We start from the raw sequence: 72,089 nt of genomic DNA, 5'->3' as shown, positions 1-72,089 counted from the left end.
GGTGACAGGAGGTAGGGTCAGCTAAGGCGATTGTGCTGTGTAGTCTTGCCAGTGGCTGCTATTACACTGTATCAGGGCCCTCATTTGACGAGGGTCTGAAAAAAGTGTGTTGACCACAGATTATATAAAACGTATAATACTGTAATATAAGACTAGCCATTTACAGTAATATTATCAGCACAACAATGTAGAGCCATGGTGCCATTCACCAAGCAGGAAGAGACATGACTGTAAAATTGAATTGACTGATATAACCACTGTGCCGTCTGCGCAAAAAATAAAACTTAAAAAGAATTGGTGTAACAATGTGTAAGATAAAGTGTCTAAAAACCATAATAAATCAGTTTTCGTTTCAGATAACAGCAAGAAAAAAACACATTACTCCACATATCGTGATTGTTGTAAATTTTGTTCCTCTTTGGTACAAAGCTGATGTTCATCAGGATGACATTTCAACCAGCTAAAGAAGAGCAGATGATGTGCTCTCTCTCTCTCTCTCTCTCTCTCTCTCTCTCTCTCTCTCTCTCTCTCTCTCTCTTTCTCTTTCTCTCTCCCTCTCTCGTTCTCTCTATTCCTCCCTCTCCCTCTCTCTGCCCATACTGCAGTAATTTAATACAGTGTTGTAAAACAATTTCTGGCACTCTCACTGTACTGTACAGTGTGACTGTGAGAAAGCTTTGAAACTGGATGAGGGAGTGAGGCAATAGGGACCCATTCTGTGAGGTACACCACAGGAGATAAACTCTGCAATATGCAGTGGGATTATGAAACCTTTGTCAAGACAGACTTGCTGACTTAGAGGACTGAACGACGACAATAAACTCACAGATGACCTATTCTCTTTGATTCTGTGTCTTTACCTAGATCTATGGGGGGGAAATTCTGAATTGTTCAACTACATGGACGCTACTATGCCGGTTTACATCCTGTGGTAAACTCAAGGGAAGATTGATGTGAATGTGATGTCCTTGTTTCCACACAGACAGAATCCCATCCAAGACACATCTTGTAAGGAGTCATGTACAGTATATCAATATTCAAGACAAAACTGGGAGACAATTTAAGGATACGGGGAGAAGTATACTTTAGAAACATATTTTTATTGAGAATAGTAATAGGTAAAGGTGTTAGTAGCAGGGTGTATTGTGTATTACTGGCAGTAGAATCAACCCAAACCTAAACAAATGTCAATACTATAAAAATGGTGCTGTAGTGTTCTGTCAAATGTGTATGGATTATCAGTCCCACATTAAACAAACCACACATTTCTGAAGGCTTTATCTCTTAGATGAGCTCGAGTGTTCTCTGGGAAAACGTGGCCTGAAGAAATATGTTTTCTTGTTACATCTTGCGTCAGGCCACAGGAAGCTTTGTACATCTCAATCAGTTACACCCATTCCCCATAATGAACACAAATATTGAGCTGTTGTAAAAAATATATATAAAAATAACATTACTGGACTTTCTCACAGAAGAGATCTCCTGTTGTGCTGTACAATGACTAACATAAACCTTTGCATTGTGTGAATACTACACGACCCAGACACGTAACACAAATTCAATCAGGAAAAACAAAGGCAGGAGAACCAAGTTAGTGTACTCAGTGGTTGAAAATAACACAGCTTCAGGTGTTTCTCTTGCACATTTCACTCTGTGGTTTCATATAAAAAATTACCTGTCCACTTTACGAGGAACAGTGCAGCTTTTTCACACTGTTCACTCCTTGGTGTTGAGAAAAGGTGGACATTGAACATAGATAGATTTTTCATCTAGTCGGCTCTGGGATTCGAATCAGCAACCTTTCGGTTACTGGTTACCTTTTGGTACTGTATATCAATATTCAATACTCTCTCTCCCTCTAGCTCTGTGGAAGTGCATTGATCCAAAGAAATGGAGGGATAATGCAATTCACAGGACCATATTGAAGACCCTGCTGAATATTTCTCTCTCCTTTGATTATGGTTTTATGTCTGCAGCTATAGCATTTGTCTCTCTCCCTAGCTCTTGAAATCGTTGTCTCTCCATAGCTCTTCAAATCCAACATTGAGTGTTGCAGTTGGGAAGAGCTGGCTTAAAACACTGTCGGCTTAGTTGTATGACAAATTGAGAAGCAGACATTCCTATGAGTATTGCCCTAAGCTTTTGTCCTCTCATGAAACACGACACACAGTCTATTTTTTAGCTCATTGTGTCTTACCTTGGAAGCAGCCATACTAATACCACATCCATAATTCATGCAATGGTAGAATAAAAGACAATGCCATGTCATAAATTACTTAATGTACCTTTGGTTAAAATAAGCATGCACTACTGTACAGAGCAGAGGTATTCCCTCCCATACCCAATGATACCATACATGTTGTTAAAAATGTGCCCTTACCATTGTTTCCCCAGTCAGCCTTCAACATTTTTTATTTCATGTTTGCTGCATGAATTGTTTGTCTGTGTCTACTGCTCTGTTGCCTTGTGCCTGTGTTGCAGCCTGGAAGAGACTGCTGACATGTGAGATACTGTCACTTCCTGTTTGATGCTCCAGTCTTACACCTCTGCAAGGGATTTTTCTATCGTAACACTTTCATCTCTACCGCACCATGAAGATAAGCAACGCCCAGTTTCCTTTCAGACCAGCATATCAACAGAAGGCAATCCTCTGAGGGAGCTTGCTGTGGCAGGCACTTTGCTCAGATCAGGAGGGGGAGGGGACTGGGGGGGACAATGTTGACATGTTGGTGGAATATTTATCCACCTTGAATACAGAGTGAAAAGCCAAGGTGTCCCGTTTCTGCCAACAGAGGATCCAAGATGGTGTCGTGTCTTTGGCATCATTAAATTGAAGACTGTTATTTTATCAAATCAATTCTCTGTAATTATTATTATTACGTTATTAAACTAATCATGTAAATGTAATTAACTAAGAAGTTGGTGCACCAAGGAAAATGTTCAGATTACAAAGTTATAATTTTCCTAAAATAACTCTTCAGATATTTTAATATCTGATCAATTAGTCTTCTAATTAATTAATTATTCTTAATCTCACGTCAGTTGTTGGTTATCGGCACTATGCCTTTACTATGAATCATCCATACATCAATTGTCTTAATCATTTATTTACTAACTAACTAAATAATCACAGAAATGCATAAACAAACAAACAGTAGATATGGTAACAAGGAAATGATAGGGGAGGTTCCCTAGTGGGCTAAGCTGATATGACGGCTTGGTGGACAAAGGGAAGTGGATGTGGACTGAGAAGGGCGGGAAAGACAAAAAGAGTCACTACACAGTTGATCATCATATTAATTGAAATGCTAATCCTTTGCACATGAACGCTCACTAATTTGGGAATAATTGCAGTCAATATATATTTCCGCCCAGTGTGTCGTCGTGATCTCTGTTGGAATCGTCAGTCCTTCTGTTGGAAAGTTCATCCGAGTGTTTCTCTGCTTTCCTGAATTCTTTCGTGGTTAGAATGGATACTTCAGGGTACCATTCAGAAATGTTCTGATAGAATAGATGTTTCAGTATTTGTCGGTCTTCGCATCTCAAGTTGACATAATTTCTAGCTGCAGACTAGTAATTACTATCTAAGATTTGCTCTTATTCTCTAGGGATCGATAGTCTCAGAGTTTAACCATTTCCAGCTATGTGTCACGTTCTGACCTTTATTTCCTTTGTTTTGTCTTTATTTAGTATGGTCAGGGCGTGAGTTGGGGTGGGCAGTCTATGTGTGTTTTTCTATGTTGGGGTTTTGAGTTCACCCTAGAATGGTTCTCAATCAGAGGCAGGTGTCGTTAGTTGTCTCTGATTGAGAATCATACTTAGGTAGCCTGGGTTTCACTTTTGGTTTGTGGGTGTTTGTTTTCCATGTGTGTGTTTGTTGCATGTGTGTGTTTGTTGCCACACGGTACTGTTTTGGTTTCGTTCGTTTCACGTTTATTGTTTTGTAGTGTTCAGTTTATGTCTTTAAATAAATGTTATGGACACTTACCACGCTGCGCATTGGTGGAGGAGGAGGAGGAATGCCATTACACTGTGTAGCCAATGCTCCACGTGGTATGGTTAGGAGTTCAACATTACAACCTTAGCTTATACTGAGGGTTTTGGGGTCTAAACTCAACCTGTGCCCCCTCAGCTGACCGAGGTACGCGTGGTCTGAAGAGGATTTCTTCAGGTGGGGGATTTATTCGTAACAGTAGAAAAGGGCTGTCTCTTGAGCCAGATCATATCTGTGCTCATAGGGGCAGGCCAATGACTTAGTTCAACTTTAAAGGGAATACAATTCTCTCACATTAACGGTTTAACATAGGATTACATCAATTCACAAATTGTTTAATCTTTACTCATTCATTTTATACATTTTATACAATAACAAAGGCACCTGTATAAACAGAGTTATGGTAATGTGGCTGTATTGTCTTTCATGAGGTCACAAACATGAAACAAAACGGTCCGGGTCGTAGCTGTATTCTCCACCGACCGTTTACACATTCTCCAAAACATGGATATTGTTCAGTTCTCAAGTTCTGTGATGTAGAAGAAGGTCCTTTGTTCTACTGTGAAACTCTCTCTCTCTATACTGCATGGAATTTACAACCTGAGATAACAGAACTTGGGTGTAGGAGAGAGAGGGAGAGGGATGCCACGATCTATACCCAGAAAGGGCCACGTCATGACAATGGTGATCATTGCAGTGGGTGATGTGTCACAGTGGGACACGTGCAGTGGAAGAGACATGTAAATGCCACAGCCCAAATTATGGTGTCTGCCTCAACACAGACCATCCTGCCAGTTCTATCTCTGCCTGATTTAAATCAGAAAGTCCATGCTTCTTTGTTTCAACATACAGTAATGCTTACTGATGAAATAACATCAGTAAATAAAGAATTTAAGAGTCGGATGTTGCCTTCCTTGAAGATGTTTATGAAGTGTTGCTCTCTGAAATGTTTCAAGTGGTTTAGAGCTACAGGTCTTCCTCAGCCTGTATGCATGTTTATCTTCTGGAATTGTTTTCAGCTATCCCTTATGCTCTGAGACAGTGTTATTGATGGGAATCCCAGCCCTTAGACCACAAAATGCATGTTTATGTTACAATGTGTGCTGAGAGTTGGGAAGCAAGTTCAGGGAGTGAGTGTTTTAATAAATAAATGAAACCAAAATGTGACACAAACAATGCACAGATATGACCTAGGAACATCAACAATAGCCCCTAGGGAAAGTGAGTGACATATATAGGGAAGGTAATCAGGGAGGTGATGGAGTCCAGGTGAGTCTGATGACGCGCAGGTGCGCGTAACGATGTTGACAGATGTGCGCCATAAAGAGCAACCTGGTGACCTAGAGGCTGGAGAAGGAGCACACATTTATTTTTTTTATTTTTTTTATTTCACCTTTATTTAACCAGGTAGGCTAGTTGAGAACAAGTTCTCATTTGCAACTGCGACCTGGCCAAGATAAAGCAAAGCAGTGTGACACAGACAACAACACAGAGTTACACATGGAGTAAACAATAAACAAGCCAATAACAGAAACAAGTCAATGACACAGTAGAGAAAAAAAGTCTATATACAGTATGTACAAAAGGCATGAGGAGGTAGGCAATAAATAGGCCATAGTAGCGAATAATTACAATTTAGCAGAAGTGATAAATGAGCAGATGATGATGTGCAAGTAGAGATATTGGTGTGCAAAAGAGCAGAAAAGTAAATAAAATAAAAACAGTATGGGGATGAGGTAGGTAGATTGGGTGAGCTATTTACAGATGGACTATGTACAGCTGCAGTGATCGGTTAGCTGCTCAGATAGTTGATGTTTAAAGTTGGTGAGCGAAATAAAAGTCTCCAACTTCAGCAATTTTTGCCATTCGTTCCAGTCACTGGCAGCAGAGAACTGGAAGGAAAGGCGGCCAAATGGGGTGTTGGCTTTGGGGATGATCTGTGAGATGTACCTGCTGGAACGTGTGCTACGGGTGGGTGTTGTTATCGTGACCAGGGAACTGAGATAAGGCGGAGCTTTACCGAGCATAGACTTATAGATGACCTAGAGCCAGTGGGTCTGGCTACAAATATGTAGCGAGGGCCAGCCGACTCGCAGTGGTGGGTGGAATAAGGTGATTTGGTAACAAAACGGATGGAACTGTGATAGACTGCATCCAGTTTGCTGAGTAGAGTGTTGGAAGCTATTTTGTAGATGACATCGCCAAAGTCGAGGATCGGTAGGATAGTCCGTTTTACTAGGGTAAGTTTGGCGGCGTGAGTGAAGGAAGGTTTGTTGCGAAATAGAAAGCAGATTATAGATTACATTTTGGATTGGAGATGTTTAATATGAGTCTGGAAGGAGAGTTTACAGTCTAGCCAGACACCTAGGTATTTATAGTTGTCCACATATTCTAGGTCGGAACCGTCCAGGGTGGTAATGCTGGTCGGGCAGGCGGGTGCTGGCAGCGAACGGTTGAAAAGCATGCATTTGGTTTTACTAGCGTTTAAGAGCAGTTGGAGGAGGAGTGTTGTATGGCATTGAAGCTCGTTTGGAGGTTTGTTAGCACAGTGTCCAAGGAAGGGCCAGAAGTATACAGAATGGTGTTGTCTGCATAGAGGTGGATCAGGGAATTGCCCGCAGCAAGAGCGACATCATTGATATATACAGAGAAAAGAGTCGGCCCGAGAATTGAACCCTGTGGAACCCATATAGAGACTGCCAGAGGTCCGGACAACATGCCCTCCGATTTGACACACTGAACTCTGTCTTCAAAGTAGTTGGTGAACCAGGCGAGGCAGTCATCAGAAAAACCTAGGCTATTGAGTCTGCCGATAAGAATATGGTGATTGACAGAGTCGAAAGCCTTGACAAGGTCGAAGAAGACGGCTGCACAGTACTGTCTTTTATCGATGGCGGTTATGATATCGTTTAGTACCTTGAGCGTGGCTGAGGTGCACCCGTGACCGGCTTGGAAGCCGGATTGCACAGCGGAGAAGGTACGGTGGGATTCGAAATGGTCAGTGATCTGTTTATTAACTTGACTTTCGAAGACTTTAGATAGGCAGGGCAGGATGGATATACAGTAGGTCTGTAACAGTTTGGGTCTAGGGTGTCACCCCCTTTGAAGAGGGGTGGATAGTTTTAGAAAGAGAGGGTCCAGATTGTCTAGCCTAGCTGATTTGTACTGGTCCAGGTTTTGCAGCTCTTTCAGAACATCTGCTGTCTGGATATGGGTGAAGGAGAAGCTGGGGAGGCTTGGGCGAGTAGCTGTGGGGGGGCGGAGCTGTTGGCCGGGGTTGGAGTAGCCAGGAGGAAGGCATGGCCAGCCGTTGATAAATGCTTATTGAGATGTTCGATTATCATTGATTTATCAGTGGTGACCGTGTTACCTAGCCCCAGTGCTGTGGGCAGCTGGGAGGAGGTGCTCTTGTTCCCCATGGACTTTACAGTGTCCCAAAACCTTTTGGAGTTAGAGCTACAGGATGCAAAATTCTGCTTGAAAAAGCTAGCCTTTGCTTTCCTGACTGACTGCGTGTATTGGTTCCTGACTTTCCTGAACAGTTGCATATCGTGGGGAATATTTCGATGCTATGGCAGTCCACCACAGGATGTTTTTGTGCTGGTCAAGGGCAGTCAGGTCTGGAGCGAACCAAGGGCTATATCTGTTTTTAGTGACAGTTTAAAGGTCCAATGCAGCCTTTTTTTATCTCAATATAAAATAATTTCTGGGTAACAATGAATTACCTTACTGTGATTGTTTTAATTTAAAATGGTCAACAAGAAAAATATATAGCTTCTTAGCAAAAAGCAATTTCTCAAGCAAAAATGTTGCTAGGGGTGTCTCAGAGTGGGGAGTGGAAAATGGAAAACGATCTGTTATTGGCAGAAAAGTTTGGAACTCTCTTTCTTTTTGGTCTATTAATTTACCACCTGGTGATGCCAAAACTCCAACACACCAAAACAGACAGACATTTCAGGCACTCCTTTCAAACAGCACTTAAATTAAAAGGCCATTATCATAATTTTCACAATTTCTCAGTATTATTCCAACCTCAAAGTGTGGAAATAATTTCTATATAACACTGGAAAATCACTTTGACTGAACTGGGCCTTTCATAAGTCATTTGTGAGTAATAAGTCTTTCTCTCTCTTCCACCCTTTCTCTCTTCCACCCTTTCTCTCTTCCACCCTCTCTCTCTAGCCCTTCTCCTCTGGTTGCCATGTTTCTTAATCACAGGCACATAACAGTCATCTCTTTATTCTAGGAATAAAAACATCCACTGTGATGCCAAATGGAGCTTAAATGCTTTCAGCAATGTTAAACTAGGCCAATGCAAATATACCATCTGGGTAGACTTAGTTTGATAAACTGAGCCACCGCTGATTGCACTCAAGCACTGATGTCTAGAACAATCTTCATGTAACTGAGTTATCATCAGTCTCACAGGGTATTTGCTGTAACGTGTTGATGCTAAAGTGTGTTGCCCGGAACCTTTTAGTTGGTGTTTTTCTCAGTCGCCAAAGTTTTTGCTCTACAGTGTGAATATAATTTCTACTCTCTCTGCTTAATTTTTCTCTTAAACACATAGCAGCTTTTATTTATCAAATGGTGTTTCTCCTGCTACCATACTAAAGAATGCAAACAGCAATTTGTCTCTATTGGCCAACCATGAAATTACCTTAATTTTGCTTACTCAGCACGCTCAACACCATATAAATGGCTGTCAAATAAAGAACTCAGGGCTGAATTTGTAATTTTCTAAATTCTGTATTTGTGTTACGTGTGTTTCTATGAGTTTGGCAGTGTTTTTTTCTGTAGGGTTTATTACTCTGCCGCTGTGTATTAGATAATCTTGTTTATCCCACTTGTGTATTGTTTGAGTGTTTACTTGTGTTTGTGTGTAAGTTTTTCTCCAGTCTAGAGGCTGGGTCACCTCATTACTCACTTGTCTGGCAGAATGTTGAGCCAACCACTCTCTTCCTCTGAATTCTCATTATCTATCCCCAGCCAACCACACACTCTTTCAGTCATCATTATCCAATCCCAATCCAGAGCCATGGCAGGGAAATTACCCTCTGACCTACTTGGGACTGATGTTATGCATGGAAAAAAAGGTGAGGTAAGAAATCCCTGACCTTTACCATCCCAGTCAATACTCACACACACACACACACACACACACACACACACACACACACACACACACACACACACACACACACACACAGACATACATACATACATACATACCAGGGTTTCCGTTGAAAATGGAAAATGTGGCGCTGGACATTTGACCTGCAGCATTTTAATTTACTGGACATTTCAGAAATTTACCGGACCCATATGCATTGGGTGCATGACCTGATTAGGGCGTCTGAGAATGACAGAAATTACTTTTAGATTATGGCAATTCGTCTTAACAGAACATGCAAGTCCTGGAAGCAATGACTTGCGACCTTCTTAACAAATTCTGATGCGCACTTTGAAGATGTTAGAATAACTGTCCACATATACTTTTCTTCAGCCAACTAGATGAGTAATGAACAGCAAAATCACTAGCTTATGTCAATCTACTATCTCCCAGAGTAGAAAAGTTTACCTATCCCATTGGTCAGCTTGTCAAGAAAGAAATAGCTTATTCCAAACAGACTCTGGGACAGTTGTGGCATCATAGATCCCAAATTCATACAAACACTACGCTACATTAAAAAAAAAATTAAGCAATGAGACTGATGCAATAGATCAAAAACATGTTGGCTCAATATATTTATCAATTATCATTTCCTCACATTATAATTGCAGCAATGAGCACAAGTCAGTAGGCTACATGTAATTAGCAGGAAAACACTTGTCAAAAGCGCACCACACATTCAAGCGGTTTCATGTGACAGAGATGAAAATATCTGTTAGAAATTTTAAGAGAGGAAACATATAAAGATGCAACAACTAGCATGGGTTGCTAATATGCCTATGATTGTGCCTTTGGCTACTTTACAATGATATTAAGTTGATTTGAAAACCAATAGAACATGAGCGAAATAGGCTCCTGGTTTCAATGGCGTTGCCTATGCAAACGGGAATGGTTCTTCAATTAGAAATAAAAATAGTTTATTTTGTACTTGATTGTAGCCGTCAAAACTGTTTTTAACACGCGATTGCATTTAAAATTGTTGCACAATGATTGGGATTATAAAAGCACGTTTCACTCAAGCAGCAACGAAAGAGCTGTTCGAAGAGCTGATTTTCCGCTCAAAGGCTTTGTATCTGTATGCTGTGGCGTGTGATAAATAAGATACAGTACATAACGAATATACACATGTGCCAATTTAATTCCAATAAATTATGGGAAAGCATGACCGGTCAAGTATATTTAAATCGACTGGCATTTCCATCAATAAATAGGCTAAAAATCATTTAATGGAATGTATTTTCTTCTCCCGGACAAGTGGCAATTTTATTTATCGGCTTTTCAATTTTTTATCAGCCAAAAGACAGCTATTACCGGCTTACGGAAACCTTGATACTGAATGTCCTTGATTGTTTTTTGTTGTTGTTTATCTTCCCCTTGTCTTATTACAAGACACCTCCTTAAATGACTTACTTGGCACACAATGACAGTTCCTGTTTATGCATTATAGTAATGAAGCGTTTCCCAAAGGGGCGCACATTTTGTTTTTTGCCCTAACACTACACAGCTGATTCAAATGATCAAAGCTCAATGATGAGTTGATTATTTGTATCAGCTGTGTAGTGCTAGGGCAAAAAACTAAACGTGCACCCCTTGGAGTCCCGAGGACCGAGTTTGGGAAACCCTTTAATAATGTCAGTTTTAGACACAGCCTGAGATGGTCATGATAGAGGCTGTGATGCATAATCTGGGGTAACATATTTATATATGGTTCATTCTAATAGTGGCACAGATTAGGCTACTGTCAGAATAATACATTATTTGCCTTCACATCAACAAACTATACACGGAATGCTTATTATTTGATTGTCATATATGGCATGATTTACTGTACCTACCCGAAGACTGCATCTTACGTCTTTGTCAAGGCAATTATGATGATACTGAAGCCGGTGGTACTAAAGTGTTAAAATAGGCACTACATTGATCCCAGGAGAAGTAGCATTTCTATACACACTCACATGTGTATTGTTTTCCTGGAGTCAGCCTTCCATGAGCACAATCTTAGTATTTTGCTTATTACTGTATGAATCAAGATGTATTCAGTAGGAGAATTTTCCACCATACAGTTCCCCTCGTTACGAGGGACAATGCCCTCATGTGTAAGGACCGATGCTGGAGTCGAGAAGCAGGTACGGGGAGTCAAACATTTAATGAGGAACAGACAAAGAACAATACAGAAACAGCGTCAGCACACGGGAACAAAACAACATACAAACGCTAATGCGGAAGCGGGGAACAGAGCTGAGGGACAGACAGAAATAGGGAAGGAAATAACAGGTGACTGAGTCCAGGTGAGTACAAATTATCGCTGATGCGCGTGACGAGGGAAGCAGGTGTGCGTAATGATGGTGGCAGGAGTGCGTAATGCTAGGGAGCCTGACATCCTCGAGCACTAGGGGGGAAGAGCAGGAGCAGGCGGGACATGATGTTTGGTCAAGAAAATTTAAATTGATTGTTAAGAACAAAACAATAGTAATCTGAAATTAATCTGCTCACTGTTGCAGATTAAAACAATAATGCTCGATGTAGGTAGCCTGGGCAGTGCTGTGAAAAAGCCATGGCACACAGTTTCAGATTATATCAAGACAAGGTTATATGATAATGCTCTTAAATAAAGTGGTGATCCTAACTGGCCTAAAAAAGGGAATTTTTACTACGATAAAATGTCAGGAATTGTGAAAAACAGATTTTAAATGTATTTGGCTAAGGTGTATGTAAACTTCCGACTTCAACTGTATTTATGCACAATATTTGCCAAAGAGCATTTATAAAGAGAAATCAAAGAGATGTGGAAGACCACAGTATCTCCAATTTAATGGTTCCATTTTGAGAGAATAATAATCCCTCTACTCCCTCCAATAGACAGGGATTAAGCATACCCTTAAAAAGGTGTTCTAGAGAGTCTTTGCTGGGGCCCCTTTATATAGCTTTTCCAGCTCCACTAGAGCCAAAGGGATGAGATTCCTCCTTGTGCAGTTGGATAAAAATTAAAAAAAACCATGGGGAGGGATGGAATGCAGAGCCCCACTGTGGCTAATTGATTTGAATTCTGTTGAACATGTGTCTCCTCTACCTTGCACTGCATTGGGGGTTTAACATGCACCACATTCTATGAGAGTGGATGGCTCTCAGCCCTGTTAAGTGACAGTGGATTGAAATACTTAAAATAGAGCATCTTCAAACTAAAAAGTAGCGGTGTGTGGCATAGTCACCTTTTTGCAGTGCTTGACTTGGACTGAAATAGGTACCGGTACTCATTTTGGGTACTGTTTATATTGGAGCAGGAGCTCCATAATAGTTGTATGCTAATTACTCTATAAGAGGAACAGGAGCTCAAGCAGTAGAACATTTTAGTGCCGGTACTCAGCTCCAGTGAGCTCCTGCTCAAGTCAAGAACAGCCTTTTTGTATGATAAACTGTTCTGCCTCAAGGACTGGCACTATTCACTATGTCCAATTATGTTCCAAGCATATTCTTATTTTTCTAGATATCTGTATTGATTGCCAAGGCTTGCTTTCATGTGTGAAACACTCTTGCCCCAGAAATACCATCCATCCTAGAGACACTCTCTGTACGCTACTATGTAATATTTCCACATATAGTTAGCTCAATGTCACAGAAGGCTGAGGCCCAATGGAACATTACCCTACCCCCAACAGTGCCTTTCTGATCTAGTTCCACCATTTTCCATAACATCCTCTTATTTGGCATAAATCTCAAACCTTAATGCTCCTATCTTAGGATATTGTGGGTAGAATGAAAGTAGCAGTGTAATATACAAACCAATGATGATGTCAGCTTGTTATTGACTCTCCAAGTCTGAATGACTGAGCAAAGGATAGGGGGTGGAGTGGAATCTATCTTTTGCAGTCAGTGACCAGCCAGGCAAAAGTTGGTTTACAAGCGAATGTGGGGGATGGGTGGGATCCTGCAGTCTCCTTTCCGCAGACATAATCTCCCAGTAACTGCACAGCTTTTCAATAGTTTACAATAATCTCTTTCCTGTATTCTGATGAGAACTAAATTAGAATAGCTAGGAGCAGAGGCAGCCATTATGGACAAAGTGGAACGTCATGACAAAGATAATTGAGAGTAATGCTGAAATGGATACCACATTACAACCTCTAGTAGAACAGAGGGTAAAATTCACAAAAATGTTGCTGAATGCAAAGGTGCAGATGTATTAAAATGGGGAAAATACTAAATTACACATTATGTAACATGTTCTAAAATAAATGCCTCTCCATTGCTTCCAAAACCACAGTCCTGACTCCTGAGACAGACTGCATGGGGGAGTAAGAGCGAGGGAGGAGTTGGACGATCACACACACTTCTCTCTCCCACCACCCCTCAGCACACAGGAAAAAAAATATTCTGTGTACAATATTTGATTTACATTGTTGTGGTGCCTTTTTAAATCCCGTATCTGATTTGGGATTGTATTCATAGTCTAAATGAGATGTACATAAACACAACGTTTAAATATTGAAATATTTCTAACTCCCTTACACTGATGGTGAGTTGTATGTTAAAACTAAACTACTGAAACAACATACCTACAAAGCATTTAACAACCTGCAAACAAAAAAACTGGTTTATCTTTAACCCATTTGTTCATGTATAATGAACATAAATGCTTATAGATAAATATGGATCTCACAGGACGGTTTACATGCAAATTGTATAAATGATTACCAACTTGTAATATTTTGGTTTCAAATAAAGGGCAGCTTCTCCCTTCTACACTAACATGTTGTTTATTGTGTCTTCTCTCTGGAGGACAGTTAATTGTCCGAGTTAGATTTCTCATTTGTAAATGTTAATGAGCAGAGGTTTGAATCGATTCAGAACCAGAACGGCCCAGGCTCCACACATATTGACTGGAAGCAAAGTATACCATCTCAAGCAGTACTTGGTTGTGCTCCTGAATAATTTATTTACTTACCTACATCAGGAGTTTCAATCTTTAATGATTTAGCTTACACTCAAATTATACCATATTGCAGTATTTGCATTTCTGAGCCTTTATGAAGAAATATGACAAAAAAATATTATTTGCTAGAACCCGGTAATGCTCACATCCCTATTTCTGATGCAGAAAATGAAATGTCCTTGCCCTATAAAGATAATTTCCTTCCGCTATGTACAGACAGATCTAGACACAACTGACATTTCAAATTCAAATTCTGTACCATCACACAGAATTGATAGGCAGAGATAACCTAATTTGAAAAGGAAGCAATATCTCCCTGGCAGTGGGGGAGGAGGCTTGAGGTTGCGATGTCATCAATGGCTGGCATTGTCAGGGTTTAATGGGTATCTCTACTAGCTATGCTGTTCAGATGGCCAGTGTCACGCAACGGTGTGGAGACCTCCTAGGGGCTACATCTATTGAGCTGGGCACTGAGACCTCATTAGTAGATATAGGAAAGTGGAAGTCTTTCTCTCTCTCTCTCTCTCTCCCTCTCACTGACACATTACGTTGGTCTCTCTTTCTCTCTCTCTCTTTCTCTCTCTCTCTCTCACACACACACACACACACACACGCACACACACACACACACACACACACACACACACACACACACACACACACACACACACACACACACACACACACACGCAAATCCATTCATGCTACACACAGATCACAACAACGGCTGCTACCAGACTCTTAGAATGATTGCTAAATACTGCACAATTGAAACACTTGCCCATCAATCCCCCCTTCCCCAAACAGGTATAAGTATTGGACTATAAATTGTGTCTTTGTTTATTATACTTTATGCAACATAACAGGTACTATCATACAGTATTTCACACATCACGATATGGCCATGGATTCCTGAAGACTGTTGCTATAGTCTTCTCCTGAGATCGCAGCGAGGGGTAAGTTACCTGAAAATAACAGCCTTCCTCCTGCCCCTCTTCCCCCCTCCACCCTTCACTTGTCTTTCCCTGGTGTGTTCAGTAATGGCCATTACACTGGCAGCCCAGTGGAGCTTCAGACTCTACTCTGCCTCTCATCACTCCCCCGCTTTGATTCCAGAGACTCTCTTATCCTGTCTCTACTCTCTACCCTCAGTTATCCTCTCCTTACTGGCCCATTCACCCAATAATATAATGTGTCTTTGTAATTCCAACCTACAAAGCAAAAAATACATTTGAATATCCCCCTTACCTAAACCTGTTGGGTTTCATGTGTGACATGAAAGCTTTATTTATTTTATTTATTTATTTTTATTTCACTTTTATTTAGACAGGTAGGCTAGTTGAGAACAAGTTCTCATTTTCAACTGCGACCTGGCCAAGATAAAGCAAAGCTGTGTGACACAAACAACACAGAGTTACACATGGAAATTGATGTAACATATATCACTAGCCACTTTAAACAATGCTACTTAATATAATGTTTACATACCTTACATTACTCATCTCATATGTATATGTATATACTGTACACGATATCATCTACTGCATCTTTATGTAATACATGTATCACTAGCCACTTTAAACTATGCCACTTTGTTGACATACCCTACATTACTCATCTCATATGTATATACTGTACTCGATACCATCTACTGCATCTTGCCTATGTCGTTCTGTACCATCACTCATTCATATATATTTATGTACATATTCTTTATCCCTTTTACACTTGTGTGTATAAGGTAGTAGTTTTGGAATTGTTAGGTTAGATTACTCGTTGGTTATTACTGCATTGTCGGAACTAGAAGCACAAGCATTTTGCTACACTTACAATAACATCTCCTAACCATGTGTATGTGACAAATAAATTTGATTTGATTTTGATTTTGGGATAAACAAACGTACAGTCAATAACACAATAGAAAAATCTATATACAGTGTGTGCAAATGTAGTAATATTAGGGAGGTAAGGCAATAAATAAGCCCTAGTGGCGAAATAATTACAATTTAGCTTAATTGGACTAATAATTTAAAGATGTTGATTTTCCTCATGCTTAGTATTAGGCCTACTCCCTTACCTTGCAGTATTATAATACAAAACAAACGCATTGGTGGCAGCGATGTGAAGTAGTGGAATATTATTAATTTTTTCAACCAATGAGAATTATGAGAGCCAATTGTGAAACAGGAAGACACTGTTATTTGTACAGGTTTAACAGAGTATCATTTTTTACATTTATTTTTTATTAAGTATCCTTTATTTTTTATTTTTTACAAGAATCCTTTCACTATCCCGACTAGGGATTGGATCCTGGGCAATTCTGGGCTTCTGGGCAAATTGGTATAGCAACGGTCACCCGTTTGTTGTTTGATTCGACAGCCATTTGCATCAGAGGCAAATTGAACAGTGTCATGGTGTTGCCTGTTATTTGTTAGAGAAACAATTGATGTTTTTATTGGTCTGACATTTTTCCTTACCTGTCATGTTTTAGTTGGTGACAGCATTCGCTGCTTCCGGCTTTACAGTACAAACAACAGAAAACTCTGCAACACCATGTAGACCTGTATCCTCCGGGTGTGCAAAATGAGCATGCCCACTGGATGATTATAATAATGCATATAAAACATTGTACATGTACTGTAAGTGTAGACTACATAATACATGAAGGGGTGTTTTTGGTCTAACAGTAAGTATCCTTATAATATGCTATTATATTCAGTGTGTTAGAAAACTAATGAATCATTAAGTGACCTTACTTTATTATACAAGCACCATTCTGGGAAGTGGCGGAGCATCAGATTAAGTAAAAAAAAAATAGAATGTTCGCAATTATGGACCCACCAATGTCACAATCTAACAGAAATCCTGCTCTCACAGCATTACTATGACCAATGGTTAGGACTATTGATTGTTATTTATACGTTATTACAACCAGATTAATTAGACAAGGACAGGCTTCATTATTCTCAACATTGGATATTTCATTACTATTGTGTTTTTCTCTGTGGGGCTAGGGCTGGAACATCTTGTTTCTAACAGGTCAAACTCATTAAAAAAACATTGTAGATAGATGGGAATATGGTAGACAGTCATCTAGCTGCCTAGAATAGATGGTTAACGTGATGGCTAGCTAACTAAACAATTTACCGGTATGCTACATCATCCTGGCAGTCACATGCCACCTCATTTTACTGCAGTTTAGGCCTACCCATGCAGGCAATGCCTTTTGCTTGGCTGCTTTTTTGGGAAATCTGTCAACTTTAATTTCCAAAAATAGGTGTGTTCCCACTCGTAGGAACCATGCCACAAGTGAACAACACAATCCAAATGTTTATTTTGACATGTGAAAACAACTAGACTTAGTAGCTTGCTTAACTAGCTAGCTGTTTAGCCTGACAAAACAGTTGGGTTCTGTTCAGTACAACAAAGCGGTGTGCAACGTTGAATTCAACGGAAACAGTACAGTACTGAATGACCAGTTGATAAACATTGTGATTATGGTGGCCCAGGTGGGAGATTGCCATATGGTGTGCTGCACAAGTTTTGCGATTTCAAATGTCACACCCATATTGGTCAGGCCACACCTCTCCACACCCACCAAACAGGCGAAAAAGTATCCCAAAGGCTGTTGAAGAACAGCGCACACCGTTTTGAGGAAACGTATCATTCATTACAAACTGTCACGCAACGTACCAAACGTTGAATCAAACTGAACTCACCCCAGAAGTTTGAACATTCCATATGTGTAACATCACCCACTTCAGGCTAGTATTATTATGTGATAAGTTATGATTGAGATATTTGCATCTTTTTTATTTTGATTTCTGCATCTTGAGACTTCTCCCGAATAAAAATGTGTGTACTGCTCTACATGTGTATTTTATACAAATGCTATTTCAACAACACTAGCTAGGTTATATAGGTACACGAAACACTATTTTTTACTGCGACACCCATTTCAATATTTTTGTGTCCTTCATACAGTTTCTACATAACTGCAGAGAATTGCCTAGGCCTGCCTCATTTTTGCCTGGAGAGTCACCTCCTCAGTGTTTCTGTATCTGAAGCCGTTGGCTGGTTCTGAACCGTTTGGCTCTTTCTCCACAAGCAAGCAACCTTACAATGTATCCCAATTGCTTTTCAATCAATTTTTTTTAAGGATTTATCAAATGCTACATTTATGTAATCAAAACACATCGCTCATTTGGGATTTTAACTACCAAGCCGCAATCTCGGAGTAGATTTATAACGCTTTATTGTGACTATATTGTAGAAAATAGCGGTGGAGGAAGAGATTCCATATAAGGAGCACAGCAGAGAAGGCACCCGTTGTGTGATCTGGACAGTTTAAGTAAGTGTTTTCTTGGCTTTTCTTGTGATTATATGTAATATAAAATATACTACGATACGCATTCATTGTACACTATTGTTTGTTGGTCGTTATCGTCAATTATTTCACTGTCACCAATGTTTATTTTGGTAATTTCAACAGGGTGGGGGATGGGCAACGTCAGCGTGTGTGCGCGCGAAAGAATGTGTGTATGTGTGTGTGTGCGCGCGTGTGGTGACTAGCAGCTTGTTTCCTGTTCCTACCTACAACTTCACAGGGTTTGTAAAGTTGCTTGTTTACAAGCCAGTTTTTAACTGTATGATAATCACTGCCAAATATATTAGATAAACCATTAGAACACTTTGACCATCTGAGCGGTTGTAAACGCAGATTTGTGGCCACAAATCTAGGTGTGATGTGCAAGGTTTGTTGTGATACATAGCTAGACACACATAAACATGCTAACGTTAACAACCATTAACTGTTACTAACTACATAAAAGGGGTGTGGAATTATGTATTAAGCCATATGTTAACGTCTATGTAATAAAGGAACAAAATCAGAGATTATTGACAATTCAGTAATGTAACCCATGAGTGTGGGGGAGGGGAACCCAGAGTCAAAGCCAGACGACTAGCTCAACTTCCTTACAGTATAGCCTAGTTGAAATCCAGGAAATAATTAGTAAGGTTATGTAGTTATCTAGCCAACTACATAGGCTACACATATGCTTTTCCTGCTGTATTGCTTAACCTAAGAATTAGTCTTTAATTGACATTTTGTAGGTTAAGCCTAGCTCCTGTTTAAAAATATATTGACCTGAATAGTGCAGTCTGACCACTGCTGTATTATATTATGGGAATATTCAATAAGTGAAAGTATCTATGATAATTACAATAGAGCAAATGTTATAACCCAATACTAGCCCAGTTAATTATCTGATTTACACACCTGTTTATATTCATATTTCATATAGACATGAAGTTTATTGTATTTGCTATGGAAACGTTTTGCTTAATCAATGTCTCACCCCCCTCTTATGTAGCTAGTGGTGGAGTAGCACAGTTATGTAACTGGTGCTTGACAGTAGACTGAAGGAACATGTGGGGGATGGGAAGGATGAGTGGATTTCAGTTCTACAGCAGCAGTTCTTTGTTTCATAGCTAGATTGCCAGGACAATGACAGAACAAGACATCAATATTAAATAATCTTTTATTAGTTCCCATACTAACCCATATTTAATTTAAATGGCACATATTGTCAGAGATGGTCATTTACAAATTGAAATACAGTCAGAATTATGATCTTCAGGCTAGGTCTTATTGTGTGTTCATGTGCTATTGGAAACTTGGGACTACTGATGAAACTCCCTGTTACGCCAACTCCTGGAATCATCAGAACTATGCATTTACAATGTCCAAAACAATTCATGTGAGCTTCCAAGTTGGAAAAACTTGTGGGAAACCTGGAATGTTGTGCCCTACATTTTACAGTTAGGCTAGACAGTTTTCTACGTTTCTTCTTGCAAGGAGTACTTGAACATAAGATTACACCAATAGGCTATCTGACAGTTGGTTGGCCTTATTTAGCCAAAATAAAGTATTGAGCCATTGAGGGAAATCAAGTGACATATTTGAGGGAGTGAGGCTTAGTCTAGGCCTAATAGTAATAATGCTGACCTCTCCACACTAATCTGAAGGGGATTCAGCTTGGAAGGAATGATTAATCCTTGTTGGGGGTTAGGATAAATCAAAAAGGTCTAATGTGTACACACAGAGAGATGTGAAGTTAACTCTTCCTTGGCTAATATAAATCAGTGCCAGCCTCTATGTTATGGACCTTTCCATTTCTCTTTGTTTTTCCTCTGGAGAGCCCAATGATACAAACAGCAGCCCCTCTCCTCTCCCTGTTGACACTAGTCACATCACTAGTCACATGGTGTGTATTGTGACCCCAGAGTCAAGTTCAACATTCTGAATGCCCCGGAGCCTAGAGCACCCACTTTTAGAGTAGTGCCTCTAAAGGCATGCTTCAGTTCGGCTGGCGGCTTGCCAAAGTCGGCAAAACGAACCGAACGAGTGTGCTCACATACTCCCTAAAAGACATTTGCTTGAAAAATGAGGAAAAAGCTGCAAAAAGTGCCGTTTATCAATTTTTTTGAGACGCCAGTATACACTTCCTCTTCCTTTTGTCCCAAGGCATATCTTTCCTGTGCTGTAAGTAAGACGTTTTGTGACACAGTTTACAACCTACACATGCAGAATACATTTTCTTTACATTATTTACAGGTTTTAATTAAACAATTTTGTGAAAAATATATATTTATACTTCCAGATGTTAAGTATGATTTTTACACTAAGAAACGCCCAAACTTGATTTGTTATGAATTGGCTTGGTGCCATGTAAGTGGTATATTTGTGAAAGTTCATTTATTAATTGGTTGTATCAGAAAATATTGGACACAACTGATATTTCACTCCGTTTGCCCAAACTAGCCTAAACTATTTGTATAACATACATTTGAGATTCATGACTAGGCCTACATTACAGTGCACTACGTTTGAAGAGTCACACAAAGCAGGGATTTAGCCAATACATGAATCACTGAGACAGGTTTGAACAGTGCAAATGGGTAAGCCTATTACTAGGGTGTTGGCTAAGGGAAGAGTAACATTCCAAATACATCTGTCACGTGAATACTCCACTCACATTTCCCTTAATGGGTTCTAAAGATTTTCACTGGAATAGTTAAACACACTGGGAAGAATGATTGTGTTGGTCAAGCAGAGCGATCAATGGAGGAGGAGGCAGCTTTTTTTGGGAGCACATAAAATGTAGGCCAATATTCAAAACATTTGTTTGCAGCCAAATAGGATAAAGGCAGATTTACTCTTTTTAAGTAGCAGGAAGCTAAGAGTGACCTGCTTGGGGATAAAGGCTGTGTTTACATTGGCTGGTCTTTTAGATGGTGTACATAACTTCATGAGACGTCTGATCTAATATGAGAAAACATGTGAAACTGATTTGTGTGTTACTGAGTTTAGGACTGTTATAAATTAGGAGTAGGTCTATATTAACTGGGTTTTCTTTTTCACAATATTAATATAAGGTTGGCTAATGAAGTGCTAGTGGAATGGAATAAGGAAGTTCCTTATAACCTTTATTTGTTTGATTTAGGCCTAAACCTGAGCACAATGACTCGCCTTCCATGCACGGCTATCTATTACATCTAACTAAAGTTATCAGGGATTTGGCATGGACCATTCTCTGGTTTTGGATGGCCTAATTAAACTGTTCACTGCAGGTTTCGCTGGGGCTGTGAAAACAGCTCTGTCTCACCCTTGGTCACAAGGAAGACTGTGAAAAGAAGTTGGGACTTGGGAGGGAAGTGGAGGGTGGTTATTGACCAATCCTTTGATGGCGACTAGATTGTTGGCCCATGTGTATCAAAGATGTGCTGCACAAGTTTAACAGTGACCTAATGAATCGTTCATGTCCATTGTTAGTACTACTAAATTTTGTTTTAGCATTAAATAGCCTAATGATTGTCGAATGTACAATGTACAATGCGATAGAAACAGTGTGAATGATGAGCAAAGGTCTAGATTCTAGAATGAGGGAATTAGGCTAATTCCCGCATACTGTACATTGCCTTCATTGCAGAATGTAGGCTACAATAAAACATTTGAAAATACAGCAAGCTAGCAAACATGTTAAACTGCCATTTAATGACATGCTGGGTCTGTGGGATCTCGTTCTTCCAGCGCTGAGCCAAGTAGGCTGGCTAAGCATTTCCAGGATCTGTACTCCCAGTGTAATCCTAGCCTATCTTTCCCCATCTTAGAAACTCTACTATGGAATGTGATATGTGCTGCAATAACAGAGGGGGAAGGAAAGGATGAGGAGTTCCTTTGCTCTTAGGTCTTTCTCATATAGGCCATCGCTTACAACAGTGGTTGTCATGGTGGGGGTCGTGGTTTTGGGGCATCGCGAGTGTGAAACTGAATAGGAAAAGTATATAATTTTAATCCATATTTTAATAGTCTACATGTAGCCTTCCATTTGCATGTTATATACCTTTGCCTATTTAATCTGGTTTCTAATATAATTGTTAATCAACAGGAATTCAGCAAAAACTTTTTGGGGGCTAATTTAGGAAATCTGTCCCCAAGTACAGCGGCTAAATCTGGTTGCCTACCCCTGGGCTAGAGTATTGCACAAAATTGTAAAAAAAAATAATCTAAAAACTGTTGACTAATGACCAGTCATCAGCATAGGCGCACGAAGGTGGGCACATATATCAGATTAGTGACCTGAAAGGACTCGCTTAAGATTCTGCGGTTTTGCCTCACAAAAACAGAGTAGGTCTACGTTTATATTATCCATTTAAAATACTTGTAAAATATATACTACGGAGGCATATTTGCCAGAACAGTAAAAAGCTATGCCCCAATTTCATTGATGATGTTCATACTTCAGATAGGCCTAGTTTGGGTGGCTACTGGCTGTACGTCTAAAGATAGCTGCAACATTGCTGCCTTCAATATTATGGGATGAAGATGTAACATTCTGGCGAATTAATTATTGTATTTGTGAGGAAGAAAAGGGCCACCCACTTGGCAAAAAGCATTATGTGGGCAGGCAGCCCTTCAAAGTGATAGTGTGCAGTGCAGACAGACCATGCTTTCCCTCCGATCCTGCAACCACCACTGCATACAGGTAGGCCATATGATTCTGCTTGCTCTGGACTCCAGAGAAGTGACATGATATCCCTAGTTTATGTTGGCTACTAACATAAATGACTTTCAGCTAAAAATGCAGGTGTAAAAGTTTAGTTCTGTATCTTGCGTTTTGAAAATGCATTGCATTTTTGTCTGTAATGACAGGCTACATTTGCTCAACGATTGTGCGTGCATGTACGTGCGCGGGGGTCGCAAGCTTCGAACCACTGTTTTTTGGGGGTCGCGGGTCAAAAAGTTTGACAACCGCTGACTTACGACTTCTCTTAAATCTTTAATGAAAAGTGATCCCTGGTGTATAGGCTACTGTGTTGACTCTCATGGGCAAGAGGCTCTCCTCTCTTAGCACCTTTCAATCTGAAACTGTGTTACTTTGGCTATTTTCTGATTTGGGTATCAAGGACCATCCTGCTACGGCTTAATAGTTAAAGACAAATCTGACGTCTGTAATTTAGCAAAACAAATGTTTTGCTATGATGTTGTCTGCAGAAGTAGTATGGAGAAGCAGACTTGAAGATTATAATTGATTGTCCCACTGTTTGTGGTTTAGGCTAGCCTTACACTAAAGGCTGCGTATGATGCCAATGCAGTGGTGTAAAGTACTTAAGTAATACTTTACAGTATTTTTACTTAAGTAGTTTTTTGTGGTATCTGTACTTTACTATTTGTATTTGTGACAACTTTTACTTCTATCTCACTACATTCCTAAAGAAAATAATGTACTTTTTACTCCGTACATTTTCCCTGACATCCAAAAGTAGTCGTTACATGTTGAGTGCTTAGCAGGACAGGAAAATGGTCCAATTCACGTACTTATCAAGAGAACACATGGGCTGCGTTTCATACTCAAAGTAGACAGCCCTCGGCCCTAAACCCTCAGCCCTATGCCCTTGGGGAATCTCCACGGCCATATTTGTCGTCGGTCCAAGTGATTAGCATAGCAAGGGAAGTCCTCGTTTTTTAATGGAGTTTGCGAGTGTACAATTATGTTCACTTTGGGGCCTGAAACACCCCATAATTCAATTCGCGAAGATTACATCCGCTAAGAAATGTCCGCCAAAACTTAAAACCTAAATGTCAATATGGAGTCAACATACGTGTAAGTAAAAACGAATGTAAATAAGTTAGAAATTGTGCTACTAATGCACAAACACGTCTTATAAAAGTAATTATGTTTTTGTTTGGTTAGCTTTTGGAAATTGTAGAAAACATTTTCCTTCTTCAGAAGTAGCTAGGCAGGCTAACTTTAGTTAGCTAATTAATAGTAGGCGTATATTAATAATTATATAGTTAATATGAGTAGACATGCAATCCCATGCCCTGCAAGTGTATACTCGTCAGACGTCATAAGAGGTGTCCACTTAATTTGAGGGCTGAGGGGACAGGGTGTGTATTTAGTGTTTGGAATTCAGCCATGGTCATCCCTACTGCCTCTGATCTGGCAGACTCACTAAACACAAATGTAAATGATGTCTGAGTGTTGGAGTGTACCCCTGGCTATCTGTACATTTTAATAACAAGAACATGGTGCCGTCCACTTTGCTTAATATAAGGAATTTGAAATGATTCATACTTTTCCTTTTGGTACTTAAGTATATTTAGATACCAAATACTTTGACTTTTACTCAAGTAGTTTACTGGGTGACTTTCACTTTTACTTGAGTAACTTTCTATTAAGGTATCTGTACTTTTACTCAAGTATGAATTGGGTACTTTTTCCACCACTGTGCCAATGATCCATCGCATTTGTTTTCTAATGTGTATTCATTGATTTTAATCAGCATCTCTTTTCTTCTTTGTCCTCAGACTGAAGAGGGATTACTGTCAGATATCTGAATGACACCCGGGCACATGGTAAGCACACTAACACTCTATAAACTAGCTGATGTCTGAGGTAAATCTCTAATGTTGAGTCTTTGCGTTAACAAACATTTTCATAAATGCCTGCTTGTACTACCAAAGCTGTTGCAGGTTGTTTAATTATGAGTGAGGAATGAAGGGGGCTATTGGTGATGAACCTCGTGCCTCATAGCGAAAGGCAGACTTGTTGCACCCACACAATGATCACTGTAACTTTAGGTCATTAGTGAGCTAAATGTGCTGCTTGAAAAACCTGCCTCTAAATGCTGTAGATTAAAGGGAAACTCCACTCAACCACTATCTTTTGATATTTATTCCATTAGTCCACTGTTGATACAATATTTTGCATGTCAGCAGTCAAGTTTTCAAGATATTGAACTTTTAAGAAGGAAAGTGTCACCGGTTACATCATCATGATGATGCAACTAATTCAAAAAAATACCCAATACATATTTTTTGTTGATTTTCCCTTTAAAGCAGTGCTGCTTGTAAAATATATATAATCTACTAGATTGGAACCACACTATCAGGAGTTTAGTTTAGTAAGTGATAGGCTGCTATCCTATTATTGGCTTTTTGTCATAGCCATCAAGTAGTGATGGGGGAAAAATCAAAAGTTACATATCGCAATATTATTTTGGGACAATAATATATCGATATTTGACTCCAAGTATATATAATTATTATTTTTTGCTACTGTGGAGAGCATTAGATAGCGCTAGTTTGCTGTACGTCTAAAGATCAATTTAGCCTCAAGTAAATAATGAAACATGTTCAATTTGGTTTAAATAATGCAAAAACAAAGTGTTGGAGAAGAAAGTAAAAGTGCAATATGTGCTATGTAAGAAAGCTAACGTTTCAGTTCCTTGCTCAGAACATGAGAACATATGAATGCTGGTGGTTCCTTTTAACATGAGTCTTCAATATTCCCAGGTAAGAAGTTTTAGGTTGTAGTTATTATTGGAATTATAGGACTATTTCCCTCTATACCATTTGTATTCCATTAACCTTTGACTATTGGATGTTCTTATAGGCACTTTAGTATTGCCAGTGAAACAGTATACCTTCAGTCCCTCTAGTTAGCGCGCACTAACTAGCTAGCCATTTCACTTCGGGTACACCAGCCTCATCTCTGGAGTTGATAGGCTTGAAATCATAAACAGCGCAATGCTTGACGCACAACGAAGAGCTGCTGGCAAAACGCACGAAAGTGCTGTTTGAATGAATGTTTACGTGCCTGCTTCTGCCTACCACCACTCAGTCAGATACTTGTATGCTTGTATGCTCAGTCAGATTATATGCAACGCAGGACATGCTAGATAATATCTAGTAATATCATCAACCATGTGTAGTTAACTAGTGATTATGATTGATTGTTTTTTATAAGATAAGTTTAATGCTAGCTAGCAACTTACCTTGGCTTACTGCATTCGCGTAAAGTCTCCTTGTGGAGTGCAACGAGAGAGAGGCAGGTCGTTATTGCGTTGGACTAGTTAACTGTAAGGTTGCAAGATTATTTCCCTCGAGCTGACAAGGTGAAAATCTGTCATTCTGCCCCAGAACAAGGCAGGTAACCCACCGTTCCTAGGCCGCCATTGAAAATAAGAATGTGTTCTTAACTGACTTGCCTAGTTAAATAAAGGTTAAAAAAAATAAAAAAATATGTTTTTGGCAAATCGGCGCCCAAAAATACCGATTTCTGATTGTTATGAAACCTTGAAATCGGCCTTAATTAATCTGCCATTTCGATTAATCGGTCGACCTCTAGTTGAAATCCTCAGGATGCCTGAGGATGTCCAAACAGTGGACTTTTTCAATAAAAAAATAAAAAAATCATTTTCTGGATGGGATAAAAATATATAAACTAAAACCAGATATATGGAATGAATAAAAGATAATGGACCTATATATTTTTTTATAATCTTTGAAAACTATCATTCACCAAAATAAAGGGAGGAAGGGATAATAATAATAATAATAATACAAAATGAATCTAGCAGTAGTAATTCTCATTATGTTTGAGAAAATGACCTTGCATCATTCATGGCAAAATGCATAGAATTAGGTTTAAAACTGCAACATGGAGACATTTCTAGAATTGCAGCAAATGAGCTTAAAATGTAACAATTTCTCTATACCGCCAAGATGTGGGGCTCAATTTTTTTCTCAGAAATTCAGCTGCGCCAACCGGCCAGCCGTGCCCATTTCCAAAGCCCCTGCCACACCCACCAACTAAGCCCCATTTTGATCCAGAAAAAACTCTGGTCTTACAATATCAGAAGTGCTTTCTCGAACATTGTCTTTGAACTACAGAAGGTTTTATTATGTAGCATTGAACAGAAAGCTTTAGGCTACATACCTCTCTTGCTTTCACACTACAGGGGAAAAGGATTGTCTACTACTCTTCAGTGGTTTCTAAATGTCAACCTGAAGTCAGATGTACGTTGATATAAGTACAGTCAAGGGGAAGTGTGTGTGTGAGTTCATACCCAAAATAATGCATTTTTTTATGACAATGTTGCTGCTAGGCTTATGTGTAGATTACTATCGACCAAGTTAGACGACACAATGACATTTGCTTACTGCTGCCGTTGTCTCTTACTTTAGGGTCATCAATGAGAGGTGGATTGAATATGAGCTAAATTACAAAGGGATGGGCTGAATGTTATGTTGGGATGATCTTTTTAAAGCTTTGATTAAAGGGGAACTCATTACCATCTATGTTGCGTTGTTACCATCGTTTACTTACAATCTTGGGCCTGTAATGAATGCATCAAGCATGCTGCTTGCTAAACAGGTCTAACGATACTCTACTGTAAGTATAGTGAAGATCGGCAAGTGTATGCCAGACAGACAATGGATCATGTCTCATAACCCTTTCACATACAAAAGAGGCATTTTGTAGTGCTGCAGTATCAGTTTCCTAAAAACGGCTTAGTTTTAACCCTCCTGCTTGTCTTGCAGGTGCTGAGACTGGTGGACTGTACACTTTCAAATCATATTTGTTGTGATAACAGACTTACTACTGTGGTAAGTAGGGTCCTACATATTAGTTTCTCTATTGTGTTTTTGGCTAAATGCTGTGTAATTAATTTATTATTTTTATTGGATGTCTCTAATTCTCAGCTCTATGAGCATAATGTGACAATCGTTATTGTAGTATAGCCTAGTTACTGGGGGAGGAAAAGCTCTCAAGGCAGCAGGCAGTCCTGCTCCGCTATTGCTCTGATGTACTGTAGTGAGTGGATAGTAGGCACAGTGAAGATAGAGAGTGCTGTAAGGTCACCAGGGTAGAGTGGAACCATTTTACTTGCATATGCGCCTAAGTATTCTGCTGTGCGACCTGACATTTTTATTTAGGAGCACCAGTGCGTCTATAAAAATTAAGCATTTTAGCTTTATCTCAAATAATACCTACATTTCTTTGTGTGTACCCTCAGAAAGTATTCACACCCCTTGACTTTTCCCACATTTTGTTGTGTTACAGCCTGAATTTAAAATGTATTAAATTTAGATTTTTTTTTTGTCACTGGCCTACACACAATACCCCATAATTTGAAAGTGGAATTATGTTTTTCTACATTTTTATAGATTAATTAAAAATTAAAAGCTGAATTCAACCCCTTTTGTTATGGCAAGCCTAAATAGGTTCAGGCATAAAAATAAGAAGTTAAATAAGGTGCATGGACTCACTCTGTGTGCAATAATGATGTTTAACATGATTTTTGAATGACAACCTCATTTCTGTACACAACACATACAATTATCTGTAAGGTCCCTCAGTTGAGCAGTGAATTTCAAACACATATTCAACCACAAGGACCAGGGAAGTTTTCCAATGCCTCGCAAAGAAGGGCACCTGTTGGTTAAAGGGTAGAAATATAAAAAGCAGACAGTGAATATCCCTTTGAGCATGGTGAAGTTATTCATTACACTTTGGGTGGTGTATCAATACACCCAGTCACTATAAAGATACAGGCATCCTTCCTAACTCAGTTGCCAAAGAGGAAGGAAACCGCTCAGGGATTTCACCACGAGGCCAATGGTGACTTCAAAACAGTTAGATTGTCTGTGATAGGAGAACACTGAGGATGGATCAACAACATTGTAGTTACTCCACAATACTAACCTAGTTGACAGAGGGAAAAGAATGAAGCCTGTACAGAATAAAAATAATATTGCAACAACAAAAAATGTGCAAAGCAATTAACTTTTTCCCTGAATCAATGTATTGTATTAGATTTGCCTCAAACATTTTTATTTTTTATTTTTTTTATTTCACCTTTATTTAACCAGGTAGGCAAGTTGAGAACAAGTTCTCATTTACAATTGCGACCTGGCCAAGATAAAGCAAAGCAGTTCGACACATACAACAACACAGAGTTACATGTAACAGTAACTTTAGACCGTCCCCTCGCCCATACCAGGGCGCGAACCAGGGACCCTCTGCACACATCAACAACTGACACCCACGAAGCATCGTTACCCATCGCTCCACAAAAGCCACGGCCCTTGCAGAGCAAGGGGAACTACTACTTCAAGGTCTCAGAGCAAGTGACGTCACCGATGGAAACGCTATTTAGCGCGCACCACCACTAACTAAGCTAGCCGTTTCACATCAGTTACATACACATGGAGTAAAACAAAACATACAGTCAATAATACAGTAGAAACAAGTCTATATACGATGTGAGCAAATGAGGTGAGATAAGGGAGGTAAAGGGAAAAAAAGGCCATGGTGGCAAAGTAAATACAATATAGCAAGTAAAAGACTGGAATGGTAACATAACACATTACTGTGTACCATTCTCCATATTTTCAAGCATAGTCAAGTCTCGCCATTAACGCTTGTTCACTTACCCAAGACAAGTAAAAAAAAAAGGTCAGATTGTTTATTTTATTTAACCTTTATTTAACTAGGGAAGTCAGTTAAGAAAACATTCTTATTTACAATGACGGCCTACCTTAACCCGGACGACCTTGGGCGCCGCCCTATGGGACTCCCAATCACGGCCTGGAATCGAACCGGGGTCTGTAGTGACGCCTCTAGCACTGAGATGCTGTGGCTTAGACCGCTGTGCCACTCGGGAGCCCATTATAGATTTAAGTTGTCCGAATAGACAAGTAATAAAAATTCTAGCAAAAATCACAATATCAAACAATTAGGCTACTCTGATCATAATTGGATCATAATTGGATTGAAGTGTCATCTGGATGCGATGTTTAGCTCACTGTCCTTCCAATCTCTGCAGAGTGTATCGGAGTGTAATTATTGTAGGCATGCATTGACAGGCATGAGTGGTCTTTCAATCATGCAGTCGCGAGATGCGTTTTTGCGATCAAAGCGAGTCTCGCTGTGTTTGCACATTTGTTGATAATAATTGCTAATGAGTTATTTGCCCAGTTATAGCAGTTTTTTTGGTCAGCAATGAAAATTCTGGAAACGTCATGGTGTGTGCATCAGCTACGTGTGGGCTGTTGCCAGAGGAGAGAGGGCGAGAGAGAGATTTGCGCAGCAGGTTAAATAATGATATACAGACTAAGAAGATAACTAGACAATCTACACAATATGTTTTGAATTGGCTATCTCCCTAGTTAACAATTTAGTTATTAGCATGGATTAAAGTCATCGTCATGTCCGATGGCCTAAAATAACTTTCCACAGGCACTCATGTATAACCAGGGTGCGCACTTGATGAAAACAATGCTGCATACTCCGGTTGTAAAACCGCCTCTCAAGCGCTCAAAATTGTCTAAGTTCTTCTTTATTTTTTACTGTCCATGTAATTCTGACAAAATAAAAATAACAAAAATTGTATAACCTAATTGACAAGTAACTCCTGTGCTGTCAAGATCTCCCCTGAACACTGAATATATATTAACCTTTACATACATAGTGAACAAAAGTTTAAACCGAATGTGTAAAGTGTTGGTCCAATGTTTGAAGTAAAAAATCCCAGAAATGTTCCAGACACACACAAAAAAGGAATTTCTCTCAACTTCTTGGCACAAATTTGTTTACATCCCTGTAGGTAAGCATATCATCTTTGCCAAGATAATCCATCCACTTGACAGGTGTAGAATATCAAGAAGCTGATTAAACAGCATGATCATTACACAGGTGCACTTTGTGCTGGGAACAATAGAAGGCCACTTTAAAATGTGCACACATACCACATTTTGTCACATAACTTGAGACATATGTGGTATTGTGTTTTGAGGGAGGTTGCTATTGGCATGCTGACTGCATGAATGTCCACCAGAGCTGTTGCCAGAGAATTGTTCATAAGCCGCCTCAAACGTTGTTTTAGAATTTGACAGTACATCCAACTGGCCAAATAACTGCAGACCAATTATAATCACACCAGCCCAGGATCTCCACATCCGGCTTCTTCACCTGCGAAATAGTCTGAGGGAGTGCTGAGGTATATTTCTGTCTTTAATAAACCTTTTTTGTGGGGAGAAAACTCATTCTGATTGGTTGGGCCTAGCTCCCCAGTGGGTGGGCCTGGCTTCCAAGAGGGTGGGCTTATGCCCCTCCCAGGTCCAACCAATGGCTGTGCCATTGCCCAGTCATGTGAAATAGATTCGGAGAGCTACTGGGTGTGCAGGCTTCTGCTCTAGCCCTGCTTGAACATAACCACATTGTAGAAAAAAAAAATCAGCTGCTCAACTGGACTTTGATAAGCTGACTCTGGTGTGTTTGAGTGGGGTTCGATAAGAAGCCTGCATACCCACTAGCTCTCCAGATATTTTGTACAGTAGCCTATCAGTGGAGTATTTTACTTTGTTGGGGGTTAAGTGCCTTGCTCAAGGCCACAATGGCAGGAGATATAATACATGGAATCAGAGACCAGCAGCCTTGTGAAGTGGTTCCTGACCATCATACAACATGATTTTCAGTCACCTTTTTGGCCCATGGAGTTACAGACCTTTTTGTCGTTGTTGGGACAAGTGTCTGGAGCTTTCGGTCAAGTACAAATCTGACTTACTAAAAAAGTGAATGTCAAGCCCTGAATAGTGGTGACTGCATCATGTTATGGGTATGCTTGTAATTGTTTAGGACTGGGTAGTTTTTCAGTATAAAAATAAATGGAATGGAGCTAAGCACAGGCAGAATCCTAGAGGAAATGCTTGTTGTCTGCTTTTCACCAGACACTGGGAGATTAATTCACCTTTCAGCAGGACAATAACCTAAAAACACAAGGCTAAATCTACACTGGAGTTGCTTACCAAGAAGAGTGAATGTTCCTGAGTGGCTGACTTACAGTTTTGACTTAAATCTACTGGAAAATCTTAAGGCAAGACCTGAAAATGGTTGTCTAGGAATGATCAACAACCAATTTGACAGAGCTTGAATCATTTTTTAAATATAATGGGCAAATGTTTCACATTCCAGGTGTGGAAAGCTCTTTTTGAAGGCACTATACATTTTTCAACAAGGGTGCACGTGCTCCTTGAAAAAAAGGTCAGTGTAGAGCCTCTGTGACTCTTGCATAACTCACTAAGGCAGATCAGGTTTTAGACCTCAGACCTCTATGCACTGAAGTGGCAGGGATCCTCTACAGAACAGTCTTGTGATAAGCCTAATAGCTTGGTAGCATTGAATGAAGACTATTCTCTATTTTGAGAACATTATAGATTGAATAAAAAATCTCACCGGTCTACACTGGCTATTTGTGTGTTGCGGTAGTGACGACTTCTTTGCCTTTACTAAATGGACCTTGAATGTGCTCCTGACATTGGGATTTATACTAGTATACTGCCCTACCAAGCAAAAAGGCAGTAACTGCTCATAGCATGGAACTGAGAAAAATGGCTTTTATTTACCTTGGTTTCACAGTAACTTTATGCAGTTACTGCTAACATGACCCCCATTTTCTCCAAAACACAATACAATAGAGACAGGATACGTCCACATGATTAATGAACTCAGTTTTGACCAAATTAATACTTTCTGCCTTTTTGCTTGGTAGGGCAGTATATTGTTGGTCTACAATTGTTAACTTTACAATTGGAAGCAAGATGAATCGCTGTAGTTGATGAATAAGCTCTGGATCAAAAGGTGGAGAATTTTGTGATTGGGTTTATTATAGTTTGTTAGGCCTGTTGATTCACTCCCCAGTCCAATATATGCTGTGAACGAAGTGCTACAGGCTCCATTTATTAGTATCCATTTATCAGTATGCATTTATGAGGAAGTAGCCTGTAGGCTACACATGTATGAACATTTGTATGGATAATAACCACTGTTTCCTGATGTAACAGGAAGTGTGTATTCATTAAACTTTGCAGAGCGCTAAGATAAAGTGATTAGTGAGGAGAAGATGAAAATAACATTTGCATGGCACGTTGGAGTGAATAACGTAATTTCCATGTAAAATGACCCATGAGCAACATGTGAAGTTTATAGGAACATATCAAATTTGGCTACAAATGAAAGGTAAGAGTCTCAATATTTTTGGCATATTAAGGCATAGATACATTGTTCAATCGATTTCCATACTAAAAATAAAGAATAAGCAAAGGCTTTTATTTCTGGTCACACAGATGGAAAAAACATCTAATACAGAAAGTCTTAAGGTATTAGAAATACATCAAAACACAATGTTGAATTAAAGGCACCTGCCATCCAATATCAACATTTATATTTAGTTTAGCAGGAATTTGCCTTTGCAAGTTTAAGAAATATTGTAATTTCTCTCCCTCATGAGGAGGGAGGATTAGGGAAGTTCAAAGAAGTAACAAATAAAGGTAGACCTACCAATTAGTTAGTGTTTTTACTGATTACAATTTTGTTTGAATTATTAATTGATTAAAACTTGGCACTTTGTTATCAAATCGGTAACAGCGAGTGAAAAATCAGTAGCACATTAGAATACAGAATAGTCTTTGGCGGTGTACCAATTAAACCGTATACTGGGGTATTTTGAAATATGAATGGTTTGGTTTTCAAAACTGTAAAACATTATATTATAATAAAATACACATTTGGGGAGGGGGTCTGAGGATGTGACACTGCTTAACTTTCTACGATGTGCCAAAATAAATTATCTCCATATCAAGGGTCTAGCTATGCATTTGGTTTGCTCACTTGCCACTTAGCTAGCAAGATAAAGCTTCTTTGTTACAGCAGAGACAATCAATCCCCTCCTGGAACAAGGTCCCTGCTGCCTACATTTGTTTTGTGCAAAAAATAAATAGCATTTGGAAAGAAATAGTGCCCCTTGTGTGCACTGCTGGTAATACCATATGGTACAGTAATGGTATGAAGATATGAAAATCTTGGTACCGCCCAACCTTAGTACAGTAAAGAAAAATAGAGTATAGTTCAGTACAGTAGTGTTGCACGGTATACCAATACTTCGGTATGAAAAAGGGTTCGGTACTAGGGCTGTGGCGGTCATTACATTTTGTCAGCCGGTGAATGTCAAGCAAATAACTGCCGGTCTCACGGTACTTGACTGCTAATTAACATTAACACGTTTCGCATCTCGTGGCTTCCACGCATAGCCTGAAAGCCACTGATGTAGACCTTTTGGAACATCTACGTTTTAAAAAGTCTAATAAATCCATTTTAATATAACCTACACTATCACAATAAATCCATTTTAGACAGGTCTAAAGAAACATGATATGAAGAAAATGTAGTCTATTTCAGAAGAACAAAATAGCATACTCTGAGTTGTCCTTATGTTAGGCCCTGATATGGCTATTATTTTTTATTATTTTATAATATGAAGAATACAATTGAAATTAAATTAAATAGAAAGGATATTTTCTCAAAACGATTACAAAGTGTGCACATGCCGCTATTCTGTGTTGAGCCGTTTACAAAGAAACTGTTCTTCGGTATGCTTAATTTAGAGTTATTTATGCAACTTCAGTTGTGATACAAACGTTGGGATATATGTTTTGATTTTTAATACATTCTAAGGCTGCATGATGGGACTCTAGTGATGATTTGAAAAAAGTTGCAACTTGCACACACCATCAGTCTCTCATTCAAAATTTGACAAGCGCTTGATAATTTTCTCACCGGGCCTTGAATTTCCCAGCGGCATCCAACTTGTGTGGCCGTAATGCCCCTTAAAAAAAGAATGCCTTTTGCGGCCAAAATAAGTGGCCGTTGTGCCCTTGGGCTGAATATAATAATTATAATTCCATTCTCCCAGCTGCAGTGCTCCAAAACACCTCTCACTCACATGGCTCTCTCAGATGTAGCCAATGCCCGTCACGTGATTGGGTCCTTCTCACAGGCATTTTGGCTAAGAAGTAGGCCACAAGTGAATGAAGACCGACACATCGGCGACATAACTGCACGTGCCCCTCTAATCGAATTCCGAGGCGCGTATTGAAGATGTTAGAACTGTTCACATTCAGCCAACAAGATGAGTAGGCCTAACGAACAGCAAAAGCAATAGCCTATGTCTCCCATAGTACAAAATTTGACCTATTTTATTGGTCAACTTTTCCTTCTACGCGATAAATACATTTTACAAACATACTCTGGGACAGTTGTGGGATGCGATAGATCCCAAATTAATACAACCACTCACATCCAAAAAACCCAGTTTAAAAACACTGTTCTCAAAAGTGATGGCAAATGCGATTATGCATGTAATGCTTTATTATAAAGGTGCATTTTTATGGTTAAATGATCTTTCCCGAACTTGATACTTATGCACAGCCTTTGTATGCCAGTTAGACTCTACACCGGTTATAAAGCGGATTAATGTGCTTATTTTGAAGAAGTTATTTGGCCACTTTAGTTGTGATACAAACCTATGGGCTAGGCTACATGAGGTGTTCGACTAGGATTTGAAAAAGTCGGGGGAAAAAGGTATGCGCTGTTTGTTGCCTTACTGCACAAGCTGGGCATCATTCACACTTGATAATACATCATATACATTATGGGCTAATATTGTGACCCATCAGACTATTCTTAATTTGATGTTGTCTTTACATATACTAAATAATATGTTTAAAATGTGTTTTGATTTAGAATGAACCATAATCTTGCACCTGTCTCAGAACATGGGCATGGAAAAATAGCGAATGGAGGACGCTTTTCCTGCGGTTAATTTTCATGCCAGCCGGGGTAGGCTATACTCCTGTTGTAAAGCGAAGCAATGTGCTTAATATTAGGAAAGCTGATAGATAAATATAGTAGGTCTAGCCTATAGAAAGCTGGTGGGAACCTCTTTTTAACCTGTCTGGGAACGTGGAACCCCTCGCCAACAGCCAATGAAATTGCAGTGCGCCAAATACAAATCAACAGAAATCTCATAAATCACATTTCTCAAACACACAAGTTTGATGACATCTGCATTGATGATTAGTGGGGCAATAGAGTGCTGAGTACCAGGCAGTTAACAAGTTTGGTAGGCTACTAATGACCACCAGCAGCATCAGAGCTTGGAGAAGCCTAATTAACAGTCATTCGGAATTTGACTGCTGTCATGTGGAATTTGACTGCGGTCATGTGGAATTTGACTGCGGTCATGTGGAATTTGACTGCGGTCATGTGGAATTTGACTCCGGTCATGACTCGTGCTGGTGTGACGGTAATATGGTCACCGTCGTAACAGCCCTATTCGATACAAACATTTTTGTTACTTTCGATACTTCTGCTAAACGTGTCTCACGGATCATGTCTGTATCAACTCAGCCGATGTCCCTCTTATAGCGCGAGCGCACTGTGCCTGCTCCACATAGCCTGGACAGGGAGTCTGAGTTGCATCATGTTAGCGCCCCACTCATGCTGCACAGAAGTAACATACTTGAATAATGCGACGCGGCATGTAGAAATGTTAAAATTGTTAATTACTGTTCGCAAAACAATGTTCATTCAGGCTAGAACACTTTGCAACGCAAGATTTGCAAACCGTAACGCAAATTATGCTGATTTCAAAGCTGGTTGCCACCAAAACTTGCTGAATTCACTTAATTGGTCTCTCTCTCACGTATCTCCCAAGGATTATCCATTGTTTCAGCGAACTGTGGCTGCCCCCCTCTTGACTGGTGAATGACGTCATTACTGGTTATAGAGACAGCGCACACTTTTATAAAATGAGCTACTTCTATGCTAATGTTGTTATTCAGTACAATCTTATAAGTCCACAATGAAAGGGAAGCAGATTGTTTGACATCTGTAGCCCCATCAAATCATCCAAAGCAAGTTCAATAACTCAATGAATGCACACACTCCTATTGAATATGCATTAACCTGTATTATGAATAGGCCTAGGTTACTTCTTGATTTACCCAGTGGAGTCAATAGAGATTTACCATTCAAATAAATGCTTACCGTTATGTTGTCATGTAGTTAGTCAAATTGATTGTATGATTGTATAATTGATTAATTAATGCATACATAAAACATTTCAAATGTAATGTTATTGAACTCAAAAGTTGCCCAACGATTGAACAGAGCAGGAGACATTCTGTGGCTTTGACTAATATGCCTTATTTTTTTTGCCGTGGTATCTTTTTTGTATTGAGAATCGATATGGTATCAAGTATCGTGAAACTAAACCTGGTATCGGTATTGAAGTAAAATTTCTGATATTGTGACAACACTACAGTACAGTCCAGTAGAGTACAGTGTAATGTACTTTACTTTACTGTCCTGTACTGTAGTGAACTGTACTGTACTTTACTTTATTGACCTGTACTTACTCTGCTGTGTTGTACTGAACTCTACTTTTATTTATTGTAAGGAACTATACTTTACTTTTCTGTACTGAACTCTACTTTGCTGTGCTATACTCTAGTAGACTATGCTCTACTGTGCTGTAGTGTGATGTCCAAACTTGTGAAGCATAGACGTCTGTGATTGGTATAGATTTGGTCTGGTCTGGACAAACCAAATTTGGTCTTGTTTGGGGGCGAAGCTCATTAAAATAATTACCAGTGTGTAGAATAATACCCAAACATCCGAAAGAGGACATTACATATTTCTACCTTTGCGTACCTATTCAGGATACAGCACCGTCGTTACACAGTTGACTGGCGGCTGACAGAACGTGTTTACATGTCGTATTGGGTTCAACATGGGGATTTGTATTTGGCTGTTTAGAAGTTCAAAATTGGGGATCGGTTTTTGATCATATTTCCAGAGGTTGCGTTGTGTGAAAACTAGGCTACCTATGGCCTGGGGAGTCCAGCAGTATCAGATGAATGTTGGCATGACCGCTGATCCAGGAAAATAGTCTGGTGGAGAGATGGGACCTGTAAGATGGAAAAACAACATAATACTGACCAGTCTGTGACCAAGTCTATACAGGTCCAGAATCCACTTGCATAGGTTTTAAGCTCATTCAGCGATGTTTAGTGCCTTGCCAATGATTATCTTGCAATTTTAATGGTTGCTGTGGTTAAGGTGAGGCGCCACACTCCGCTTTCTAATCATTTAACAAATCACCTTCATTTTCTAAAATGTGTAATTTCTTAGGGGGGATGTGTTCCTTTGTGAACACGAGTGCTACGATTTCATTCCTGTGAAACTATAGCATGTGGACTGCATGCTAAGTTATGTTGATAGAATCAAACCTTATTTAGGCTAGGTTATTGGTGTGGAATGCACATCATTGCTGCGTGAGCTTGCATAGAATGTCTGAGGTAGGCTGCACAATACTGAATGTGTCTGAGAAAACTAGGTCAAACTCCGATGTGCATTCGCTCCACTCGGCCCTCAAGGAATGCAGACATTTCACACCTCCACATAGGAGGACGTCCCAGGATGACCCTATTTTTGTGGCCTTAGAGCAAAGCTTTGTGGAGAAGCCTTGTGACGGCATTTTCTTTGATCCCAATGCTATCTGTGTGCCAGAGATTAAAATAGGCCAGCGTCTGAGTCAGTGCTCGCACCACACTAGTAGGACTCACTGACAGAGAAATGCCCTTGCCAAGACATGCGATAGCGCTTCCATTTCCAACTCGCTTTCAGTTGAGTTGTGTCAACTAGGTTTTACATTGAAGCCATTGTTATTTGCAAGTCCTAGGCTATACCACGGTCTATTTTTAGGTCAGCATGGCAACACTTCTGCCTTTGTTTGATTTAGCCTTATTTGTTTGCTGACTTAAGCAACGTCATTGTATTTGTCTGTTTAGCCTTGCTTTATACAGACTATATGATAAATCACTGCAGCAGTGATGAATCAGTGAGTGTGTGTGTGAAAAATATAGACAAAGGAGCTTCAGCAGTGTTCATGTGAAAAATGAGTTCACACTGAGGTTATGAGTAGCTACCCAGAGAGTGGGATTGTAGCAGCTCATGTTGCTTTTGCTCGTTTACCCATGTCCAAGTTAACCACAAACGCAGCAGACAGGCATGCTACTACCATCTGTCACCTACGAGCACTAGAATGCCCTCCAAATTGATTGGGGATGGCATTACCTCAATACTTTTTGATACAAACCTGCTGTAGTAGGCCCTATTTATCTCTTAATATTGCGCTTGCAAGGTCATTTTCAATACAGGTTCAAGCTGTGTTCATACATTTCCTTGAAAATATTGTCCAGCCAGGACTTGAAGACAGGACAGTGAAGGTTGTTTATAGCATGTCTGCCACAGGAGGTTGGTGGCACCTTAATTGGGGAGGATGGGCTCGTGGTAATGGCTGGAGCAATGAGTGGAATGGTATCAAATACGTCAAATACGTGCACGGTTTCTATGCATTTGATTCCATTCACTCCGTTCCGGCCACTATTATGAGCCATGCACCCCTCAGCAGCTTCCTGTGATGTCTGTACATTGGAGGAGGTTTAGCGTAGTGACACGTTCATGTGACACAACATTCAGTGCAGCAAATATTTCGTGTTTTTATTACGTAAAATACATATTTAATAGGTCTAACTAGTCGGATTATCACTTTTTTTACACCCTGAAAGATAAGTTGCCTGCGACTTTGGTTCTGACTTAGTGAGTCTAGGGGAAAATGGAAATGATGCAGGTCCTACTGTGCGAACAGATGTGTGCTCTGTCAATATACTTTATAGGCTAGCCATTGACAACACATAGCTAGAGGACTCTTATAATGTATCAATAACAGAGGAAGTTAATTTAAACCCATTTGTACTAACATGTTCCCCTTATTCACAACATTGTGAGGGATGTGTACTAAACTGTAAAAGTAGGTCAACCAAGGTTAATCTTCTGTGACATTGTCTGCTAGCATGTGGCATGTACGCCTAATAATCACAACTCATTGGTAGCCCTCCTGGAATGATCAGGCAGAAGTTCCTTCATGCTGTTAGAATTGTCAGATGGCCATACAGTAATATCTAGGGCAGGGATGGGCAACTTTGATGGGGGTGGGGGCAACAAAAATCCAAACTCATCACGAGGGCCCGCAGTGGCTCACGGGTCTGCAGTGGCTCACGGGTCTGCGTACCCATATCCATACACCCCCCCCAACCCCACCTTGCGAACAAAACAGTTTAGCGGCCCTCCTCTTGACAGCGGAGAGGAGTTATAATTTCCTTCAATTCTACACATTTTGTCATTGGGCATAGAGAAAATGTTGCAGTTTAAAGAAAGTTTGTTGCAATTCTACTAAGGCTGGGAATTGCCAGAGACCTCACGAGATCGCACAATGATATTATCACAAGTTGATATTATAGGTGCCGATACAATATGTATTGCGATTCTCACGACCATTTCATGGTCCAAACATATTGCTTACCATACAGTGTCTCTGCTGCAGAGGGACAAGAGAGAGCCATGAGAAAATTGTTTTGATCAGTCATGGAAATAAAGGTGCTGAAAACAAATTGCCTCTCTATTTAAAGAGATGGAGAATACGCTATGAAGGAAACATACTGTCACGTTCGTTGTACGGAGGAGACCAAAGCGCAGCGTGATTAGAATACATACTTTTTAATGAAGATGAAGAACACTTAACAAACTATACAAAACAACAAACCGACCGTGACGCTATATATAAACAGTGCAGACACAGGCAACTAGACATAGACAATAACCCACGAAATACCCAAAGATGATGGCTGCCTAAATATGGTTCCCAATCAGAGACAACGATAAACAGCTGCCTCTAATTGAGAACCAATCTAGGCAACCATAGACATACATAAACACCTAGATGGTAAACAACCCCATAAACCTACAAAACCCCTAGACAGTGAAAAAACACATACATCACCCATGTCACACCCTGACCTAACCAAAATATATAAAGAAAACAAAGAATACTCAGGTCAGGGCGTGACGCATACTGGCATTTTGGTGCAGGTCAGCCATCTAGCGCAAAAATAATATTGCGATATTGTCAAAACGCTATATTTTATAAAGTCAAATAATATCCCAAATATGTAATTATCGATCCCCCCCATCGCTAAATTCGACACATTTTCCTGTGGAGTGAAGATTTCACGTAATTCTACTTATTTTTCCATGGGGCGGAAAGAAAAATGTGTGGTTTTACAGCAAATTTTCTGCAATTCTACCCGTTGCCGTAGTGTGGAGAGACATTTGAGCTGTTTTTAATATGGTATCTAAGTGAGTGACTCACAAAATCAATAGGGCCCCCCGGTCAATAATTCAACCATGATTACTACAAGTTTAAATAGCTGGCTTTTTACCAATCTAAAAAATGTTAGCTGACATGGGGTAATTGAGTGACTTTCAGTGATTGACATAACAGAAAAATTGCTGATGCACAACCAAATGTTGAAATTGCACCTAGTGTATTCTACTATTCTAACTCTCAACAGTTTGGAAATTGGAACTTGATTCCACGGGCCTACAAACGGGTGGCACGGGCTTCCAGTTTCCCTGATCTAGGGGATGTTAACCGTATAGTGCCCTTTGGGCTGGATGATATGGCCAGATTATCATATCACAATATATTTCCCGGTATTGATGGTATTTTGTTTTTATAATAAAAGTTCTAAATGTAGTAGTGCATTACCCTATGGTGGCAACAAATACATTCTGAGGGATTTCAATCGGCTTTCTCCATTTAGATTTTTTTATACTGTTCAATCAAACAGGAATCATTTTCAGCATTTTCATCAATGTATGCATTTCCTGCACTGATTTGAGATCACTTCCACTGCCACATAGGGCTGCATGATATGGGCAAAAAATCTGGGTCTTATTTTTAACCGAATACTTGGAATTTAGATAAACACTTGGGTGAACTGTTTGAAAATGTAAATGTAATTCAAATTCTGTAGTTAGAATATTATAGTGGGCTTTTTGAATACCGTGTTTGACATGGATAAATTAAAAAGCCAGGGAGGAGTTATTGTGCCAGAGTAGGAAACAAAGTGATAGCCAGTGTTTCCAAGGGGACTCTGTAATCTTTGGCTACATTTAAATATTTTCTCTTCGTGTAACTTAGCTGTATTAGCTAGCTATGTCTGACTCAGTACTTTTATTTGCTAGCTAGCTAGCGATTAGCATTAGCGGCTAACATTATTTATTTTTGCCACAACTTGTTAGATAAGAAAAACGAAACAAATGGTGTAATTATAGTATGCTTGTGGATTTATATTAAGAAGCAAAATGGAAAGCAGCATTGTCATCATCATCTTATTGCATCTGCTGTATTGACCATGCAGACTGAAGAGTGAATGGCAAGTGATCTCGTGGTCGAGCAACAACAACTGCTCTCCTTGAGTGACAAGGGGCAGGACTTGGTGAGAGCGGGATAGCAACGACTCAAGTAGAGGACGTTACACACTGCGGACTGGCGTATTACATTTAACAAACCAAACATTGAAATACCATTATAGAAGGCAAAGTCAAAACCCAAACCGGTCTGCGCATCAATACCAGTATAAAGTAAAATACGGTATACCGATCAGCCCTAAATGCTCTTACTGTCTTTGTTGCAAAACTTATTGCCTTGAGAGAAAGGAAAGAGGCAGATCTTTTGAGGCACACGTATGCACGGGCTGGGTGTTGTAAGAGTAGCTAGAATTCATACAGGCCCAATAAAGTGAATCCAAAATCAATTGAAAAATATTTTCTGGTGCTCCTAACTTTAAGATGGGATCACCAGTGTTCCCAATGGAAAATGTTAATTTAGAGCCCTGCTGGTGTGAATAGGACTGAGTGGGTCACTTCAGAGAGAATTTCATGGTTAATTAGGGAGGTTCCTGAAAAGTCCTTGCCTTAGCAATGTTGCCAAACAAGTCTTTGACATGACTTATCAGCCATCTCAAGAGGACGAGAGTTAATCTGTTTTCCCAGCCAAGTGCATGTTTGTGTGTGTCTGTGGGTGTCTGCGTCTGTCTTTGTGGCTGTATGTGTACTTTTTTAGCTCCTTTTAAAGCATTCTGAGATAAGCCTGTCTGTCTCAGTGGGGGAAAAGATATAGGCTAGTGGCCAACCCTCAAAAAGGTCTTTCATTTTTTGAGATACCCCTATCCGAGGTAGAACAAAAAACAAACATGTTTTTTCACATCTCTTATGTCTCCCATTTCTGAAATGGATAGTTGTGTAAAAATATTTTACTGCAAAGTGGTTACAATAAAACTTTAATTAAACACAGTCTCAAATAGCCGCCTGTCCCTTTTAATAGCAGGGCAACGGCACACATTTCAGCAAATAAACACCTGTTTCAAATAAACACAGGGTCTAAATTAATTGTTTACGAGGTTTGTTTGATTTGTTACATTAAATAATACAGTAATGACTTGAAAATCATCCAATTTTATAGCAGTTTCTAACAGTTGAGAACTGCTAGCTAACTGGCAAGCAAAAAACAGTCAACAACTTAAGGAGTACAGACCCCCAAAAATCGTCTGATCTCCCTCTAGTGCCAAAAGTAAGAACTGTCGAAAATGCACAGTCAGAGAAGAATAGTTATTCAGTCAAGGAAAAGTAAAACAATTCTGAAATAGAGGGATACTTAGACAAAGAAACATGACACAGTGTGTTAATGATAACACAGTGGAGGAAATTAAATGTATTAAAATGCTGGAAGTGAATGCATGAGTTAAACAATTAACTATGCAAATTTGCAAAAGCTGTGTGCATTAAGGAAATAGACACCTGGCTCAAATAGAAGCCTTTCTCTAATAAGCGCCTGTTGTGATTTAACAAATTAACGCCCGGGCTATTAAAGTTTTACGGTAAATTAATATTGTGACCCCTCCCCCCCTAAACTCCAAATGTGCAGAATATGCCTGGCTGGTGGGGGGATGGGCCACATAAGCTCATGTAACCCAATATCGCAAGCTCTGATATTGCAAAAATGTGGAATGTCTGCACCTACATCCACAAACTAACAGCATTGGGATATCTCAATCCAACTTGGAAATATAGACCTGTAAACACAGAGCTACAATAGGTGGGAATATCAACTATGAATATTTATGATATATTTTTATGTTTCTGGTAGCTGATAAATAGACAACTCTCCAAGACAAATTCAGTGCTGTATGGTCCAGCCTGCCCAAAATACATAGTTAAAATGTTTATGTTGTGACTATTGTAATCCAATCTGCCCTTAGGGAAAATGGTGGGCACAGACACATCTATGGCAGACAAAAGCACCCTGAGGATGGTCAAACTTAAACAATGAAGAAGCTGTATGTCATTGTGTATGGTGACTGGGGATTGACTGTGTGATAATGGCCTTTGTGCACCATGCTTGACCAACTCCACCTGCTCTGCAACATGTTTACCCTCCATCAAAGCCCAGGGATCATCTTCAAATGTTTGTGTTAGAGGTCAACCGAAAAAAAAACCAGATGCCCGATTTAAATATATAAATAAATAAATAAATACATATGACAATTACAACAATGCTGAATGAACACTTATTTGAACGTAATATTATACATCAATAAAATAAATTTAGCCTCAAATAAATAATGAAACATGTTCAATTTGGTTTAAATAATGCAAAAACAAAGTGTTGGAGAAGAAAGTAAAAGTGCAAATGTGCCATGTAAGAAAGCTAACGTTTAAGTTCCTTGCTCAGAACATGAGAACATATGAAAGCTGGTGGTTCCTTTTAACATGAGTCTTCAATATTCCCAGGTAAGACGTTTTAGGTTGTAGTTATTATAGGAATTATAGGACTATTTCTCTCTATACCATTTGTATTTCATTAACCTTTGATTATTGGGTGTTCTTATAGGCACTTTAGTATTGCCAGTGTAACAGTATAGCTTCCGTCCCTCTCCTCGCTCCTCCCTGGGCTCGACCAGGAACACAACGACAACAGCCACCCTCGAAGCAGCGTTACCCATGCAGAGCAAGAGGAACAACTACTCCAAGCTTCAGAGCGAGTGACGTTTGAAACGCTATTAGCGCGCACCCCGCTATATAGCTAGCCATTTCACGTCGGTTACACCAGCCTAATCTCCGGAGTTGATAGGCTTGAAGTCATAAACAGTTCAATGTTTGACACACAACGAAGAGCTGCTGGCAAAACACACTAAAGTGCTGTTTGAATGAATGCTTACGAGCCTGCTGCTGCCTACCACCGCTCAGTCAGACTGCTCTATCAAATCATAGACTTAGTTATAACATAATAACACACAGAAATACTAGCCTTAGGTCATTAATATGGTTGAATCCGGAAACTATCATCTCGAACACAAGACGTTTATTCTTTCAGTGAAATACGGAACCGTTCCGTATTTTATCTAAGGGGTGGCATCCATTAGTCTAAATATTCCTGTTACATTGCACAACCTTCAATGTTATGTCATAATTACGTAAAATTCTAGCAAATTAGTTCGCAATGAGCCAGGCGGCCCAAACTGTTGCATATACACTGACTCTGCGTGCAATGAACGCAAGAGAATTGACACAATTTCACCTGGTTAATATTGCCCGCTAGCCTGAATTTCTTTTAGCTAAATATGCAGGTTTAAAAAATATATACTTCTGTGTATTGATTTAAAAAAAGGCATTGATGTTCATGGTTAGGTACACATTGGAGCAACGATATGCCCCGCATCGATTATATGCAACGCAGGACACGCTAGATAAACTAGTAATATCATCAACCATGTGTAGTTAACTAGTGATTATGATTGATTGATTGTTTTTTATAAGATAAGTTTAATGCTAGCTAGCAACTTACCGTGGCTTACTGCATTCGCGTAACTGGCAGTCTCCTCGTGGAGTGCAATAGAGGCAGGTGGTTAGTGCGTTGGACTAGATAACTGCAAGGTTGCAAGATTGAATCCCCCGAGCTGACAAGGTGAAAATCTGTCGTTCTGCCCCCGAACGAGGCAGTTAACCCACTGTTCCTAGGCCGTCATTGAAAATAAGAATGTGTTCTTAACTGACTTGCCTAGTTAAGTAAAGATGTTATGTTTCCGATTGTTATGAAAACTTCAAATCGGCCCTAATTAATCGGCCGTTCCGATTAATCGGTCGACCTCTAATATGAGTGTGGCGCTGTGCTACGTTCCTCGTAACGTGAACGCTTCTATGACCTACACTCGTAAGTAACCTCTAGTTTACCTGAGGTCGCGCTTACCAGTTCTGTCACTCTCCTCATCTCCAGCGGGGCCTGCACCAGACCATAATCACAGCCAACCCCCCCACAGTTAATATCAGCCAGATAATTATCCTAGCCGACTTCCAAAGGAATGTGAATGAATATGTAGGACGTGACCTGCAGGATATTTGCCACATTCAACATAAACTCTACCCACAAGTCAATTAGGCGTTGGAAAGATCTAAGGGCAGGGGTGTTTATGACAGCCTTTTCACACTCTTCTTCACAACCAGACAACTAGGCTTAACCAATACACTACTGAAGTATCCCCAGCTAAGATCAGGCTAAGATGACATTCAAATGAGTCAATGGGTCTTGCTGGCATGCAAGCTGTATCTACTGAGTTTTGCACCTTAATAAATACCAAACCCAACTGTTGTAGAATTGGAAATGGATCAACACACAGCCCCAATACCCCGCCAGTCATACAGGACAACCGTTAAGCTGTACAATCTGGTCAGGCTCCATAACTACATCCACCACTGGCTACTTTCTCTCCCCACCCTGTTAGGACACACTCATGTCCTGGTCACCTCAAAGACTTTGAATCAACCTTGCACACATTGTTTCAGTGGGGAAAATAGGGAAGTGGTTAGAGCTGACAGATTGCTTTCCTGTAACTTGGTTATGCTACTATGTCACTGGCGTACCGGACATTCCCGCAACCCCCGCAAGTTGGGGGTGCCCACGAGCTCTGGGGGCCCATGCGCCTGTCATCGATGTCAATTTGTATTCATTTTTATAAATAATTTTGACATTATTCCTCCAATAAGCCATTCATAAACCTTTTTATTTTCCATATGTTCTAGGAAGCTAAGTGTTTGTTTATTGGGCTTCAGAAATGTGACTGAAAAAGAAAAAAGAAACTGATTGAAAGTATGAGGGGATATCAGTGAATAAATGCGGTTGTCAAGGCTATGGCAGTGCCAGTTCTTCCACACCGATCTCAACAAACCAATTCTTTATGGACCTCGCTTTGTACACAGCGGCATTGTCATGCTGAAATAGGAAAGGGCCTTCCCCAAACTTTTGCCCCAAAGTTGGAAGCACAACATCGTCTAGAATGTCATTGTATGCTGCAGCGTTAACAATTCCCTTTACTGGAATTCCCTTCAGGTGCCTAGCCCGAACCATGAAAAACAGCCCCAGACCAGTATTCCCCCTCCATAAAACATTATAGTTGGCACTATGCATTGGGGCAGGTAGTGTTCTCCTGGCAGCCAGCCGACGCTTGGCATTGCGCATGGTGATCTTAGGCTTCTGTACGGCTGCTCGGCCATGGAAACCCATTTCAAGAAGCTCCCGATGAACAGTTCTTGTGCTGACGTTGCTTCCAGTGGCAGTTTTTCGGTAATGAGTGTTGCAACTGTGGACAGACATTTTTTACGTGCTTAAGCACTCGGAAGTCCCATTCTTTGAGATTGTGGCCTACCACTTCGCGGCTGAGCAGTTGTTGCTCCTAGACGTTTCCACTTCACAATAACAGCACTTACAGTTGACCAGGGCAGCTCTAGCAGGGCGGACATTTTATGAACTGACTTGTTGGAAAGGTGGCATGTTATGACGGTGCCACGAAAGTCAGAGAGCTCTTTCAGTAAGGTCATTCTACAGCCAATGTTTGTCTATGGAAATTGCATTGCTGTGTGCTCGATTTTTTAAAGATTTTTTATTTATTTATTTTTTTACACCTGTCCGTGACAGGTGTGTTTGAAGTAACTGAATCCACTAATTTGAAGGGGGTCCAAATACTTTTGTATATGTAGTGTAGGTCTTAGGAAAGACTGTCTGGGTTGGCAATACTCAGTATGGAAAATAGTCGGGCCCTCAACCTGGACCAGAGACACTGTGTTATGCCAGTGTAATGTGTGCTTGTGTCGAAAGGCTTGTTATTATATTTTGCGGAATTGCCCATTGTTGATATGCTGTAAGTGTGTGAATGAGATTTAAACATGAAAAGCGAACACTCATTGTAAAGCTATTTGGCTTCAGGTATTCAAACGCAAGAGGCATGGCAGTGCCACTCATCTTTCTAAATATACCTAGAGCCTTATGAAGCACTTTTGAAAACATAATAGCACATTCAATACATAATAAACAATCACAATTTATATGCAGGCAAAAGTGTTTGAGTGAAATCATGTTGGCCATGTTGGATTCAGAATAAAATGTATTTACACTAAAACAGTCTTTAAGGGTATGAGTGTTGTACACAATTCTGAAAAAATGCCTAATCTACAAAACACATATTTACATGTGATCTAAACATCAAATGGAATTATGGCAGCCGTATTTGATTTTCAATGCCATATTGGAGTTGAGGCAAAGTCCATGTTGGCTCTGTGGTGACCTCTGACTTAATTCCAAGAGAAGGGGCTAAAGATACAAAATCCTTCAAGGAACCGTGGACTCCAAAAAATCAAATTCCAATGTCGAAGCTCATTTGTTTTCCATAGAGCAGATTACACTAGCCACAACATCAAAAAACATGTGTAACTGTATGTATTTTTGTCAGGCAGGACGATACAGCACTGAATGAGAGCAAATTTGACTTGGAAAGTTCTCTATTAATCATCTATCTAAAATTAAAGCATACATTCATCATAAATATTAATAGTTGACATTTCTGCCTATTGTTTGTCTGTGTTTACAGGTCTATATTCCCAAGATGCATTACAATATCCTAATGCTGTTTGTCTGTGTATGTAGGGCAGACAGCTGACTACTTGTATTCCAAATTGTAGCAATATCAGAGCTTGCAATATTGTGTTACATGAGTTTGAGGCCCATCCACCCACCCTCCAGCCAGGTATTATGTTTCACTTTTGGAGTTTAGGGGGTTTGCCACAATATATATAAATTTAACCAATTTTGCAGTAAAATATTTTTCAACAACTATCCATTTCTTATATGGGAGATATTATGGATCTGAAAAAAAAACATTACTGTGTTTTGTTCTACCTTGGCTAGAACAAAAGGCCTAGTTGTGTCTACAAAGTGAGTCAGCTCGGCTCCATAGGCAATGTGCATGTTGTGTTCTATTCTCGACCAATGGCTGTAAAGGTGGCATAATCGAACATCATGCAGGAGAGAGGGTGTGAAACAGTGTTGAGCAATATTCATATCAATGGTTAAAATTATAGAAGACCACAGACACCTACCATATGAAATGCCTATTACAATCACTTTGGGTTGTGTGTGTGAGTTGTAAACAATGTGACTCCTGAGAGCAAAGATGTGAAGTGCTCCATCTCTACAGCGGTGCGCTCCCGCTCTCTCAAAATAGACCAAAACCTCATCACTTAGATACGGCGATGAAAAGGGAATGAACTACGTCTCTAGTGGTGTGTTCAAGTATAATAGTAGCTGACAAATTGCAAACAAACCACATCCTATGACAGTTTTGTCAATTATTATGTCTATCTATCCAATAGGCCTACACTTCTCTGAAGATAATTAATGATGGTCGACAAGGCAGTAAAACTTCAATAATACTATCTTCAGTAGCTGGGACTACTAAGATTGCACCTCCCCTGTAGAGTTCTGTTATGGTTATGCAATGTTTTGACATGGAAATGAGAATGTGCTCCAGTAATCTAACGGCAATATGCCTCTTCAGATCTGATGTATCTTTGGGTGAATGTACAGTTCTTCATGTCTGGCTGGCAGAGATGGCTCCTTAATTGGGATTGCTCAGCACATAACATAGCCTAGTTACAGAAAGGGGCCCATATTATAATCACATGGAACCTTAAGGTTTGTGTTTTGTGCTCGATCTAGAAATGCATTTTGGCTATGCATTGATTCGTTATTTCAGGTGTGTATATAAAATACTTAGGTGAAACACCAGTAGCACCGGTCCTGCAGTAGTTTTTCCAGAGAGAGGAATGTTTGTGCTCCTATTCTATATCTTTCTGTTGAATGAATGAATGAACCCAGTTGAGAGTAGCAGACAGATTGTCCATGCTGTGGTCATGCTTGCTTGGTTGTCACTTCCTTGATTCTACAAGGTCCCTGACTAGCCCTCTTCTGCTCCGATTCAGACCTGGCTGAGATAAACACCACTGCTGCAGTGTCGTCGGCTAAATAGGACTCATTGTCAGCCGGCTACTTTTTCCACTTCATTAATTCAACCTAGGCTTCTTTTCATTTAAAAGTTGTATTCTCTAGTCAGAAAAGTTCATACAGCCTTCTCCTGCTAGAATGAACTACATGCATCTTCTATTGATAGGACAGGCGCCTGTCAGTCACAAAGCGAGTGATGACGGGAACACACTGCTAGTTTGTCAGTCTGCTGTCTGTTTATTTTTGTGCTCTCTGGTTGGCTGCAATAAAATGTATTTTCACGGAGGAGGGAGAGCATGATGCGTCATCGTTTCCTGTGAGTTAATTTACACGTCCCATGTAATGTAAGTGGTAACGATGAGTTTAAATCCACTATATGAATACAGATTTAATGTAGTCAAAGATTATAGGGTCCCCGAGGAAACACTGAACATCACTTTGGTTCCTACCCTGTCACAATAACTTGTTCATGACATTTTCATTCGTTGTCATGTCAAACACTGTATTCAAAGTGCCCACTATTATTTATATTCTAACATTCTATTTCACCCAAGTGTTTTGATCTAAATCGCAATTGCAACATTTGGTAAAAAAAAAGGCCTAGTATTTTTGCCCATATCATGGCAGTGTGGAAATGATCTCAAGTGAATGCAGAAAAAGCAGAAATTGATGGAAATGCAGGAAATTATTTTAGGTTGAAGTTGAATTTAACAGTATAAAACAATCCGAATGGCAAAAGACCCATTGAAATAATTTAGAATATGTGTTGCCACCCTAGGGTCACGCACTACTCATAAAGCAAATGTATAACTTTTTTAAATAAAAAAACATAAAATACCGCCAAGAATTTGAAAAATTCCATTGTGATATTTTGGCCATATCGCCCAGCCCTACCTGTAGGTCTATCTATGAGTGTCAGTCTTTGTGCACCCCCACTTTTTTTACAATCTGGCTTCCTTCTTTGCATTTTTAAAACCACTTTCCTGCAGTTCTATATTGTTTCTCAGCAGGGAATCCATGTTTAATTGACAGAACACAACTTTTTTTCTAAGGTTTTTGTCACAAACTAAATTGAAAGACTAGTTTTCTTGACTAGGTTACTACTGTAAAACTTCAATTAATAGCCTGGGTGTTTATTTGCTTAAATCACTGAACACAACGGGCATGTATTACAGACGGGCTTATATTTGAGCCAGGTGTGTCTTTCCTTAATGCACATAGCTTTTGCTCATTTTCATAGTTAATTGTTTAATTCCAGCACATTCACTTCCAGCATTTTAATAATTTTCTTAATTTCCTACACTGTGTTATCATTTAAATACTGTCACATTTCTTTTGTCTTTGTATGCCTAAAAAAAATATTATAATAATTTTCCTTGACGGTATAATTATTCTCCTCTTTGACTGTGCACTCTTGCCAATAGAGGGCGATTTGGCTGATTTCTAGGGGCGTTAGAATGTACCAGTAGCCACCAAAATAGAGCTCGTTCTGCAATTTATTTTCTCGGGGGCATGCCCCCCCCGGTGCCCCCCAGCCCAGAACTCCCTGGCTGGCAATTATTTCTATCTGGCTGGCTACTCCATGCACTTATGGAAAACACTGCTGCTGTAATTGATGGAGCACAGCACAGCCCAGAGCAACAGCTCAGCTCCGCGCTGGAAAGAGAATCCCCTTCCCATCCCCAGTTACACACATTCAGTCAGTAGTAGAACGGCTGAGATTCTGTTTAACGCAACAGCACCACTGCAGTGGGATGGTGAAAATGGGCACTGCACCTTGTTATTAGCCATACTGGAGAGACACACTAGCAGTGCTGCTGCTCCTGTCCACAGTTAGCCCCCAGCAGCAGGTTTCTGTGCACACCCTGACCCCTGACTGAGAACCCTGCCTGCTGCCCTGCCCTGGTGCGAACTTGTGTGTGCAGCAGGGTGGAGTGGTTTTTGCACACAGACAAAATGTGTTAGTGCATCTCCTGGGAGGAAGTCTCCACTCTAGCCCTGGCTTCAGTTTTTACTTAGCAGCACATTGTTGTGTGATTTGTCTAATGTGAAAATGTTCTGCTTTGGGTTCTGATAAAAACAACTGTCGCACCTCCTCCCTTTCCTTGCAGGCCTATGTCCTGTTTGCTGACCTCATGGTGTAACCAGGTGTAAAGATGAGCATAAGCAGTGATGAGGTCAACTTTCTTGTGTACAGATACCTACAGGAGTCAGGTAGGCTCCAACGCTCAAACCACATGTCCATTCACATTCTGTAAACACTGGTAACAGACAGCTGTTGAAACAATGTTCTGTATATTCTCCTACTCATGTAATGTTCTAGTGCTATTAAAGGGTGCCTAGAAAATGTGCACTACGATAACAACCACAGAGCTATTTGAAATGTGCTATTTCCAGAGTCACCAAAGGGAAGGATCTGCTCAGTATAATGTGCTGCCTACTGACATGCTGCTCATGCTTGCCCCTGACAGGATTTTCCCACTCAGCCTTCACGTTTGGCATAGAGAGCCACATCAGCCAGTCCAACATCAATGGAGCCCTGGTGCCCCCTGCTGCCCTCATCTCCATCATACAGAAGGGCCTGCAGTACGTGGAGGCCGAAGTCAGCATTAATGAGGTGATCTCATCTCCTCCTCATTCACACAACCCATTATCACAGCATCTCATCTCAGCCGACTATCAGGGAATCTGTGGACTTTATTACCGCAAGCCTGGTATAGTGTGATCAAATGCAGAAATTGGCAATGGTTTGATCACAAATCAGAAAGAATATGTTTGCGGTGCTAGGTTTCTGCTCTTCAGTTATTATGCAGTTATTAACCAATGTAGCTTTATAATGCATTGCATTATTATATTTTAATAGATGGTTCTCTAGTGATTATTTTTGAGAATGTATTTATTATTCTTTAATTTGAGTTATAACTGATGATTTTAGCCTACCATTGCTTATAGCTACAGTAGTTATTTAGCTGTTTGCATTTGAGTATAACCAGCTTGTCTGGTGTCCCCAGGACGGCACGCTGTTCGACGGACGGCCGATCGAGTCCCTGTCGCTCATCGACGCGGTAATGCCGGATGTGGTGCAGACACGGCAGCAGGCCTACCGAGACAAGCTGGCCCAGCAGCAGGCAGCCCAGGCCCCCCCGGCCACCACCACCAACTTGACGGCCAATGCCAAGAACGGAGAGAACACGGCCAACGGCGAGGAGAACGGAGCTCACACCTTAGCTAGTGAGTCTGAGTCCTCGGCCCTGGCTTTAGCGTTTATTACCTATAACACAAAGAGAAAGGAGGGATACAAATATTTGTAACATTGTTGAGTCAATGCCAATGCTGGATGTTTTGTTATTCAGATCTTGCACATGCTGATGAGGTGCTCTCTGTGTGCCATACAGACAACCACGTCGACATGATGGAGGTGGATGGGGATGTGGAGATTCCCCAGAACAAAGCCATGGTGCTCCGAGGTCACGAGTCAGAGGTGTTCATCTGCGCCTGGAACCCTGTCTCCGACCTGCTTGCCTCCGGGTCAGTGTCTGTCTCTTACTCTCTCAATTTCAATTTAAGGGGCTTTATTGGCATGGGAAACAGATCTTACATTGCCAAAGCATATACAGTGGGGCAAAAAAGTATTTAGTCAGCCACCAATTGTGCAAGTTCTCCCACTAAAAAAGATGAGGCCTGTAATTTTCATCATAGGTACACGTCAACTATGACAGACAAAATTAGAAGAAAAAAAATCCAGAAAATCACATTGTAGGTTTTTTAATGAATTTATTTGCAAATTATGGTGGAAAATAAGTATTTGGTCAATAACAAAAGTTTATCTCAATACTTTGTTATATACCCTTTGTTGGCAATGACAGAGGTCAAACGTTTTCTGTAAGTCTTCGCAAGGTTTTCACACACTGTTGCTGGTATTTTGGCCCATTCCTCCATTCAGATCTCCTCTAGAGCAGTGGTGTTTTGGGGCTGTTGCTGGGCAACACAGACTTTCAACTCCCTCCAAAGATTTTCTATGGGGTTGAGATCTGCAAGACTGGCTAGGCCACTCCAGGACCTTGAAATGCTTCTTACGAAGCCACTCCTTCGTTGCCCGGGCGGTGTGTTTGGGATCATTGTCATGCTGAAAGACCCAGCCACGTTTCATCTTCAATGCCCTTGCTGATGGAAGGAGATTTTCACTGAAAATCTCACGATACATGGCCCCATTCATTCTTTCCTTTACACGGATCAGTCGTCTCTCTCTCTCTCTCTCTCTCTCTCTCTCTCTCTCTCTCTCTCTCTCTCTCTCTCTCTCTCTCTCTCTCTCTCTCTCTCTCTCTCTCTCTCTCTCTCTCAACCTGGATTTGGGAGAAAAAAAACAGGGCATTTTGCGGTGTTGCATTGTACTGTGCTGACTGTCCCTCCACGCTGCAGGTCTGGGGACTCGACAGCACGGATCTGGAACCTGAGTGAGAACAGCACCAGCAGCTCCACACAGCTTGTACTGAGGCACTGCATACGGGAGGGAGGTCAGGACGTCCCCAGCAACAAAGACGTCACATCATTAGACTGGAACGTGAGTCAAGGATCCACACTCACTCATAACTTAACACAACCCCTCAAATTCCATAACTTTATTTCCACTTCTCCTTTTCTGAATGTTAGGAGTCACTTGAAACTGCTTTAATGTTTCAAAACTTTGACTTTGCTACTGTTTTGCTCTGTATGTTATTTATCCTTGCAAGGGAAAGTTTCAATGAGCAGAATTATGTTCCTATGCTGATGTGCTTAACAATATGTATTTGATTTAAAACCTTTTTATTTTATTTACACATTTTATCTCTTTCCACCTGACAGAGTGAGGGTACGTTACTAGCAACCGGCTCATATGATGGATTTGCCAGGATATGGACAAAGGATGGTGAGGTGCCACTTTTTACTGCTTTTTCAACTCACCATATTGTCAGTTTCCGAAACACTCGCCTCTCTAATATAAATTATTCGAACCCTAGGTAATCTTGCAAGTACCCTGGGTCAACACAAAGGTCCCATTTTTGCATTAAAATGGAACAAAAAAGGAAACTTTATTCTTAGTGCCGGAGTAGATAAGGTAAGAACCCAAACAGGCTTTTAGTTTTGTTATGAGCTCAAGACTTGAAATGCTTTCATGACTCATTAACCTCTTCTGGTAGTCAGGACTAAAATAACCTTGTTATTCTTAGGCGTGTTCTAATTTAATGTTTTTCTTTGTGTGTGTTTCTCCCTGCAGACTACAATCATATGGGATGCTCACACAGGAGAAGCAAAGCAGCAGTTCCCGTTCCATTCAGGTGCACTGAATTATCCATTGGCTTCTTTCCTCTTAATTAACCCTTATTAGACATGTATCCGTACATACTTACGTGACTATAAACAGTAAGGGTATTTTTGTGCCAAATCATTCCTAGTTTCTGTCAAGCACAGACAAAAGACATAGAGTTCTATGTTGTTTATTCATCGCGTTTTCTTCCGCTCTTCCTCTTGTTGTGACTTAACAGCACCTGCTCTGGATGTGGACTGGCAGAGCAACAACACGTTTGCCTCCTGCAGTACAGACATGTGCATCCACGTGTGTAAGCTTGGCCAAGACAGGCCTATCAAGACATTCCAAGGACACACAGTGAGTCCGCCCCCATCACCCCACAGTCTAGCACTGCTCCTGCAGACATTATAGAAGCACCATTTTCTATGTGTCAGAGACTTTGCCCTTTCTATGTCTGCGCTGATAACTCTGTTCCCCTCCGTTCCAGAATGAAGTGAATGCAATCAAATGGGATCCAACCGGTAACCTGCTAGCCTCTTGCTCAGATGACATGACGCTGAAGGTAAGATAGGAATGAAAACCAGCTGTCTATAGCTACATCCAGTATTGTCAGAGTTTTTGATTACTGTCCCTGTTAAATAAATTATATAAATAAATACACGTGCACTTTGTAATGTTGTGCTCTGGATTATGTACCAGAAATTCAAATAATTTATGTGTTGTTTATATCACTCTATCATTTTTCTTAGTTTCAATTGTGATGAATACCACTCGACAAATTGTCGACCTGAAAAATAAACCAAGTATAAAACCAACCAAACATTCTTATCTTTCTGAACATTCAGCTTTTTTCATCACACGTATAACACGTAAAACATTATTTTGTCATTTTACCATGCTAGATCTGGAGTATGAAACAGGACACATGCGTTCATGATCTGCAAGCTCACAGCAAAGAGATCTACACTATCAAATGGAGCCCCACCGGTCCTGGAACCAACAACCCCAATGCCAATCTGATGCTTGCCAGGTACTGAAACAGAAGCACTGCTGCGCCCTCTCTGTCGGCATTCATTATTTTGATTTGCGAGCAGCATTACTGACATAACAGCGGTGTGACCCTGTTTGAGGGAAATGGACTGATCACCACACTATTTTTGTATTTTTGGGCCAGCCACAGTCTTTGTGCCCTGAACTGAAACTTGCAAGAGTTTGTGTCTTGCTGTATTGGGACTTTGTTTGAAGTGAGCTATGACTATGAGCCAAGTACTTGCTTCTGGGGAGGCAGATAGATGACAGTTTTTCCTGTGTTCCTTGCAGCGCGTCCTTTGATTCGACGGTGCGGCTGTGGGATGTGGACCGAGGCATCTGCATCCACACGTTAACCAAACACCAGGAGCCTGTCTACAGTGTGGCCTTCAGCCCAGACGGCAGGCATCTGGCCAGCGGCTCCTTCGACAAGTGTGTTCACATCTGGAACACGCAGGTACAGTCTGACACCATCAATCCTCTGGCTATCCATCCCCTGACACTGTCCCGCTGTCCAGCTTGCATGGAGCGGGGAACTGTTAGTGATATTACCTATTTAGCTATTTTGTTACTTAGGTCGGTGGTAATGGATTTTAATCTAAGCAAGCTATGGCTGATTTTTAATGGAATATCTACATAAGTGTACAGAGGCCCATTATCAGCAACCATCATTCCTGTGTTCCAATGGCACGTTGTGTTAGCTAATCGAAGTTTATCATTTAAAAGTCTAATTGATCATTAGAAAACACTTTTGCAATTATGTTAGCACAGCTGAAAACTGTAGTGCTGGTTTAACTTTTGGCTTGTGCCTGTCGTTGTGGTTGTTGATCTAACGTCTTCTCTTCCCTTTCCACAGACTGGCGCTTTAGTCCATAGTTACAGGGGGACAGGGGGGATCTTTGAAGTTTGCTGGAATGCAGCAGGTGACAAAGTGGGAGCAAGTGCATCAGATGGATCTGTGCGTACTAATGTTTAACATTTTCATATACTTTGTTTTTTCAAATGTTTTCTATTGTGTTATCGCCAAAATAAAAGTTTAGCACTCTGAGATATATATCTCATAATAATATACTAAAACTACAATTTCTTGTTTTTCAGGTTTGTGTATTAGATCTGCGGAAATAACACTGCTTGTTGGAAGCCATGGACCGACAATGAATGTGTACATAGCCAAAATGACTGTCCCTGCCCCATGTACTGCTAGTCCCGCTTAAACCATGGCTGGCCACTACAGACCAGAAACAAGCAACCCCGACACAGCAGATTCAGGAGCAAGGACACGCTCTGTGCAGCAAGTCGTTAGGACCAGAGACATTAAAGGGACACAGACAAAAAAATGTAAATGAAGAAAAAAAAAGCAGATCTGTATATGTACCAACATTTGGAAGCTATTTTGCTTTTTGATCTTTAAACCATGCTCATCAAGACAAAAAAATATGTTTTAACTTTATTGGTAGTTCAGTCTCTGTGTGCTGACATATATCGGCTTTCCAATCCAGCGGCCGGCAGTTAGGTTTTTAACAAAATCATTTATATTATTTCAATGTTTAAGTTTATATTTTTTGGGGTCACAAGTGGAGGAGTCATCTTTTTATACACACTCACAAAACTGTTCTTTGAAGAAAATCATATTTGGTAGTGTACGCTTTGTGGTTCAAAACAATATCGGGACTTGAAGAAATGTCATTTTTTCAATTGTAGTTTTTACTGTTGACATCTAAATGCAGTAGTTTTTTTATTTATTTTTTTCTAAAGAATACATTGTTTCTCCTGACCATAATATGAGTACAAATTAACACATGGGCGCACATGAAAGAAGAGGCATTATACATCTAGATGCTTTAAAGCCATGTTTATGGTTGGTTTGTGCACAATCGATGGCGCTAGAGAAACATTCCATGATTCCCTCCTGGACAAAGCTGTACTGCTGTAGCTATCATGTGGAAACACATCAGGTATTGGATCGGTTAAAGAAGAGAAGCAGACAAATCAGTACCTAATGACCCCCCCCCCCCCCCCCCCCCCCCCCCTCCCCCCCCCCCCCTAGTGTGAAGGATTGGAACTGTGATGTCCACTGGACCTTTCACAACAGTGTTACCACCGGGGAAACGGAGGCCCCCATTACAACATATAGCAAAAAGAAAGACTTGCTTTAAGTTTTGTATTCTTCTAATGACTACTTAGCTGATAATGTGTTTCTCTTACTGGTTATTTTCAAGTACATTTCATATTGCTGATTTATCATATGTGTCACAACAGAACTTCAATTAGGGTTTTACTCAAAATGGTTTACACTTTTACAAGGCAAAGTTTTTTTTATTCCTGTAGATCATTTCCCACAATAGATATTGACAGTGGTTATTTGGATCACAAACAAGCAATGCTGTTTTCAGTAGAAAAATGTCATCTTAAAGCAAGTCTGGGTGTTGGGCTAGGAATCAGAAATCACATGGAGTAACATACACCATATACATTACTACATTAAGTAGTTCAAAAGTTAACTGAATTTGAAGCAGTCATGCAACACTGTGTGGTATAATTGTACATTCATGTAAATGTATCTTTTCAAATCATTGTGAGCAGAGAAGTCCCCCACTGGTCAGTAAGCAATCGACAGTTACTTGAGAAAGTATTCACCCCCCTTGGCATTTTTCCTATTTTGTTACCTTACAACCTGGAATTAAAATATATTTTGGGGGGGGTTTGTATCATTTGATTTACACAACATGCCTACCACTTTGAAGATACAAAATATTTTTTTATTGTGACACAAACAAGAAGACAAAAAAACTAAACTTGAGCGTTCATACCTATTAACCAGCAATTACAGCTGCAAGAATTTTGGGGTATGTCTCTATAAGCTTGGCACATCTAGCCATGGGGATTTTTGCCTATTCTTCAAGGCAAAACTGCTCCAGCTCCTTCGAGTTGGATGGGTTCCGCTGGTGTACAGCAATCTTTAAGTCATACCACAGATTCTCAATTGGATTGAGGTCTGGGCTTTGCCTAGGCCATTCCAAGACATTTAAATATTTCCCCTTAAACCACTCGAGTGTTGCTTTAGCAGTATGCTTAGGGTCATTGTCCTGCTGGAAGGGGAACCTCTGTCCCAGTCTCAAATCTTTTGAAGACTGAAACGGGTTTCCCTCAAGAATTTCCCTGTATTTGGCAACCGCCATCATTCCTTCAATTCTGACCAGTTTCCCAGTCTCTGCCGATGGAAAAACACAGCATGATCCCATGCTTCACTGTGGGGATATTGTTCTCGGGGTGATGAGAGGTGTTGGGTTTGGCCAAAAAGCTCCATTTTAGTCTCATCTGACTAGAGTACCTTCTTCCATTTGTTTGGGGAGTCTCACACATGCCTTTTGGCAAACACTTATTTTTTTTCTTTAAGCAATGGCCACTCTTCTGTAAAGCCTAGCTCTGGAGTGTACGGCTTAAAGTGGTCCTATGGACAGATACTTAAATCGCCGCTGTGGAGCTTTGCAGCTCCTTCAGGGTGTTCTTTGGTCTCTTTGTTGCCTCTGATTAATGCCCTCCTTGCCTGGTCTTTGAGTTTTGGCAGGTTTGTTGTGGTGCCATATTCTTTCTAGTTTTTAGTATTGGATTTAATGGTGCTCTGTGGGATGTTCAAAGTTTCTGATATGTTTTTATAACCCAACCCTGATCTGTACTTCTCCACAACTTTGTCTCTGACCTGTTTCGAGAGCTCCTTGGTCTTCACAGTGCCGCTTGCTTAGTGGTGTTGCAGACTCTTTGGCCTTTCAGAACAGGTGTATATATACTGAGATGATGTGACAGATCATGTGACACTTAGATTGCACACAGGTGGACTTTAACGAATTCTGAAGGTAATTGGTTGCACCAGATCTTATTTGTAGGCTTCATAGCAAAGGGGGTGAATGCATATGCACGCACCACTTTTAAGTTTTTTTAATATATTTTTTTTCCATTTCACTTCACCAATTTGGACTATTTTTGTATGTCCATTACATGAAATCCAAATAAATATATATTTAAATGACAGGTTGTAATGTATCAAATAAGAAAAATGCCAAGGGGAATTAATACTTTTGCAAGGCACTGTAAGTCATTTTGGATTGACTTTTTAACAATTTCATTTGAAATGGGACAAATCTGACTATTCACCAATTACTTTCTAGATATGCAGTTAAATGTAGTGTTTTTAAAACAAAGCACGCCATTCTAATTTTAACGATTGCAGAGTGAGGTTTTGCCTTGATGGAACTGTGAGGATCCAGAAGCAACTGCGATGGCCAGGATTCCTTGTCCCCCTTGTTTAAGCCTTATATCTTATCAGTTTATTTTTTAAGGATATCGCTAGACATAGGGCCGGATGCATGGGCCCATATGAAGCCTACTCCTGGTCTTATAAAGCACTTTCAATGGAAACATTGAGGATGTTTTAGTCTTTGAGTAGGTTTAATCAGGGTCTGCAATTGTCCCATAAAGTTGCATTTTATACAAAGTGTAGACCTTTTAAATCTGTATAAACCGTCTACTCTAAGTAGATTGCACCATCTGGACACTATTTATTATACGGTCCATGACAGTGGAAAGGTATTTGAGGTTTTATTTTATGATAAATCTGCTGTCTTCGTGTCTGCTTTGCCCTTCATTTTCACGACCTGAATTCTAATCATATTTTTATGATGTGTATGTCCCCTGGACATTTTGTACTCTTTTAAAACTTTTGTAATTCATATTTCTTTGTAGCCTAAAGGAGTAAAATGTATGATTATTGGGGATACTCAAGTACTGTGTGTTCCGGTTTAATTATTTTTTTTGGTTCCACGTTGCATCATGAGTGCCCACACCCCACCCTTGGTTTCTCAAGTTTTGTTTTTGTTTTTGCAGATTCTCCTTACATTGCATTGATCTGTTGTAATTTTAACCAGATCTGAAAAAAGTCCAGAATAAAATATATTTTGATATTAATATATATTATTTTTTATTGCATTTTCCCGTGGTTGTTTATCTGTTTATTCTAAAAGTTCTATATAAACCCAAAGTCAAATGTGTAAGCTAGTGAGATGCATAAATATGAAATCATTCTTAGTAGGGAAAGAAGGCGTAGGCAACTTTTCCATAGTGAGATCCCAGACATGCTGTGGCATCATACCAGTTATTTTCAATTTTGGTGATGCACCAGTCTGTACATTTGATGTATAGACTAAAATAATTGTATGCTCTGGTTATGCTGTTAAACAATGCATATATTGAGCTGTAAATATATAGTTGTGAAGACTCCCTAACATCAGGACTACTGTTAATTCAATAAAGCCCTTGGAAAACAATTAATTGAAAACCAAACAGTACATGAAATGGTTGGCCGAAGGAAATAACCTAAGAGAAAGGAACTAGAGAAATAATGGAAAAGTAATAACACTTTATAATCAAAGTAGTAATAAATACAAAATGACTCATGGTAACTTTGCTATATATACTGAACAAAAATAAAAATGCAACATGTAAAGGGTTGGTCCCATGTCTCATGAGCTGAAATAAAAGACCAACCAAAAAGAAGATATATATGCTTATTTTTCCAATTTTGTGCACATATTTGGTTACATCCCTGTCAGTGAGCATTTCTCCTTTGCCTTGATAATCCATCCACCTGACAGATGTGGCATATTCAGAAGTTGATTAAACAGCATGATCATTACACCTGTGAACCTTGTGCTGGGGACAATGAAAGGCCACTAAAATGTGCAGTTTTATCACACAACACAATGCCAAAGTTGTTTCAAGTTTTGAGGGAGCGTGCAATTGGCATTCTGACTGCAGGAATGTCCATTAGAGCTGTTACCAGAGAATTGAATGTTAATTTATGTAACATAAGCCCCCTGCAACGTGGTTTTAGAGAATTTGACAGTATGTCCAACCGGCCTCACAACCGCAGACCACGTGTAAACGTGCCAGCCCACGACCTCCACATCCGGCTTCTTCACCTGTGGGATCATCTGAGACCAGCCACCTGGAGAGCTGATGAAACTGAGGAGTATTTCTGTCTGCAATAAAGCCTTTTTGGGGGGTAAAACTCATTATGATTGGCTGGGCCTGGCTCCCAAGTGGGTGGGCCTATGCCCTCCCAGGCCACCCATGACTGCGCCGCTGCCCAGTCATGTGAAATCCATAGATTATGGACTAATACATTTATATCAATTTACTGATTTCCTTGTGTGAACTGTAACTCAGTAAAATCTTGCATTTATATTTTTGTTCGGTATACACAGGGTGCCAGTACAGAGGTAATGTGTATGGTTAGGGGGTAATTGAGGTAGATGTGTACATATAACTAGGATTAAAGTGTCTAGGCAAAAGGATAGATTAACAGTAGTAGCAGAGTATGTGATGAGTCAAAAAAAGTTAATCAATGCATAATGACTGGCTAGCTGTTTGGTTAAATCTTTAACTAACTATTTAGCAGTCTTATGGCTTGGGGGTAGAAGCTGTTCAGGTTCCTGTTGGTTCCAGACTTGCATCGGTGCCAATTGCCATGCAATAGCAGAGAGAACAGTCTATGACTTGGGTGGATGGAGTCTTTGACAATTTATAGGACCTTCCTTTGACACCGCCTGGTCTAGAGTTCCTGGATGGCAGGGAGCTTGGCCACAGTGATGTACTGGGTTGTACGCACTAACCTCTGTAGTGCCTTGCAGTCAGATACCATACCAAGCAGTGATGCAACCAGTCAAGGTGTTCTCAGTGGAGCAATTAGGGTTAAGTGTCTTGCTCAAGGCCACATTGACAAATTTTTCACCTAGTCTGCTCGGGGATTCAAACCAGCAACCTTTCAGTTTCTGGCCTAACGCTCTTAACCACTAAGATACCTGCCGCCCGCTCAAATATTGTTTTTGCCCCCTGGGCGGGATGAGGTGTTGTCGTGCCCTCTTTACGACTGTATTGGTGTGCGTGGACAATGATAGATCCTCTGTAATATGGACACCGAGGAACTTGAAGCTCTCCACCCGCTCCACTATAGCCCCGTCGATGTGAATCATTGTTCCCCCGCTTGTTCCTCCGTTTCCAATAATCCACAATCAGCTCCTTTGTCTTGTTGATATTTAGGGAGAGGTTGTCTTGGCACCACACTGCAGATGAATCCCAGAACATATTCCATTCTGTGCTAGCAAAACAGTCCTGTAGGTTAGTATCCGCTTCATTGGACCATCACTGGTACTTCCTGTTTGAGTTTTTGCTTGTAAGCAGGAATCAGGAGGATAGAGAGAGTTATGGTCAGATTTGCCAAATGGAGGATGAGGGAGAGTTTTGTATGTGTTTCTGTGTGTGGAGTAAAGGTGAACTAGAGTTATTTCGCCTTTAGTAGTTATGGGGCGGCAGGTGGCCTAGTGGTTAGTGTTGGACTTGTAACCGAAAGATTGCAAGTTCGAATTCCCGAGCTGACAAGGTAAAATCTCTCATTCTGCCCCTGAACAGGGCAGTTAACTGTTCCTAGGCTGTCATTGAAAATAAGAATTTGTTCTTAACTGACTTGCCTAGTTAAATAAAGGTAAAAATAAAAAATGTATTAGTTGCACTGGTGACATGCAGGTATAAATTAGGTAAGAACGATTTCAGTTTCCCTGCATTAAAATCACTGGTCACTAGGAGCGCTGCCTCTGGATAAGCATTTTCTTGTTTGTTATGGCCCTATACTGCTTGTTGAGGGCGCTCTTAATGCCAGCAAAATATAGATGTAAACTCTAGGTAAATAGTATGGTCTACAGCTTATCATGAGGTACTATCATGATGTTGGGAGGAGTGTTGTAAATTGTTCTCAGCTATCTCCACGATGCTCTGGATGACATCGTAGGCCACCAAACAGGAAGTAAATAGGAAGTAAATAGGCAGGATCCAGTGGAGTTGGAAGACCCGCTGGCACACGGGCAGAGGTACAGTGAGGTGTCTGGGAGGAGAGGAAGAGATGAGAACCTGTAGGAACTAGTTATCTGTATCACTGATAAAACAGTAGGCTACGGAAATGCCTCTTATCCGGAGGCTCGCAGCATCACAAAGATGAACAAGAACCCAACTTCAGTGTTCAAGGAGAAAGACACCACTTTGTCCAACATCACCACAAATCCCTAGGTAAAGGGATTTGCAGTGTTTATCCTGAAAGCAGTCTCCTTTAATGCGAGAACATTGCCTTTAAATTTCAATCCCACTGTAACGCTGAACATCCGCGATACGGATTGAATAGAGCCCTTGATTAACATAGCTCATGCGAATAGTTTGAAACTGCAATCAAGCTCAAATTCATAGCCAATATACAGTTAGAAATGAAGTGATAGGACCGGGTGACTCATTTTATTTTTGCTGTAGCAGGATGAATAATGAGGCACTTACCCTTGGATCACAGGACGAGACAATACAAATGATTCCAAATGCAAGCAGAGACATGAGCCCATTGGCAAAGCTGTCAAAGAGGAAAGACAAAATGGATTGTTTGGTTAATACCATGAAATCAACTTAATTAGTCAACGTAAGCATCCTGAATGCATCAGAACCTTTTCTATTACAGGGGCAGAGAAATATTCTATTTTTATGGTTGTGGTAATGGTCAGAGAGTGAGAAAGCAAATGGCCTGTGAAATCATCTTGTGATGGGAGGAATTCAAAACCAGATGGACAAGTAGGCCTTTATACCCTTCTTGAATTGCATCTGTGGAAGCTCTGTGGCAATGTCCTCTCCCAGACCTTAGACATCCATTCCAACTTGGTGTTCCAGTGTGAGTTCACAAGGCTATCAACTGAAACAAAACAACAACACACAGTCAATATACAGTATCTACAATGCACCAAATCTACAGTTTTGGAAAGCCCTGGGGTTTTTGTAAATGTAAATACACGCCATTGGTATTTTTCCTGATTCATATCATTCTGGTATTTTGATAACTCTTAACTGTAGAAAGGAGAGACAATGAAAGGCAAAATTGTGCTACTGTGAAACATGATTTATTGCATATATATATATATATATATATATATATATATATATATATATATATATATGTTAAGTTGAAGCATTTCAATGAGTTTCTCAGCCTGAGGCAACATAACATTTAGGAAAATTATATTTTTATCTCTTCTATCTACTCCCCCCTCTCTGAAGATGAAATTGTCAGCTTATTTTCAGGCCTCCAAACATCTAAACAGATACATATGTATTAACATGAATATGCATAAATATAGTTTTATAACCAGGACGCATGGCCCTCTTTAAACAAATAAAACCGACTAACAGAGTTTGTACATCTTGTGAGGTTAGCCATTGACTTAGGCCAGAGGTTTGCATGTAGATTATCAACGTCTCTAACCCATACTTTCAAAAATACATTCCCCCCTCTTCCGAGAATGTTGCCATGCATAGAGAACAGGAGTTATTGAGAGGGAACATACTGTACTTGTGTGCTTCATAGCAGGTCCCATCACCAGAAAGGACACTGTAATACTGGCAGCAATCATGTGGATTAGCTTTGCAACCCACAAGAAGGGATGGTGCTTCAAACTGATTGTCTGTAGAGTGACAACATGACATGTGGTTAGTGTTCTGTTACCTATAAGCATCTATCCACAGTACATCACCCATTCTAAAAGACAGATTTACTGGATGATGGATATTGACACAAAGAGAATAAAAAGGAAATTAAACTATGATCTGTCATTATTACACAATGTATCAACATCATAGGAGTTTGTCGTCTGGAATGGAGTCTAGTTCAGACTTTGAATTATGTACTTGGAAGACTAGAAATAAATAATAATACATAATACATGTCCATTTTTAGACCTGACAGGTGATGAACACATATGTTGTTCAATGATTTGTTGATCAATGATCCACAAAATGTTGTTAACACCAAGAGGGTTCTGGAGTATAATTCTACTTCCTGAAATCCAACCCTTGCAAATCCATTTGATTTCCATATTGCATAAGTCAAGCTATACATTATGCACAGTTAATAGGGGGAGATGGATGAGGCAAGTATTCTGTTTACTCAAGCTTGTTTATTGAACTTTATATATTACCAGTATAATTTGTTCTCATGCATATAGTCTTGTGACGTGGATATACTTGAAAGAAACAACATGCAATTTGAACCAAACGCCACTAGATGACACTAAAGATCTTCATGAATAAATCTGTATGAGTAGATGTGTAAATAACATCTGAAATTAATAAATTGTAAGTTCACTATTGCCAAAATCGCAGGTTGATTCCACAGACAATACTCCCCTAATCCAAAACCCTGAAAATTGGAGCTATGATAAGAACCTGACAGTGCAGGCCTCAACCTCTAGCTGTCCTATACTCTGATCTGGCTTGATGGTCTCCACATCTCCCAGCTCTTACTGCCATCTTTAACATGGCAATAGGTACATGGACTGGAGTAAGAATCAGGTTAATATTTGAAGCCAGTCTGCTCTTCCTTCACCCTGCCCTGGGTAATGCAGAGCCAATAATACAAATAATTAATTGGATTTATATAGTGCCTTTTTGGTGTATTTCCACTAAGGACTTACCCCAGTTTTTTACTCAAAAGCGTCAGACTTTTGTGTTTTCACCTCCATGGTCTGGTCCCAGTGTCTTTTTGGGTCATGGCCTCAATTGAACTGCTCTGACTTGGAGCCAAGGCCCTGGCCACTTGTACTTTTCAGCTGGAAATTCGATGACTAACTGTGAACTAACTGTGAACATGAGTTAACACCTTCTACGGTTAACACCTCACAAAAACCTGTCTTGATGATGCAGAGGTTGTTGATTGTGCTCTTCACAGTGTCAGGTCTAGCTATTATGGAAACACAGTTCTCTTCACTGCCCTGGGGCACTGGGATTCAATCTTAAGACCAGAAGGAAGTGTTCCCCCTACTGGCCCTCCAACACCACTTCCAGCAGCATCTGGTCTCCTAGGGACTGACCCTGCATAGCTTCAGAGGCAAGCCAGTGGGATGCAGGGTAGTATGCTTCCTGGCCAGAGCAGTGTGCTGCAGGCCACGATGAGCTACTCTTCCTCATGGGTCATATCTACTTGAAGGTGGCATTTGAAAGGCCACTCTTCGCTCCAGGGATACACTGTGTTATGCCATTACATGCTTAAACACAAAGCGTATTTGGGCAATGAGGAACAGCACTGATCTCTGAAGCAGCCCTCCAGACACTGAGCAGACTGAGTTCAAAGACAGCCCACTGGGCATACCACGTCATTTCAATGTGGAAATGTGGGTAATTTTTGGTTGAGACGTTGATCAATGAGATTTCAACATTTATTCACTCACTCAAAAAGACAGCCAGAAGTTTGTTGAATTCCCAAAGTGTTATCACTATGCTTTCAACCATCTTTAAAAGAACAACCAAATTCCAATAGAAAAACAATGTCTGATTTTTGGTTTAGTTATCACTGCACTTTTAACCATTTAAACGCACAGTTAAAAGCACAACAAAGTTCAAATGGGATTTCAATTCAATTTCAATTTCAGATATTTTGTATTTAATGTGTTATCACTGTGCTTCATCTAATAGCATAACCAAATTACCTTGATCACAGTTGAGATTACATTAAAAGTACATGGTGCAGGTGAACAGTGCTGTTTGAGATTCTGCACAGATATTTGTATTGTGAAGATATTCACAGACCTGCAACCTTTGCAAGCTATCTTGCACATGCACTCTTTTTATGATTACGTAATACGACTTGTATAGTTACAGTATCCTCAAAATGTGGCTATGGATGAGTTTTAAGGTTGAATAAAAACTGTTACATTAGTGTAATGGGAATTTGAATGTTTGTGCTTTTCTTATAACTCATTTCTGTGTTCTATTCAGCTTGGGGATTTGATCTTACAACCTTTAGTTTACTAGTCCAACGCTCTAAACACTAGGCTACCTGCCACCCCTAGTTTCATCTGAGCCTCTGGCTTAATCCTACTCTTTAACTTTTATTTTGGTTTATGATTTGTTAACAAGTTAATAGGCTATTTACTGTATAGCAAAAGTTATATAGAATTGTGTTTGGCTATCAACGCAACCAAATATCAACATTTGAAGGAGAACATTTGAAATGCCACTGACTTAAGGCTCTATTCAATCAGATCCGCTTTAGCCGAAATCCGCATAGCGGTTGTTTTGACAGTGTCAGAGGTGGAACTGCATTAGAGCTATCAAAACTACAAGAGGCTCCCAGCATTATACCTAAAGGGGACATTGCCGTTGACTGCAAGGAGTCACATTAACAGAAATCCCATGCAGCCTTGTTTACAAGTTGGAACACTGGAAGGTGATATGTCATCTACACCTCGATTAGACTGATAGAAATCGTCATTATTTCATTTAATTTGAGCGTAATTATTTCACTTTGAAATGCTAAGGTGAATGGGATGGGTGTGGCTTTGTGACAATGATTGCAAGAGCAGCTGCTCCCCGATTTGAGGCCTCCAACACAGTTCCACCTCAGACACCGCCAAAACATGCGCTATGAGGGTGTCTGCTATCACTGGTTAACACCTTAGTCAGACGTTAATTCCAGTTTGTCTACAAATGTATAATTAATATGATGGATTCCCCTCTCCATTCAAATGCACTTTAAATAAAGCTGGATTTGATTTAGTCCTATTCTTTAACTTAGATTTTTGGTTGAAATGGAGAGGTGAATCCAACATATTAATTATTAACTTGAAGATTCAATTTGACATCAACCAAAGCTTTAAACTCTAGGCCTACTGTATATGTACTGTGTAATTTTATTTGAGCCCTGGGTTGAATTGAAACAATAGCTGTTGATGACTTCACAAATTCTAAATAGGCCAAAAGAGTATAAATGATGATATATGACTTCCATTTCATTTGCACTGTTAAGCCTACCCGTTGGAATGACTTTGGTAGCAACAGTGAATCTATTTAGTTATTTAGAGATCTCTTAACAATCATTCTCACAATAGCACATTGGTAGTAGTCCGTGACAAATATCAAAGCTGGACTTGGTTAAAACCCTGGATGAGAGACCAAATGGATAGTTGTAGATAGATCAACTCTCCAATAGGAGGTGCTGCCCAGCCTATTGTTTTTTTCTGATAGTGGAAATAACGTTGACGATCTGACGTGGTTTCAAAGGTACAAATTCAACATATTTTATACAAGATTTATCTATGTTGAAAATTGGTAACTATGATGACATAATTCTGTGGTTGAAATTTCACCCTCAAAACAAGAGTTTACATTGATGACTTTTTGCAAATCCAATGTATTTTCCACATACATACCACGTCACAGTACTTTGACAATTCATGTTGAAACAAATTCAACCAGTTTGTGCCCAGTGGGAGGTTTTCTGGGTTTTTCAAAAAAAAATCTAAACCACTAATAGTACTGCACGTTTTCTTCCTTCCTCTCTCCCACCATGGTGCACACTGTACATTTGTATACAGGATGTATGCTTTGAGGCGTACAGTAAAAGTGTCAGTATGTTTGATTAGTTGATCTGCAAGGCAACATGGCCTCAATCGTTTAGAGCATCAGTGCCCATACGTTCACTACTTATTCCTGCCATTCAATCAAAAAGGATCCTCCCAGAAAGAATGATAAAGACATGGTGTAAAGCCTTGTCCATATTTGAGGTAATTTCCTGACATTGCGGAGGGTTGAATACAAAATGTCTCAAGGTAGTAGGTTTATGTCCCATCATAAAACCATACAAGGACATCTGAACAACAAAGTACACCGCATCATCTCAAGAAGTTCAAAGAAGACCATGAACAACATGGCCTGCTCTTAGCCTTTTCTTCGATGTAGTGATGCAAACAGCCTTACAAACATGGATTAAAACCATCTGGGACAGGGACTTTGAGAGAAGCAGAATAAACTGTTGCATGGCATTTCCTGCTGGGTTTGACCCTGGTGGCATGGACAGAATGCATTTTGAACAGCAGTGAAAGCAGCTTTCTCCAAAACAAAGGTGAACTGAATGGTGTGGAGTGCCAACAGTCCATAGAGAGAAGACTGAACGCCTCGCTGGGCCTAAATTAGAACACACATTTTGTTGCTCATGGCAGTGTCTCACTGCATGCCCCCGAGGTACACTGCTGGCCAGATTATTGTTCAATGGCCAGGCTTTCTTTTGCCCAGACCGCAAACCCTTCCTTACACCCAGGAATTATAAAATAAGCAAAGAAGCTAAATAATCAGGGGGAAACACTTTACGTCAAAAACTGACCCTAACCAGGTATGTAAGATCATTTTAGTGCTCAATTTATCTGAGCATGCATTGCAGTAGCATTCATATGGTCAAATAAGTCACAATGATGTAGGGTATTGTTAAAATAAGGGCATAAGCAGACTTTCCAGAAGTTTGAGGACAACCAAGGACTGTAAATGTCGGGGTGGCGACTTTAAACTGGGAAGTGTGACTTTTAACTTTTAGTGTAGAGGCCACACTGGCAATGAAAAGACCAACAGGATCACCCATTACACCAGATTTACTGTGGATGTGTCATTTATGTCAACTTACTGAGAGTTCTGAACTACAAAAAATGACTTTATAACTTTATAAAAGTGAGCGCTTGGGACGTTTCACAAAAATGTTTATGCAGGCACGTTATAACTGCTGATCTCTCGAGAGGAGTAAATTATATTTATATCTGAGAAGCATCACATTTGGAAATGTCACTTTAACATGCATTGTCTCAGACTAAGCGTGTAAAGCGTCCACTAAAGTATACATAGTATACTGTACATAGGCACCAGAGCATTAAAAAAAAACTTTAATGAGTGGGAAAATAGAACAGTTGAATTTTATTTTCTAAAGATTATTTGTGATGAAGTGACATTTACAAAATGTGACTGTAGCCAAAGACTGAACATAAAATGATGTCTTCACTTGATTAGAAGTGAGTAAACCATGCCCTTTAGTTCCTCGCGTGACCATGAATTTGGGGTAGGCTACTCTGGGCAAGGACTTTTCCATTTCTCCCGGTGACTCTGTGTCTCAGTGTCTGAATGGGTTCCAGCTCAAATCATAAATTTGTTCATGGACTAAACATCTAAACGCCTCAGACAGTCTTTGTGGTCTACATTACTATAACTCCTCTGTGATATAAGTCAAAGTGTTGAGCACCCCGACTCAGAGGGAGATAAGGAATAGCTCTGCTATGTGTAGGCTATAGTT

The 72,089-nt window shown here is 40.0% G+C and overlaps 1 protein-coding gene across 9 annotated transcripts; it reads left to right on the top strand.

Moving 5' to 3' along the window:
• Positions 1 to 18,148: 18,148 nt before the first annotated feature.
• Positions 18,149 to 61,867, top strand: LOC110521589 (F-box-like/WD repeat-containing protein TBL1XR1). 9 transcript variants are annotated; one of them, XM_090233436.1, is made up of 18 exons: positions 18,160 to 18,451; positions 24,977 to 25,024; positions 25,905 to 25,963; positions 27,995 to 28,060; positions 52,701 to 52,803; positions 53,061 to 53,206; positions 53,601 to 53,820; positions 53,985 to 54,117; positions 55,009 to 55,150; positions 55,432 to 55,495; positions 55,587 to 55,684; positions 55,844 to 55,904; positions 56,112 to 56,233; positions 56,364 to 56,438; positions 56,779 to 56,906; positions 57,197 to 57,362; positions 57,762 to 57,863; positions 58,004 to 61,867. In XM_090233436.1, exons 5-18 carry the CDS (start codon positions 52,746 to 52,748, stop codon positions 58,028 to 58,030), a joined length of 1,542 nt encoding a protein of 513 aa, XP_090089562.1. In that variant the 5' UTR covers positions 18,160 to 18,451; positions 24,977 to 25,024; positions 25,905 to 25,963; positions 27,995 to 28,060; positions 52,701 to 52,745; the 3' UTR covers positions 58,031 to 61,867. The 9 variants fall into 9 exon arrangements, with proteins under 9 accessions (XP_021454925.1, XP_090089560.1, XP_021454923.1 ...); XM_090233432.1 differs by having other exon boundaries at positions 18,177 to 18,451; positions 53,943 to 54,117; XM_021599250.3 differs by lacking the exon at positions 25,905 to 25,963 and having other exon boundaries at positions 18,149 to 18,451.
• Positions 61,868 to 72,089: the final 10,222 nt, after the last annotated feature.

Source organism: Oncorhynchus mykiss, chromosome 4 (assembly GCF_057628025.1).
Source record: "Oncorhynchus mykiss isolate SJ-2025 chromosome 4, ASM5762802v1, whole genome shotgun sequence".
NCBI lineage: Eukaryota > Metazoa > Chordata > Actinopteri > Salmoniformes > Salmonidae > Oncorhynchus > Oncorhynchus mykiss.
Note: the sequence above shows the minus strand (reverse complement) of the source record. Positions and strands in the feature narration are given on the sequence as shown.

Bases quoted from the DNA above. Each gene is read 5' to 3' on its own strand.
- LOC110521589 (XM_021599248.3), top strand. From the start codon at position 52,746: ATGAGCATAAGCAGTGATGAGGTCAACTTTCTTGTGTACAGATACCTA. The intron at 52,804-53,060 runs GTAGGCTCCAAC...TGCCCCTGACAG, and splicing joins CAGATACCTACAGGAGTCAG to GATTTTCCCACTCAGCCTTC. The intron at 56,439-56,778 runs GTAAGATAGGAA...TTACCATGCTAG, and splicing joins CAGATGACATGACGCTGAAG to ATCTGGAGTATGAAACAGGA.